This window comes from Agelaius phoeniceus, chromosome 1 (genome assembly GCF_051311805.1).
Source record: "Agelaius phoeniceus isolate bAgePho1 chromosome 1, bAgePho1.hap1, whole genome shotgun sequence".
Lineage (NCBI taxonomy): Eukaryota > Metazoa > Chordata > Aves > Passeriformes > Icteridae > Agelaius > Agelaius phoeniceus.
The window spans coordinates 89,966,871-90,038,959 of record NC_135265.1 but is presented as its reverse complement, the minus strand read 5'-3'; the positions used below and the strand labels follow the sequence as shown (position 1 = coordinate 90,038,959).

At 39.7% G+C, this 72,089-nt stretch overlaps 2 protein-coding genes across 2 annotated transcripts; one reads left to right on the top strand and one right to left on the bottom strand.

Annotated features, from left to right (window-relative positions):
* Positions 1-35,014: 35,014 nt before the first annotated feature.
* On the bottom strand, positions 35,015-42,121 carry NDUFS6 (NADH:ubiquinone oxidoreductase subunit S6). The gene is made up of 4 exons (XM_054630473.2): positions 41,975-42,121; positions 40,901-40,954; positions 36,249-36,371; positions 35,015-35,151 (listed from the first exon to the last, which is right to left on the bottom strand). The coding sequence occupies exons 1-4, from the start codon at positions 42,119-42,121 to the stop codon at positions 35,086-35,088; spliced, it is 390 nt and encodes a 129-aa protein (XP_054486448.2). The 3' UTR covers positions 35,015-35,085.
* A 25-nt stretch (positions 42,122-42,146) lies between these two features.
* Positions 42,147-43,111, top strand: MRPL36 (mitochondrial ribosomal protein L36). The gene is made up of 2 exons (XM_054630484.2): positions 42,147-42,247; positions 42,394-43,111. The coding sequence occupies exon 2, from the start codon at positions 42,404-42,406 to the stop codon at positions 42,722-42,724; it is 321 nt and encodes a 106-aa protein (XP_054486459.2). The 5' UTR covers positions 42,147-42,247; positions 42,394-42,403; the 3' UTR covers positions 42,725-43,111.
* The last annotated feature ends 28,978 nt before the right edge of the window (positions 43,112-72,089 follow it).

Below are 72,089 nucleotides of genomic sequence, written 5' to 3'. Positions count from 1 at the left end.
AATAGTTGTGCTTTTTCCATTTTCTTATCGATCAATATTATGTTTTTCCCAGTGAAAATGCAACAGCAGAGTTATTGCTGACCTTTTTCTCACCCTTCCATTGTGTATAAAATCACAGCAAAATAACAAACAACTTCATAAGCTGCAGAATTTTTTGAGTCAAAAAGCCTATGTCCAAAAAATAATTGTTTAAATGATGCACAGTAAAAAATGCTCTTTCCATGGGAAGAAGTAATCTACCTCTCTCCTAATTACACATGTGAAAAACTTTGTGCCAGCTTAAAAGTCAATAGGAAAATATTTTTTTGGGGAAAATTCAGCAATACACTTTGCCAGCAGTTTAAATAATTGACAGGTCAAGTACACTTTCAGCAACAATAATAGGAATTAAGTATATATTTCAATAGGAACTAAGGACCTATATATTTCACTTATTATAATATGAGATTTTTCCTGATGCCTAATTCCTCCTTCTCACTTTCATGTAGCATGGATCAAAATTCTGTTTATTAACAATGATTACTCATATTGCCCTTTAAAAACTAAGAATAATCTTTTGTAAGAACTTTACATTACTTACTAATAAGGACATGATGGCTGCAGTGAGCAATTCAATCAGCAAATTGTGTGTTCTGTTCCAGCAAAATGACACTTTCCATTTTCTGCCTCTGCCACTGCCACCAGGAAGAATGACACAGAAACTGAGGCAAAGAATAAGAGAATTTTTTTTTTAAAAATGGAAAGAAATAATTTACAGTGATTTCAGTTAATTCAGAATGATACAGTGAGTGCTTTATCCCATTTAATATTTTTATTTTGATCAGTTAAGATTAGGAACAGAATAAAAGTTTACATATGTAAAGCTGAACTGATTCATCATTGGGAGTGCCAGAAAAAGGGGTATTACGACGTACCATAACCATAAAGTTTCTCTCAAGTGAAAGAAGAAATGTTTATATTTTTCTACTGTAAATTGTATTTTCAGATTCTGTAGATATAATTAAAAAATAGCTGATTTATTGAAAAATATTCACAATTCTCCTTTCGAAAATAGATACTGAAAACACCATCAGAAGAAGTGCCTAGTAAAAAGTTTATTCTCATTTCCAGTGTGCAGGTAGTGAAGACATAATTACTTTACATAAAAATTAGATAATCACACGATTATCTACATACAAAAGTATCTTGGTAAATCACACAGTCTGGTGCTCAATGGGATATGTTTTGTTGCAGAAAGTTATACACTCACTAGATGTCCCTTTATATGACATACAGGGTGTGGTGACTTCTGTAGACAAAGGAAGCCTCTTTGTCTTCATAAAAGTTATAGCTGCTTCCCTAATTAAAAGCCACCAAAGAATAGAAGCATATAAGGTAATTCAAGAATCCATTAAAATCTCAATATTACATGTTAGATTTCAAAATCTGAACAGAGGCTACAACACAGTGAAGATGTATCATATATACACATAAAAATGCTTTGTGGGAGATTGGAAGCCTTGATAGCTATCACAGCTTTCTCTTGAACTGTTATATAGTTGAAATTTACTCTGAAGCCATGACCTATAAAAATATGAGATTATTGGGGAATTTCTGCCTTTGTTTAGACAAGCTGGTTGCAGCCAAACTTGTTTTTACGAAGGTACTTGAAAATGAAGCCTCAGAGTATTCTATGAGTATTTTCAAAACACAGATGGCAAATGCAGAGACTCCAGATGCATTATTTATTACCAAGTCTCATAATTCATTTAATGATGTAATTGTTTTACAAGCCTGGGTCGTCATTTGTGAATATCTGAGTGTAGTGACATAGAAATTAACCTAATAAAATGCCGCTATTGTGCTTTACTGTGCCACAGCAATTACTGTAGGCAGTACACAGCTCTGCCTTGCTCTCCTCCTCTTCGTTTTCCTTGCCTTCCACACTAAACTGAGAGTAATGCTCCTTGAAGTTACAGAGAACACCATCCAACAAGAGAGAAGATGTATTCTTTTCTAGCTATTAGCCCAGTCATTACAACTTTTCCTCAAAACACTGGACACCCACTGGAAATGCTCAAACTCTGGAACTCCAGACAGGTTCTAGCAAAAGCTGTGCAGAAAAGAAGAAATCTGAGTACATGAAAACACTGTGATGGAGACATAGGAAAATGCAGAACCTTCCATACTGCTTTTCTGCTATTTCTTGCTGTACATTTACAGCTCCAACCCACCTTCCCATATCTTTAACAATTGCTACTATCCCACCACAAGTAAAAGCTGAATTGAAAAGCATGTCATAGTTTTCTATCTGGTGAGACACTGGCTTTGAGCAGGATATTACTGTAGGATATTAGTGTTAGGATTATCAAATTCCCAAGGTAACCTTCTCCCTTCTCAGAAAGGCTGCTGTTTAGGGACACTCCTCCCAGGGTGCCATGGCTTTGGGACAAGCACACTTGACTTTCTACTGGCCAAGACACACAAAAAGGCATTTCCATAGTAAGGAACTACCATATTTCTATTGCAGAAGAGGATCTTCGTGTGCCATAATACTGCATGGCTTGCAGCCCACTCTGCTTCTTCTCCCTTGCCTCTTCACACGTCTTTTGGAGGGGTTTTAACTTTCATTCTCTTTCTTCTTCCTTCCCAATTTCTTCATGCAGATCTCCTCTCTGTTCCTGTGTTCTTCTCATTATGTTTGGTTGTCTCTCAAGCTGTCATTGTTTTCATCCATTCCCCACCTTTTTTCCCCTCAGCTTGCCTTAATTTTATCATTAATGTGGTGGCACACAGCTAACTTTAGATGTATCTCCAACTTGTCACACATATTCCTTTATTCAAATTGCTTGATATCTCCCATAATTTTCTGTGGGACTTGGACTCCAGAAGGTCTCTTTGGCAGTGGCTGAATTTTCCTGCATGTTTAGGTGACACTGTCTGCTTGGCTAAAGATGCATTGGAGTTCCTTTTTTTTCTGCCTGGAAAGAATCTTGGAAAGACAACTGTATTTGAGCCCTGCACGGAAGCGGCAGAACAGACAGTACATAACAGAAAATGTTTTTCTAAGTGGAAGAAAAACACAAGTGAGGGAAAGCTATGTCACAAGATATTTGAGAAACAGAACCTCAATAACAACAGCAAAGACCAGGGATTGTCTGCTTCTGTATTTTTCAAAGATGTGACAGTCGGACCAGGAGTTCTGACAGGACATGGGCAGTGATCAAGGAATTGACCTGCAGTGACAGGACAGTGCAAGGCAGAGCATCACTAAGCCTGTGAAGCTTAGAGAGATACGAGTTGACCCAGCTGGGAGAGACCAGCTTACTTTCAATGCTAATTTTTCACCCTGCAGATTAATTAGATTTGTGAATACAGTTGAGGGGGATATAAGGACTGTGCTGTTAAAAAGTCTTGGCCCTAACCAAACTACTAATTTGTTTAGTGACCCTATATTAGCTTTTCACATTTGCTCTTTTTTTTGTTGTTGTTGTTATTGTATTTTGTTATTTTTGTGTAATTTTATAGGTATGAGGGCTGTTTTTTCCCAATAGATATGTGATTTTATAAATTCATACAACTCCCACCAGTTAACAGAGAAATGCCTGACTATGAAGACCACTAGGAGATTCAAATTCCTCAGATTCTGAAGAGAATAGGGCTTTACTGGGACTCTGAACCAAATATTTTATTTTGAAAATGATCTCTTAAAGTAATTGAGACCTCCAGCTCTTTTCACTGCTGGTGGTTTCTGTCAGAAGGTTTGGAAGAGGCAAGTTACAAAATGTGTCTTGTATTTAAACCCTAAGAATAAAGAATAACATCTTCTATCTGGGGGAGGAAGGAAGGGGAAAAAATTAAAAAAAGAAAAAGCATCTTCCAAGAGCAGAAAATGCAATGTGGCTGTTTGGGCAAGAAATCTAGCACAGTTGCTGTGAGCCCATCAATCAGTGGCTGAGATGAACCCATTTGTAAAAGTTAATAGAGCAAAGTATAATGAAAGACAAATTGGTGTTATTAGTCTAAAGTTTATGGTTCAATTAAACTAATAATATGCAGCAAAGCAAAAAGAATAATTAGAAACTATGATAAATATACATGGGATTGTAAAAATATGACAAAGCTTTACATATTTTGTTCTTTTTGAATACAGTATCTTTTTGATAACTTTATACACAGTTGCCCTAGGGCATACAAGGAAACTGCAACAGTAAGATTTAAAACAGATAATTACTTGAAGCCAAATAGTATTAAATATGCAACATAAAATTTACAGGGGAAATTATCCTGAGAGCTGAACCAATTTGAGATTTTAAAAATAAAAGGACAATTTAAATTGGTTTCATGATATTACTTGTTTATCAGCTTTATAAATAGATAAACGATGAATATTTTATCACTAAGCATTATTATTCTGTTCTCTGAACCCTCTAATATTTACAAAATACATACAATCAGCTGCTCTATCTACCATGAACCAAGCCTTCTATGTCCTCCGTACTTCTCTTTGTGGGAATGCATAAAGGAAAAAGATCCTTTGTCAAGCACTCGGCGCTGTCCTTCCCCTCCTTGCAGGGAAGGGAAGACCAGGAAAACTCAAACCATCTTTTCCCCAGAAAGAAAGGAAGACCAGGAAGACCAGGAAAAACCATCACCATCTCAAAAAAAAACCCATCACCATCTCAAAAACTCAAACCACCTTTTCCCCAGTAAACCAGAGTTAGGAAGCCAGGACAGGAGGCTGGCTTCCTGCTTGAAGTGGCTGCTCCCCTAGCAGCCCTCAGAAGCATCCAGAGAACTGATGGGATCCCACCAAGCCTTTTGTCTCTGCCAGGCTATCCAGCATGGCCCTGTACCCCACAGCACCCAGATAGCCTGGAGGTGCAAGGCTGTGCTCTGCAGAGCAATGATCTCCTTGCTCAGGAGAGCAATTGTCACTTACACTCACCTACCTCCAGCAGCAGGGCAGGTTGGGTGCTACAACCACAAGCACAGCCTCTACAGGCATGGCTGGAACCAGCAGGAGCAGCTGAAGGTGTGACTGAAGGCAGCTGAGAGCATGAAACTGCATAAATATCAGCCCAATCCATGTTACACAAAACCTTCAAACTTACCATACAATTTTAAAATGTTTTTATTTTTCAAAAATAAAATTTGAAGTTTAAATTTGAAGTTAAAATTTGAGTTTATTTGAATGCCAGCCAGGTATTTTGGTCACTAAAAGATGGATGGGGAATTTGCATAAGGAGAATATCAAAGGCAAGTCCTACAAAAAATATCCCAGTTTAAACAACCCTTAAACAACCCAATCTATACCTGACTCAACCCGCAGATGGTGAAACATCATTTCCAGTACAACACTGGAAAATGGCTGCAGGAGGGAAGTGGAAATTAAGAGAGTAAATATTTCAGGTTCATAAGAGGACAGAGATCAGTTTTGAAATGTAGTGTGAATGCTCCTGGGGGATTTTGTTAAGCAGACAATGAAAATAAATAGAATTTTAGTATAGTAAAGTAATTACATCAATTAAAAAAGCCTCCAAAACCCAAGAACAAACTATTTACTCAAAATTTTATGAAAAAAAAACCCAAGTAAGCCCAAACCTGTTCAACAAAATATTTTGGCATTTTTTATAGGCTTTGAAAGGATTGTCATATCATCTTCTCAGAGAAGTTAAATTTCATACATCCTTAATCAATCAAATACCTTTTCTCAAGCCCCAGGGCTGTGACATTTCAGTCAATCAAAGGCAGAGGACAGCAGAGACCAAGACACTTCCAGGATGGGAACCTGATTAGATGTGTATGCAACAAAAGCTCTGTTACCCTCACAGCAAGGAAACAGTATGGTATTTCAAGAAATGCCATCTAGCTTCAGTAGGATCTCTGGGTGTTTGTGTCAACAAGATTGTAATCCCCTACTGCCAGACCTTTTTTCCACTATGAAATTCCTTTTACCAGTGATCAGGTTACATCTTGATCTTTCAAACAAGCTGAGCAAGATGACCTCTGAAGGCCTCATACCGCAGGGCCAGAATATTTTGATCTCAATGGCCAAATAGTTTGAAAGAGAATGTCCTAAAAAAAAGTTTTGTATTTCCCAAAAAAACCCTACATAAAAAATATAACTTCCATGAAAATTGATTTAGACTAGGTATGTTTTACCACAGCTTAGCTTACAAAGAGGCAAAAGATTGAGAGGTTCTTACTTTTATTCAGCATTTCCATTTTCTCGCCTTTCAGTTGGATAAATTCATTAATTAATTGAAACAACTTGATTCCTACCTATTTCTTTATTTTTACTGTTTATTGTTTGAAATTTGTAACATAGTTTAGGCAAAGATATTTCAACCTATAAAGTAACACCTACCACAATAATTGATTCAAATATTGTCTTACTCAAACTTCTAATTTCCATCTATGATTGATTACTTAAATACAAGAAGATGTTTGGGTATTTTCCCCCTTCCTATTAATTGAAAGGCTTGCAAATTTGCAAATAGTTTCCTACAATAATTTCAATTAGAACAGAGCAAATAGTCTCCACCTAGCAACTCAATAAATGCTTTATTATCTTCCTTCTTGCTAAATCTCTGGGGAAAGATCCTCAAATAAAACTGATGTGTTCCTAGTGAGAGTTGTTCTTCCCCTTCTTCCCTCACTCATACAGTTTGCAGATTACATCCCAGTTCTCTGGAATATTCAATGTTCAAAATTCAAAGTCTTTTGAATGTTCTCACTAATTTTCACAGCTTCATTATAATGCTGAATTGGTTGAACACAATGCCCAGTCAGGACTGGCACAATCAAAGACCTGACGGTGAGAAAACTTTAACCAGCTTTTCCCTCCTCCTCTCTGCAGCATTAGCACAGCAGTAGAGCTTAAGGAGCACATATTTGAGATGACACTTGTCACTCTTTCCAAGACAAGGCAAACCACTTTTCATGCCAGCTTTGGTCTAAGCGGTGATGGTCACTTCAGACACCAGCATGAGAAAGAGAAGGAAGGAAAAAATGAAAAGTGATTTCTTTGTCTGCTTATGCTCAGACAACACAGAAAATTGAGACTTGACCATTCCCAGGATCACCTTTGCTGGAGAATTACTAAAAATAATGCAGAGGTAAGCTAATGTGAGCCATAGACATGTGGGAAATGAAAAACTGATCCTGGAGAGAGGGAGTGACACTGAAACAGTTTTTCCTGCAGGAAGAATAATCTGTGGTCTTCCTCTGAATTAATTTATTTTAATGAAGTTTTGATTCTGCCTTGAAAGTTCTCTTCTCCTTCTCAAATTTCTTCTTGGGAGAATCCACACACCATTCCAAGATCAGGCCTGTGTTGCCTTTGTTAGGATAATTTGGCTATTAGAAAATAAAACAGACAGGAGCAGAGATTAAGTTTTCCTGTTGGTAACTATCAATTCCTTTCGAACTTTTTCAGAGAGCATTACTGAATGGAGAGAAAAGCTTCCTGTTAGGTGAGGTTTTATTTTCATTTCAGGGAGTCAAAATTACAATGCTCTACCCTTGGTCATCTGGGGCAACACAGGCACACTTAGATTGCCTGGAAGAAACCTGAAAATTCACAGGTATCTCATCCTGTAAAGGACTCCGGTTCTATTCCCATTGCCAGTCATAGCTAAGAAAGCTCCTGGGACTTCTTTGGGGATCTCTGAGAGGCCTGAAATTGCCTTGTGCTACATGGGGTTCCTCCACCAAATTCTTGCAGGGTCAGTTCCACCTTCTGTTTTCTCAGCAAGGGGAGGACTCACTGATAGCTGGAGAAACCAGGGCTCAGTGATGCCTTTTCCTCAGCTACCAGGAATCTTCCTGAATGCCAGGCTTGGGGCTATTCTGGAGCAAAACCAGCCTGAGCTCATATTTGTAAAGGGGATCAAAATTTGAATGGTGGTACCATCAAATCTGGATTAAGATACAGAGGAGTTGTGAGTGTGACAGCCTGGTTTTGCTGTCAGAGCACATGGTGGGCAGAAAAGAATTCTTTGAGTATATTAAATGGCTGCTTGGTTATTTAAAATTTTTATTCAAGCAGAAGTTTTAAATCATGCCTTTCCTCTTCTTGTCAAATGCCCCAACCCATAGATTCAGGAATATGCCCAGGTCACACACCATTTCCATCTGATCCAGCAGACATCTTTTTTTTCCCAACTCAAAGCATCAGGGCATGATATGGGATGCACCCCTTCTGTTCAAGGGAGCACCAGCCTCCTGCTGAGGGCCCTCAGGTGCCAACTTCGATTTTCTACAGGCAGAGAAAGCATGTCACGCCAGATGCCCTAAAGATTCTGTCCCGTCACACCAAAAACTGTCAGAAGCTTCTAGCTTGGACTAGATGAAAAGGAGTGTTTGATGGATGAAGAAAACACCAGTGCATTTCCACAGACTGTCTCCTGACAGGTCCCTGCTTTGTGCTTTGCCCTCTGTGGCAGGAGGCTCAGGGACCTGCCCGACCTAGGACACAGCTAAACTGTGGATGTGGCTCAGGACTGCATTGCACCACTAGGAGAAACAGAATCCCAGCCAATGTTGAAATGCTTTGCAGCCTCAGAAAGTCAGTCACTGCTTTCCAAATCAGCAGATATCCTGAATCTGTGGGAAGCCTGGGAAAACACCACAGCCTGGTATTTCTGAAGTGGCCATGAAATTAAATCAGCTGAGGGAAAGAGTGGGCATGTCTTGAAGGCAGGCATAAAAATATATTTAGTAGGGCTAATCTTCATATTTTCCTGCACTTCACTCCTGATTCCTTTTCTGCATTTCAACCAGAATCTTTTCAAACAAGTCACAAATAATTTTCCCTCTTAAATTTGTTTGCCATTGTAGCAACATCATTTTACAGCACACCAAGAATTTCCTGAGTTTTTTAATACTATCACAATACCTCACTTTTAATTACTTGAACAAAAAGCTTTCAAGTCCATCAGAGTGCCTTTCAAGGCCTGCAAAGATATTAGCTGATTCCATAACCAATTACCTACATTTTCCTTTACTTATTGCAAATGTGACCTTTTGTTAGAATTTGATTGCGAGTTTCCTGCTGTGAGTATATAACTATCTGTGCGTCTGAGAATGGCTACCCTCCACTCATGTGATGACTGCTGTTAATTTTAATACACTTTGATGGCTAGAGAACAAATAAGTGTCTGTGACACAGAGCAGAGACATTTGAAGGTGGATAAACTACCACTTTAATGAGTAGAAATCAGCAAGTAAAGGGGCCTTCCAGTGACAAACCAGAAGACCTTCAACCTAGGCAAAGTATTTTTCAGTCTGGAGGGGATTAAAAAAAATCCTGCTTTCTGTGGAAGTGGAATAACAAAACACCCCATAAAAATGACATGGATTATAGAAAAGAAGAATTCATAAATAAATGTTTTCCAGAGATAATCTATTTTTCTTATACATTAAACTGCATGGGAGAAAATATTTGAGGGAAACTATTGTAGTTATATGTTTTTATTACCTGTTGATAGTAATTCTCTGAGATGCAAAAGAAAAAAACAAGACCACATTTATAGACCATTTTTCCCATACTGGCACTGCATTACTCTTGTTTGGATTAATGTTTGGGGGTTTTTTGTTCACTCCAAAGACAATCTTCAGGCTAGAAGAAAAATACACTAACATATTTTTTGGAGTCCAGAGGAGACCAAGAACTAAAATTAGGAACCTGGAAGGATTTCCTTGCAAGACGAGATTAAAAAATATTACTTACCCTGACTAAGTAATGATAAAGGTCAAACATTAATTCTTTATAAATACTTGAATACTATGAATCCTTAGGAATGAGAGAAATTAATTAACAATATGTAAAGGAATATGGGATATTAGAAAGGTTGTAAATACAAAAATATGAAAACTGGATTATTTATTGTAAGGAAAAATATAAAAATTAATAAAAGTAAATTAATAAAAAATACTGTCTGCTTATGTAAAATTATATTGCACTAAAGTTTGACTCTTCAAGCTGCATTCTTTTCCATACTGTTATTTCCCCTAAAAATGCACAACACAATTGCAGAAAGAGGTTCCATTGTGTAAAATCAGGAGACAAACAGAAAAGACTTGCACCAGGCTGTTTTTTTCTTCCTTTTCTAGTTCTCATTCACAGTTTGTGGATGTATACTGAAACCTAAGTACTGACTGTTATCAGTAGAGGAAGAGTTTGCAGAGCACAAGGTCTCTGATTATGTGTTAAAAAGTAGAAACAAGCAGAAAAGATTCTCTGAATATATTCTTTCCTACTCAGTCCCCATTGGATGGTTTCTCTAATTGATGAAATCATCTTTTCAACAGAGTTATCTTTTCTTATGTTTCCATGTTTCCAATCACTGATTAAAGATTCTCATTTATTTTCAGAAAAATCCCCAAAACCAGCAGGTTTTATATTGTTACTCCCAGAAAGAAATCCCACCTTTGCACTGACTCCAGAATCTACTACTTGCCTGGATTCTTATTCCCTTACTAAATACTCTGTTCAATAATGAGAAAAACTTCAGACCAATATGAGGACTTAAGGCCCTCTACAGCATTTTAGTTTCACAGACTATAGCTGACTTCTTTTCTGCAATCACTCTTAATAAAATAAGCAGAGGAGGGACATGCCTTTGCAAAATACTTCTCATTATAAAAGTATTTTTCAGTAACAACCATTTGTGTCAATATTTTAAAATTTTGGTCTGAAATTCTCCATATAGAGTCAGATCATCTTATCTTACTTGCTAGGAAAGAGAGTTTCTGCAAAGACACAGCTTATTCCGAGAGTCAGATGAGCAAAATTGCTGTGATGCTTATTCAAGCCCCTCCATTCAGTGATGGTGCCAGAAGATGCACTCCTGTAGCTGACACTCTTCTCAGAAGGTAGGAATAAGCTCTTGGTCTTATTCCCATCATGACTAGTTCATCCTTGATAAGGTAAATTTTAATGATCACAGAATCACAGAGCCACAAGGTTGGAAGAGACCTTTAAGATCATCGAGTCCAACCCATGCCCTAACAGCTCAACTAAACCATGGCACTGAGTGCCACATCCAGTCTTTTTTAAAATACATCTAGGGATGTTGACTCTACCGCCTCCCCAGGCAGATGATTACAGTATTTTATCACTCTTTCTGTAAAAAACCTTTTACTAATATCCAACCTATATTTCCCTTGGCTCAATTTAAGACTGTGCCCTCTCATTCTGTCAGTTGCTGCCTGGAGAAAGAGACCAACCCCAACCTGACTACAACCACCTTCAGGAAGAGCCTCCTGAGTCTCCTTTTCTCCAGGCTAAACACCCCCAGCTCCCACAGGGTTTGTGTTCCAAGCCGCTCACCAGCCTTGTTGCCTTCACCTGGACATGCCCAAGCATCTCAACATCCTTCCCAAACTGAGGGGCCAGAACAGGACACAGCACTCAAGGTATTGCCTCACCAGTGCTGAGTACGGGGGAAGAATGACCTCCCTGCTCCTGCTGGCCACACTGTTCCTGACACAGGCCAGGATGCCGTTGGCTTTCAGAGGACACTGCTGGCCCATGTTCATCCGGCTGCCAACCAGTATCCCCAGGTCCCTTTCTGTCTGGACACTGTCCAGCCACACCGTCCCAAGCCTATAACATTGCAGGGGGTTATTGTAGCCAAAATGCAGGACTCAGCACCTGAACTTGTTAAACTTCATCCTATTGGATTCCACCCATCCATGCAACTGTTCCGGTTCTCTCTGTAGAGCCCTCCTACCTTCCAACAGATTGACACATGCTCTGACCTTAGTGTCATCTGGAAATTTACTGATGGAAGACTCAACACCCTCATCCATGTTGTCAATAAAGATATTGGACAGAACTGGTCCCAGCACAGACCCCTGAGGGACACCCCTGGTGACTGGCCACCAGCTGGATACAGCACAGTTCTCCAGGCCCAGCCATCCAGCCAGTTCCTAATCCAGCAAAGAGTGCTGCTGTCCAAGTTGTGGGCTGCCAGCTTTCCCAGGAGTGTGCTGTGGGAGACAGTGTCAAAGGCCTTGCTGAAATCCAAATAGACAACATCCACAGCCCTTCCCACATCCATCACGTGGGTCACTTGGTCATAAAAGGAAACCTAGTAGGTCAGACATAACCTACCCCTCCTAAACCTGTACTGGCTGGGTCTGACACCCTGGCCACCTGTAAGTGCTGTGTGATGACACTCAATAGAAATTGCTCCATTGCCTTACTGGGTACTGAGGTCAGGCTAAGTGGCCTATAGTTACCAGGATCCTCCTTCCTACCCTTTTTGTGAATGGATGTCACACTGGCCAGCTTCCAGTCATCTGAAACGTCACCAGTGAGCCAGGACTGTTGGAAAATGGTGGGGAGTGGCTTCACAAGCTCATCTGCTGGCTCCCTCCTCACCCTGGGATGAATCCCATCTGGTCCCGTAGATTTATGAACATAATAGTGGCTCAGCAGTTCTCTTACTTGAACACAAATAAGTGGCTCAGCAGTTCTCTGACTGCCTCCACCTGGATAACAGGGGGACCATTCTGCTCCTTGACACCATCTACCAACCCAGGAGGACAGTTCTCCTGAAGACAAGCCATCTTCCCACTAAAAAATGAGGCAAAGAAGGCACTAAGCACTTCTGCCTTCTCATCTGCAGTTACTTAGCTCCCTCTCACATCCAGTAGAGAACAAAGGCTGGTCTTATCCTTCCTTTTGTCATTAATATATTTGTAAAAACATCATTTCAGCAGTCCTATAGTTGACTGGATATTGTACTGTTGGCATATGCCATCCATAGAATCATCCAAAACTCATGGTGCTGCTCCCTTTTTTATTGTTTGCTTTTGCTTTTAGTTCTGTGCAGGTCACTGGGAGAAGGTTGCCTTTGTCCCATTGCCTGAGTAGCTCCATGGTTGGTAGGCAGCTGGCCCTTCTGCTCTTCTAATGCCAAAAGTCAAAAACTTGCCATGGTGCCATCTCTAGCTCACATCAACCTTTTATTCTTCTGAACCCTGGGAGTGGTTAGCAGTAATCCACTGCAGCTCCTCTCTTGCCAACTTCTCAATGAGCTTCCTAAGCCTCTTGATTAAATTCTGTGTTAGAAAATATTTTTCCAAGGCATTAATAAATACTCTCTTTGCTTTAGAGCAACAGACTGGAGCCCTCTATATATGTGGTGCACCTGTGGCTTTTTTCCTAGAAAAGAAAGCTGGTTTCCAAAGGACTGCAATAGCAAAAGGGCAGGCAGGGATTGAGCTGTCAGAGCTGTACTGGTCAGAGGACAGCACTTGAGTGTAATGTCATTGCCAGCCAGTGTCCAGACTTGGCCTTCTCCTGCAGAGCAACTAGCTGGCTCACTGGACAGCATTTTGGAACACAGACTGACAGCCAAGCATTGAAAATGATGCTGAGAAGGACAGGTGAGGTTTGTGCTCAGCAGTATCCTCAGACTGGAACAAGCTCCTCAGCCAACAGAGAGTCAAAAGAGATCTGGCACACAAGCCCAAAGGCTTGGTAACAAGTGGCTCCACACAACTTCTCAAAAAATCAGTGTTGAATCCATGTTCATGTTGAATCCACACTGAAACAGAGCACTTATTAGAGCACTGTTCACAGAAAGGCTCAGTCAGACTTGCCTTTTTGTATCAGTGTGACCTGCAAATTTTTTTTTCCTGATTCTCAGTAAGCATTACTGAACCAAGCAGGAGGGAGGAAATGCTTATATTACAATGGGTATATTTTTTAATAAAATGTAATTGATATCCAGATATATGTCAGTTAAGGTCAGAAACCCAGACTGTGAAATCCAGTGAGACAGCAAATCTTACCAAATCTGATTATATTAAGGGCAAAGAGCATCTCAAATATAACACAATCAAGATGAATTAAAAATCAGAACAATATAAGATGCAAATCTGCATGCCTTTGAAAACAGAAACTGCTTGTTACTGGCACACATTGTATTACACAACATCTTGCAGAATGTCCCTCGTCTGTATCTTTCTCCTTTATAAACTTCTTTGAGTTGTTCTTGTCTTATTATTTTTCAATGGGAAATTATCAATACATTTCAGTCATTTTTGGTCTCTTAGAAGTGAATTTCTCGTATTTTTTTTACTATATCATAACCTTCTAAAATTAATTACAAAAATATTGATAAAACCAGTAAGAAAGATACTAATAGCAAATAAAACTACTACAAATTTCAAATAGCCATCTCTTAAAATTCAGCCAGTCTTTGCAAATCATGTCTTAAAAGCTGTACTATAGACTGTGAAGTTACTTTTAAGCAATAAAAAGGAAAGAGTGATATTTTGTATCAGTGAAAAACTGGACGAGCTACTCCATGAGGAGGGGGCTCAAACTGATTTTATTTTTGTCCTTCCTTTTGCAAGATCAGAACAATTTTAGCCCATTGTCTCAATCTTCTGCGTAGATTGAGACAAATTTTCTACTACATTAGTAGTCACTGGTCTTGCTGGTGAAGCAGAATGACAAGACAAATTCAAAGGCTAGAGAGACCATCTTTTCAAGATGGACAGGATGGGTGGGATTCAGTTGCCTAAACATTGTCACCTCAAGCTATCTGAGATGCCATGGGCAGCCACAATATCTGCAGGTGGCTGGCAGGTCTGAGGAAGGACTTTAGGGAGATCTGCTCCCTTGCAAACCAGCAGGAGGCCAGACAAGTTTGAAATGTCAGAGCCACCACCAAAAGTGATCCTTGGACCTCCTGTTTCAGCAATTGAATCTCCCTCTCCTTCTTGAGTATTCCTTAGCTTGACCTCCTTGTAGGGCCTGGGGCTGTAGTTTGTCTTTCACTCCATTCCTAACAGAAAATCAAGTTTCTCCAGAGACTTCACTGAAACTGAACCTTACACATGAAGATTTTGATTCCCCAGTCTTTTATGTGGGAAAGGACCAAGAAGATTTTATCTCTTTTTTCTTCCTTCCTCTTTAGTTCATATAAATTATTGAATGCACTACCTGTGTCCTCACACCTCACTTCTGGCCACCTTGGCAGAACACAAAGGAGCCTATTCTGGGGAGGTGAGAGCTTTCTAAATACTCTCATTCTCTTTTCAAATTAAATGCCTAAGACATGTGACCCATCACAAAAGTAAATAAAAGCTACTGAAATCTTTGCTGTCTTCTAGATTTGTTCAGTAGTGAGTGCTTGCAAAAGGTGAAAGATCTGCTCTGAGAGACCTATTAATGTGGAAACAAGGGGCTCAGTCCACTTCTTCTACTAGCCAGAAGACTGCCTGCAGCACAAAACTGCAGGTGCAGCCTACCCAGGCTTGACAGAGCTGCTCCATCTCATGTTAATAATTAAATATTCATTGGAGCATGGACCAGAACCTGACTCTCCCACTTCCCAGGTGATAGCCCTAATTATATGCCTATGTCATCAATCTCTGTCTCTGCTGTAATGAATTGTCATTATTTGTATATACTGGAAGAGTTTTAACAGGAGATAGCTCTCCTCCCTCTTCCCCTCCCCTCTGAATATCTGACAGCCAAGAGGTCACAGTACTCTTTCTGGCAGAGATGAAGAGACAGGTTCAAGTCTTCTCTGAATTATACAGAGAATCTGAGAAGAGGTGCATGGGGAATAGACGCAGCAAGGTAGTCCTCAAAGACTCTTCCTCAGGCTAAGCTGAGGGAAACTAATTCTGGTAGGAATTCAACTGAGGTCATTAAGAAGAAGGATCCTGACCAGATTGGCTGTGGGTATGTATTTGGGCATGCCCATTAGACACTGAACTAGGGCTTTAACATCCCTGCTGTTTCCTAAAGACTAGAGCTGTGCACCAAAAAGAATACATGGATGCTTAAGTCTTTTCACACACCTAACACTTATTATCTACAGGATTACCTGCAGAGGCATACATTGCCTCAAATAACTTTCTAATGAAAGACAATATCAATAATCAATATAGTGGCTCTCTGCTTCTCTCCTTTCAGGTGTCATTACACAGCCCTTGCCACTGACTTGAACAACATAAAGATTTCACATTAAGACTCACACAAAAGATCCTTCAGACTCTGTAATCACATATTGCCTCTCCAGGGCATTTTCTACAATGCAATACCATATTTTCATATCCATTACTCACATTCTCCATAATACTCTCAGCACTAACACTGCTGAAATTACTTGTGCAGGCTTTAAACAGGCTGGTTATACTGCACTAAGCAGGTGTTTCCCCAGAGTTTTCCATTGCTAGATCCTTCCTGAAATGCAGTGCAAGAGAATTCATTTATCACGAGTTAAGAGTCTGTTAATGCTTACCTTTTCTTTAGGAAAACAAATGAGATTAGAACAGATAAACTTAGCACTATTTATAATAGACTCACTAGTTCTGTTCACCCTCTGTGTGTGCAGAATTACTAACTCTACATCTAGAAAGGCTTTTTCTATTAAACCCTGGTAAAAAGAGAGCATGGAAATTTATTTTTTTTACATGACAGCTTTACACATTAACCTCTTTAATATTGTAGCCTCTCTCTTTAGAGTCTGAGTGCTTTGCCAAGCCAAGCTGCAGCAGGGGCCAGTGCAGTGCAGTGCCCACGTGACTGGGAGAGGCATGGGGCACAAGATGAGCTTTACCCCTTGCACACCTGATCACATGCTGAGGCATGATCCTTCTTCCCCCAGCACACAGTACCCAGCACAAGGCTCCAACTCGCCAGCTGCTGCATGGAGTCACAGATATCCTTCAGTGACCTACATCTGCCTCCTGTGACCAAGATGCCAAGGCAATGGCAATGTAATACTGTGCATAGCCAGTCTCCAGTGCTGCTGCAAGGACTAGGAGGTGGAGATTCCTGTGCTCTTATCCCCCTCTGTAAATCTGTACCTGCAAATATTGACAGAATTCTACCACAGATAACATGTCCGTAGCTAATCCGTGCTTATACCATCTGCCTTTGGTCCTTCCCCATTGCATCTATCATTAATTTTAAAAGCAATTACCTTGTAAGGCAGCAGTTATTAAAACATCACTTTCTAAAATCCATTCAAAACAGTAATTTTGAAAATGTTCCTATGTAAATCTTTTGCACACCAATTGTGCTTTTGCTGACAGCAGTTACAACAGTGTCACCACAGTGAGTTGTTTAGAATTACTCTTAATTTCACCTTAACAGAGTAGCAGGAGAACCAGACTTTCTGAATCAAGCTTTAACACACTCAGAGGGAGAAAAACACTGAAGGCAAAACTGAATACTTGCTTTGTTAGTGGGAGAATTCAAATATTATGCCCTCATCCCAGCATAGTCTTTGTGAAGCCAAAGTGAAACATACAGCAGGACAGTGTATAGTGATTCATATGGTCCTGTAGGACCAAGGAGAAGGTTTCACTGGCAGCTGGGTGTGAGGGAAGTAATGGCACATTGCTAGAGTTTGGATCACACCATTTCTACAGCAGGAAACACAGAAAAAGCAGAGAACATCTATTAGGGCTCAAGTGTGCTTTATGAAATACAGCTACAAGCAGTATTGATTTTATCTCCTTTCATCTGTATAGAAGAAATAGAACTTTGCCTCTGCTTATAATTGCTTTAATAATTAAGAAACTAAAAGCTTAGCTGTGATCTCCCATATATAATAAGAAAACATGATGAAAATACAGGAAGGAAAAGGGAATGGAAAAATATTGGCTGAGCAGCTCTCTTGGCTACTGCACAGAACATACCAGTACATCTACCTTATCACATTATTATTATTGTGGTGGCTTGCCATGCCATCTAGCAGGGACTCAGGGAACTACTAGTTCTGGGAAAGAACTGAAAAGGCAACACAAAAACAAGACCAGGAAAAAAGTTGTGGGATATGTATTTTTGAAGAGTAAATATAAGCATTTGCATTTTCCAATGAAACAGCTTCCAAATGAAGAGTAGTTTCTACAAAACAGAACTTCTGCCTCTAATTCTTTAATACCTATTGAGCACTTCCACGAGTTCATTATACATTGTGTATGAAAATTTTTTTCTTTCACCTTTAAACATCTCATGTTTGCTCATTTTTTCTAAGGTTAACAATGAAAATCTGCAGCTAGCTTTCCATACATCATGTGTTTCATCTCTGGTGTGCTCATTTTCTTAATCCCTTCTCTGATTTTTGCTTCTTGCTGCTTCTGTGAGTTAAACCCCATGCCTCTAGGCCAATACTGAGACTAAACTGAAAGGGGTTTGAGAGCATCACTGATGACCCCATGCATTACACACCAACCTCTGTCTAATGCAGTTGTACTTTACTACACACTGGCATGCAAAAATGACTTGTTAGACTTCACTTTTTTTTAAAGGGCTAATGTGCCTGTTTTTAGAGTTTAAAAAATTTTCCATCCAAGAAATTACTAATCTCCACCAGATATGCCAAATCAAAACAGCACATTAGTGCAAGCTTCATTAATTCAGATTCCTGCTTGAAGGCTGTATTCTATACTGCATGAACAAAATCATATTTCTATCCTCTTTTTAAGCATTTTATGAAACAGGAAGTTTGAATGAAATATTATTTGCTGTTAGTGCAAAGCTACAGCTTTCTACCACTTGGCCACACAGAAAAAGCCTTTCCAAACCTTCACATACACCAAGACTATGTTTGCCCCAAGGAATTCTTAAAAGGACATGAGAATGTCCGTACTGCTGTCCCTCTAACTCTCACTGAGAAACCAAGCCTCTTAGAATTTTTCAGGCATTGATAACTTCAACATTTCTCCTTCATTTTCCCTCCCTCTTCCTCAATTTCTACTGTATCTATCTTCCTTCTCTAGCATGAATGCCTCACACTCCACACCTTCTAACCCACACACCTTGTCTCCTCACTTTAGCAGTTTCCTTTTGCTTTCTCTCTTGTAGCACATATCAGATCCTACCAAAAAGTGGTTTTCACCTCCTGTGCAAACAGGTGCATTTTGACTCTGTTCTCCCCATTGGAGATGTCAGTATCACCACCACCACCACAGACAGTTCAGAGAAAAAATTTGGACAAGTGAAGATGTGCTGTTGACTTCATCATTGTACTTCCTCCAGGCCCCTCATCCAGCAGAATGGAGTGATGGGAAAACAGGGGCATAAGCTGTAGATACAAGACCAAACACATCAATGCAGCTCCACCCAGCCCTGTTGTTGGCCTTGCACCTATTACTTCTTGGTCTCCCTGTGAACACAAGGGAATCAGTTCCTATGGTGCGCATCACATGTGGCATGTTGGTACCTGGCAGAGCCCATATTTGCCGTGACATCTCTTGACAGACCATCTAAAAAGGCCAGGGTCTCTACCATCCTTACACTGGATCTGTGGTCTCCTGGTTGCCAGATGATCCCATTTGAAATTGTGCACATGGGAATTAGAGATAAGAACTTTGGTCATGGCAACACTCTCCAAGAGACAGAGATGTAAGACTTTTTTCCCTGGTACTGGAGGAACCCTGATAGACATGATGGAGAAGTGGAATCCAGTTGTTCAGTCACCTTTGACCCTTTGAGCACAAGGGAAATCTATAAATCCTACTACCCATCTGCCCCAGGATACTCATCTCCCACTGGGCAGTACCACTTTCACACTCTGCTACCAGCTCTCCTGCCATTACAAGTTACACTGCCATTACAGACAATGTCCTGGTTGGAAATTGGTGTCTCAGAGTCCAAGTCTTCACCAACACCAGGACTCCCTCTACCAGCCACATTTTTCCACTGAAAAAGGCAGTTATTTTCTTCTAAATCTTAAAGCATATTTTTAGAATTTTTGGTCTAGGGGTAAAACCGGGCTCATAAAGAACTTGCACCCTTTTCTTTCATGATGCAGTCCAACAGGTCAGTGTATGTCCTGACTGATATTTCCTGGCAAAGCAGCAATGCCTGTTGCCACCTTGGATGATTACAGTGCCAGGCACTGTCAGGAGACTTTTGCTGGAATCTAGATCCTCTTTATGTGCTTCAGGCTTTTTAGCCTTTTTACAATCCCTTTGTTTTCAGTCATCTTCCATAACAACCAGCTGATTGTCTTCTTCTGTAGCCCTGCCATGTCCTCTCTCACTCATCTTTCATCCAGGCCAAAGAGTCAATCTGTTTAATTTTGCTTTCTGCTGAACTCCTGTACCTCTGATCAGGGCTGCTGTGAGATGCCTTGGTACAGGGTTCTGCAAACCCTGTACCAAGTTTATACAGGATCAAAACTGAACTGAACACACTGAGGGGAAAAAAATCTGTTCAGTGCTACTAATTAAAAAGATATGGCACCAGGAATTTGGTAAGTTATGAGAGTGAAGCATCACTACATGCAGCCTATCATCTCTCTCGGGCACCCACCATTCCCAGCTGTGAGAAACAGGTTACTAGGTCTTTGGTATGTCCTATCCAGGAAGTTCCTACATTTTTATGTCTTAGTCTTTACTTTCCCCAGTTTTATTACATCTTTTTTTCAGAGGGGAATGGGGAGTAACAATAATTATTGTCAGTATTCCAGAGACAAGTGCATCCATTGTATATGGAGTCACAATAATATTTCAGTTTTCCCACCATATCCTTAATAAATCCATTTCAGATTTACCTACTGAACATCACTAAGCACATAATCAAATTTTTAACAGAATTATCTGCCAAGTTCTTCCTTGCATATGTTCTTCTCTTGTCTGCATTATCTTTTATTTACTAATATTGAATTTCTAAACGATTTTACAATTCTGTTAATATGTACCTTGAAATTCTTCTGTGACTCTTGACACTGCCCTCAATAATTTTGTATCAGATTGTTTTTCACAATAGTTTTTATCTTCTTTTCTGGATGTTGCACGCATACACTGAATGCAATTACAGATTCCTGATGTATCCTGCCACAAAAATTGATCTCTTAAAAAACATTACTTCATTCCCTAGACAGTCCTTAGTACATAAGAAGACCACACAACAAATTCAGCATTCCAGAGGCCTGCACAAGGACTTGGAAGAGGACACAGCTGGGACATGGCTAACCCCAACTAACCAAAGGGATATCCCACAACAAATGGTGGTCATGTTCCGCATACAAGTGGGCAGAAGAAGGAGGAATGGGGGAGAATTGGAGTAATGATATTCTGTCTTTTCAAGTAACTGTGACATGTGATGAGGCCTGGGGATTGCTGAACACCTGCCTGACCGTGGGAAATGGTGAATGAATGCCTTGTTTTGCTTTCCTGGAGTAAGCAGCTTTTGCTTTCACTATTAAACTCTCTTTATCTCAACCCATGAGTTTCCTCACTTTTAGTCTTTTGATTCTCTCCCCCATCCTGTTGGAGTGTATGTCTGGCTCCCTACTGGTGGCCAAGCCTCTGACCCTTCACCACTGGACAACAAACAACAAATGGAAAAAAAATGTTTTCACCTTCTTTTCTCTGGCACTTTGGCAACTTCTGCACTCCCATGTCTCCTCCTGTCTCTCTCTTTGAGGAGGAGGCTCTTTCTGAAAACTTTACATTTCCAACCCCACCTTTGTGCTTTGGCAGTGTTTTCAGACTGTAACATCAATAAGTTGATCATAGTTTCTTAAATGGACTAAAATTATCATCAGAAAATCCATAGAACCCTAGGAAAGTCTTGTTTCCAAAGACATGTATCTATTAGGAGGTCTGACTAGCAGTTTTTAAAAATAAACTTGGTTGCATAGGGAAAGGATGCAATCCAGAGGGATTTTGACAGGCTTGAGAAGAAGGTCACTGAACCTCATGAGGTTACACAAGGCCATGAGCAGTCTTGCACTCGTGTGGCTGCAATCACCAGTATCAGTACAGGCTGAGAGATGAATGGACTGCAAGTAGAGCCAAAGAGAAGGGTGTAGGGATACTGGTGGATATAAAATTTTATATGAGCCAGCAATATGCTCTTGCATCCCAGAAACCCAACCATGTCCTGGCTTGTATAAAAAGAAGTGTGGCCAGAGGTCAAGGGAGGTGATTCTCCTCTTTACCCCAGTCTCATGAAAACCCATCCCAGGTACTGCCTCTATTTCTGGAGTCCCAAGTACAAGGAGACTGCTGGGGTGAGTCCAGAGGAGGGTCAGGAAAATGACTAATGGGCTGGAACACCTGTCCATTGAAGACAGGCTGAGAGAGACAGGGTGTTCAGCATGGAGAAGGATCAGGAGAGACCATATTGTGGCCTTGGAATACTGTAAGGGAGCTTTTAGGGAGATTAGATAGATAGACAGACAGACAGACAGAAAGACAGGCTGTTTTTATCAGAGCCTTAGTGAAAGACAAGGGCAAATGGTTTCAGATTTAAAGAGGGCAGGCTTAGAATAGATATAAGTAAGAAAATTTTAATGATTACATTGCTTTGACACTGGTACATGTTGGCCACAGAAGTTGTGAATTCCCCATACCTAGAAGTGTTCAAGGCCAGGTTGGATGGGGCTGATCTAGTGCAAGATCTTCCTGACCTTTCCTGGAGAATTGAAACTCGATGATCTTTAAAGATTCTTTTCAATCCAAGCCACCCTATGCTTCCATGACTGGAATGACAAAAATAGGAAACAGATTACTAAGAAGGGACACAATCAACCACATCAACTAGCATGCAAGTGACAACATCAAGAGGCTATTACTGAGAAGTGAAATACTCAAAAGAGCAATTCCACTGCTGCTCACAATCAGCTTTCCACACCTGCATATTTTTACTCTGGAGTCTAAATAAGGCAAGATTTATGTGGAAAAATTTCTATATGACCATGTAATTCTGGGTCTGCATTTGGATTATGCAGACCAGAAAAGACAGGAAGCACATGCAGATGATTGAAGGCTCTAGATTCTGAGTGCTTCAGAAGATTACAACTGACACATTTTTCTAATATTATTCTTAATATATATATATATTCTTAAAATTGATTTGTTTGTTTGAACTTTAAAAAAAACACCATCAAAGCTTGACAGTACTCTGTAGAACTGCAGCAGCAGAAGCCACTTCCCCAGGTTCTATTACAGTGACATGTCAGCATTTTCAGCACAGAGGTAGCCACTGCAGTTGCAGCTTTGGCTGCTGTAGCAGCAGCTGTTACTCCCTTGGCAGTAGTACAACCTGGGTTCTTCAGATGTTCATTGGATTTTGACAGACTGGATATCCCTAAGAAGGGCAAATGAAAGGGGAATCTCACCACTGTATAGGAAGAAAAATTTCCAGGACAATTAAAAAGGTGCTTCTACAACCAAAAGCATTTCAACATGAAAAATATCCAAACCTTTATTTCACATACACAGTAGCAGCATATCATTTTCAGATGAATATTTAAAATCCATCTCTAAAATCTCAAGAAATAGCTATCCCAAAATACAGGTTATTGATCAATTCTTCTTGCTAAAGTATATACAGAAGATCTATCAGGAGCTATTACAACAAGGCAGTCATCACATCAAGGAGTATCACAACAAGATGCAAAAATGGCAAACACAATCTCCCAAAAATACAACTTTTCCCCATAAAATGTGTGCAGATTGAGGAAGTCACTATTGCAAGACACTACTCTTTGGTCTTAGCAAGTTTCAAGGAAGAATATAGAAACAACAAAAGAACCTATAACTTAAAATAATATTTAAATAAAAACCACTAGGTATAAGATAATGATCTTATTCTTTGTTTTTTAACATGGATTTGAGTCATGATTAAGAAAGTTTTGTGGGATGAGGGGCACTGATCATCCCTACAGAGCACCTAAATAGTTTCACACCTTCAGCTACTGATTGGGGTTACTGCTATGAAAAGGACACAGGAAGGGAAATCTCTGAGGCTTCTGCTTCGGGTTCAGCTTTTGGTTTTTTTGGGTTTTTTTAAGGCTGTGCAAAATGCTCAGGAAGATCAGGTTCCAGGCAGCCTACCTGTTCCAGTAGTTTCAGCAGACAATGCAAAAGGACAGCAGTTGACATCCACAAGTGGCCAGTGCTGGAGAGGAATGATGGGTCTTTGAACAGTTATGACTTTTCACACCCAACACTTCAATTCTTTAACAAGCCTTATTCATTATGTAACCAAGATTAAGAACTACAGATCAGCCTTTCTGTGTGCCATTATTTGTTACTGGAGGGATGTGGGGATGGTAAAAGTGCCTCGACAGTAACTGAGGTACTGCCTGCCAAGAAAATGAAAGCACCTGTCAAATAGTTTTCCTGGAAATAAGAAAATAATTCTCCCTCACTTTAAAATTCTGCATCACTACAGTGCTACAAACTGGTATTTCCATCTACTTGTACCCGTAGTCTGTTCAGAAGGTGCATGGATGTGCATGTGTGGAACAAGCCATAACATTAGATTCTGTTTTATTTCATTTAAACCAAGTAAACTCACATTTACTTGGGGGGGGGGGGGGGGGGCAGTTATAATGCAAGATTAGAATAAATATTGGTTTTGAGATGCTTCAAAGATAATAAAACGTTGGAAGCAGTTTTCAAGACATATATTACACCTGAGCAGCCATGGCTACATTGCATGAAGTTCTCAGTAGGAGCTTTTGGTAGTGGTACACCAATTGCAGAAACCTTCAGTAAACAATGTGTCCTGTGAAAGGATTTACACAGGAAGTGATGTTAAAGACAGGTAATGAAAAATTAATATACAGCAAGAGTATAACCATGTCTAGAGCGTATCAGAAAGCCAGAAAGATAAGACACAAAACAAGATTTGATTAACAATGAACATTAAAGGCAACAACAAGTAGTTCTACAGCTATACTGAAAAAAAAACAAAGTAAAAGGATGTTTTGACTCCTCTGTAGATTCACAGTTGACTTTCTGTCTAAGCTTTTATTATTAAAAGAAATTAGTTAATACACCATCTCTTTTAAGTAGAAGGTTAGAAATTCATAAGCTCCAAGAAGACCATATACAAACCAAAATTGCCTCTGGTTTTGGTTTGGTCAGGCTTTTTAATGTAAATAGGAGGCTTCCTTTAGTACTTGTGAGGATGGTTTGTGCCTTAAGGGAGAGGAGTACAAGAGGAGAGCAGCAGTCCTCTCTGCCTCTAGCAGCTGCCTGGTACCTCTCCCATTCACTGCTTAGTAGATCACAAAATGCTAATAAATAAGTTCCATTTTGCTCGGCCAATTATAAAACATAAACTGGAGAAGAGTTACTTAACAGATACTTGTTATTGACACTTTATGTATGTGTTGCTTGGATTCATATCCTTTTGTCAGATTTGTATTTAATCTGTTTTGTTCTGCTTATATCAGAATCTTACGGAGAGGGACTGTTAACAGTGATTTCTTTGATCATAGCCCAAGACACCACTACCCTTGAAATTGTCATTTTTTCTACATCTGCAAAAAAACACAGTTTACCTAAGAATGGATTTTTTTTTTTCTGGGCAAATTCTATCTAAATTAAACATTTATTTTTACTGTCCATTTTTTCTCTTCTGATAATGAAATTTAAAAGATATATGGAGAATGAATGCAATTATCCTTCTAGGAAGTTCTGAGGCATTTCATTTTTAAACAGAGTTCCCATGTTCTTCTATTTGTACATGAATTGAATGATTTCTAAAAATTCCTCTGTGAAACATATATAAATATTTTCCATATTACAAAAAAATAATTCAGAAAAAAAATCAGACCAAAGTTTTCTGCCTCTGAATTTCCCTCTTTTCCCCAAACGTTCAGTAGCTCTCATCTTTGCGTCACTACATCTTTCCCATTAAGTCCTGCTTCTAAATTCTCCTTTGTTTCTGCTTTTATGTCACTTATCAGTGGCTCATGTCAAAACTTAAGTGCTTTTAAAGTGGAGCAGATTATAATGAGGTACAGATTATCTGATTTAAAACACTTTTTCTTTGTTGCCATTGTAAATGCCCACATAAACATACAGAAGATTAAAAAAAGCCATACATGTACATATAAGATGTATATATCTGTACGTTTTTCATATACCCAGACACGCATACATGTTTTTCTTGGCATTTTGTATTCAAAAGTAATAAAGTTGGACAGAAAATATTTCACAGGTGACCTGCTGCCAAGAAGAATTTGAATTATTTTCGGTCATTTTGAGTTATAAGGTCTCAAGACAAAAGAAAAGAACATTAAGAATAAGCCATTAAGTCACTTAACCAAACAGTCCTAAAGGAGTTTCCTGCTAAAGTGAACCACATTTCACTGTCCCTCTACCTGCTGTAATGAATGATACATGAAGCACTTCAGATAGTACCATGGGGTTCAGAGTGATGAGCTGACAGTGTGACTTTCCTTGTCTTCACTGGCAAGCCATCATAAAGAAGTATTAAATCATTGTGGCTTTCTTTTTTCCCCCCCAAATTTTCCAACTGTCTAACACACGTGTGTATTTTTACTCAAATTACATGAGGCTCTGTTCACTTACCTTTCATAATGAAGGAAGTACTGCATCATGTTTGCTCTGTAACTAATTTAAGATTTACCAACATGGAATGGTATCCATATATTTGCAAAAAGACCTTAAAGATCTGTTTAGTGAAATCCTTGTGTAATGAATACAACTCGGTGAGGACTGTATAGAAAGCAAAAAGTAGGGATAAAAAGGGGAAATAATCTAAGTGTATCTCTCACACAGACGAGTTTGGTTTTGTTGCAGACACTCCAGCTCTAACTTCTAAATTATATCAAGTAGTTGTAAAGGAACGGAAGAAAGGAATTTTATTCTATACTTCTTTTAACCAAAGCTCTGATGCCTGTACCCATTATTTCAAAGTTTGCACCACCTTACTACAAGGGGGCTCTAACTGTAGGGAAGCAGCCACGTCCATCCTTCTGCTAACATTTTGTCACCAACTAATCAACTCAGCAGAAATTCATGCCCTCAGAAGACAACAAGCAGACAGGAAAAAGGCTTAAGAGTCTAGCTTAAGAGTCTATAAAACTCAGCTAGATGCAAAATTGATTAAGATCCTAGTTCATGCTTCTTTTCATTGTTTTAGACAATTCATGAATCAGAAAAATCTCCCCCACCAAACCAGACAGTCTGGAGAGCAGAACACTCTATGGATGATAGAGTGCAAAATGAAATAAAATGGGTATTTCCTACAAATTATGGGTTTTTTCCTATCTACACAAATATAGATTCATAGGAAAGGGCACTTCTTCAGAGGTCCAGATATACAAAACCTTAACTAGTCTATCAACACCAAAACCCATGAAAGCTTGAGACTAGATTATTCCACCAAGCATGTATTCCCACATCATTTTCCTTTGACTGGACTGTGGACATAGGTTCCAAATTCAGCCTTAAATTGCTTATGGAGTTCCACAAATTTTTAAGAGAGGTCATCCTTTTGGGCATTCATCACGAGCTCCCAGGCAGCAGCACAGCCCCAGTTATTACATATTTAAGAGGTGAAAGGTACATATTACCTGACATATTACCTGCACACATGTAATTGTATGGAATACCCCAAAAAGAGGTGACTAAGCAGAGGCACTCCAAGAAATACAGAAATGGAGAAAAAGACCAGTATTCAGATCACAACAATTTTATAATATCAGCTTCTTTTCAGCTTCCAAACACACTTTTCTTGGGTTATATTAAAATTTAAAAAGAGGATTTATATAAAATTAAAAAATAGGCAAACAAAATGAAAGTTCACTAAAACACCAATAAGCCACCTGACAAGGAACTGTCATTGGCTAGTAAGATGACCTGCTTGGGCAACACAAGAATTTGAGCTTAATACTTGGGGGAGTATGAAGTTTTGTATCCTTTTTGAAAGGAGAAGAAAACAGATCATAGATTACAACCACCAGGTCATCAGAAGTCAGGTTATTCACAATTCTGGCCTTAGATGAAGCATAAGCAATTTCAATACAGAAAGTCTGACATGCTTATTGCTCTCTAGATCAAATGGGTACAGCCCAGCAGACTTGATTCACACATTTTACTTTTGAGATGATTTTTTTTCTGTTCCAACAGCAATAACAGCAATTTCAAATGTGAAAGTGATCAACTTCACCAAATGAAGTGAAGAATGCTAACCTATCATTTTTTTGTTCATTAAATAATAAGTAGAAATGTTACTGGAACTGATAAAACACTCTTAAAATATAAGATGTTGAAAAAATTCTTAATGAAATGGGGCTTACTTTCCCCCAAATGCTCCTGTTTTGCAACATATTTTTCAAGTATTCAGACAGAACTAGAGAACTGAAAATCTTAATCATAAGCTAGAAAATGAGGGGTTTCAATTTTTATGAATTGAATAAATAAATAATTCCTGGTTTGGGTATTCCTCCACCACAAACACAACACACTCATTCCAATATTTGCAAAAAAAAAATACACTGAAAGAAAGCAGCTATTGTTCTTAAGCTTTCAGCACTTTTCAGTCAGTTAACAACTTTAGGTAAGAGCCTGCTTTAAGAGGGAACAGTAGATCAAAGTCGTGAATAACTACATAAGCTATTGATGCATAAAATCATACCAGAAGAACTGAAACAAAATATTAAAACCAGTAAAAAATAGGGAATGCAGAAAATATATAAATTTATCACAACTTATAGAAGATAGAATATCAGGGACATATACTGTAAGATGTAAGTCCCATAAATGTTTGAGTGTTTTCCTAAAAGTATTACGCTATTGTGTATTTCTATTATTGGGTGAAATTAGGAATAGGTAGGTGGCAGATTACAAAAAGTTGTTCCAAATGAGGAAATTCTTGTCCAACAAGGATGTTTCTCATTAGACAAGGCCTGACACCAAGAAAAACTGTTTCCCAGATTTAGAAAGAAATACAAAACCATGTCTGGCTATGCAAATATTTGCAGAGGAATGTAAAAGACAGAGATAGAACTGCTTACAAAGTGATTTGAACCACTCAGCTGAGCACACCCAAGCTCAATGAAATCTCATACCCTCAAGTGCAAGGTCACACAGTAAGAAACAGAATGAGCATCCAGAACAAATCTGCAGCACAGGAGACACAGCAGACAACCCAGTCTGCATAAGTTTCCAACATTATGCTATCCAAGAAGGTGAATGCATTCACTTGAATAAAAAGGGGCCCCCCTCCCTGTATTTTATTTCTGCCTGCAGCAGCAATGTTCTTAATGCTAAGTTATTATATTCACTGTAGCTAGCAGTATTTTAATGTGTTGAAAAATTGCTGAGGGTTGAGTCACAAAATAAGTAAAAACTTGTTCTGCGCATCCTAGCAAAAGTAAACCAAGGTTACAGGACATAGTGTATAAAAACCTTGATGGAGGTAAATTAACAGATGCCAAACACTCTTTTAATGGAGCAGGAAAGAGCCAGAATGAGCAGCAAGATGGCACCATCAACAGCATCTTTAAATATTGTTGTACTAAATATATTTCTTGCAGTTTTCTGAATGCTCACCTGTGTTCCGAGAGGTAAGATCTATCAATGGAGGTAACAGGGAATGCTCTTCAGCCAATTATTTTCAAAGTCATCCAGTCCTGCAGGTCTAAAAGTCTATTCTAGGATTATATGCCTAATATCCTTTCCATTTATCACTGGAACAGAACATATTTCACCACTGTTTAATATAAGTATCAGCTTTTTTCCAACCCATCGGACAGAATTAGTTAAATATTTTTCTCTCTTTTGAAAAATTCTGGGGTTTCTATCACTTTAATGCAACCACTATCAAAGATCATTGCTTGGGGTGTTTTAGGGCTTTTTTTTTGGGGGGGGGGGGGGAAGAGGGGAGAGGAAGTGTTGGGAATTTATTTTTGGTTTTTAATATGCTTTAAAAATCCTTTCAATTGTTCTTAGCATTAATAAAGACTGATGTTATACTGATAAGTACAAATTTTCCTAACATTGTCTCAGGATTGTCAAAAATGTCTGAATCTGATGTCTAATTTATGCTAATTGGCATAAAAATCAGATATTTCATGATTAAACAGTAAACATGGCTATTCTTGAGGAAGATGCTATTATCCAGCATGGGAATTGCTGAATGCTAGCTACTTCATCAAAGCCATGGAAAATGTGAGAAGCCACTGGAATCCAGAGTGACATTCAAATGGGTAAGCAAAACTTAGAAAAGTACAAGTCTCTTCAATCCAGAATCTGGTGTAAGCATCAAGAGAACCACCAAAGGAATACTGCCAAAAATAAAATTACAATAAACCGTTGGACTTCGGTTTGAATAGAAACAATCCTTTTACATTTTCATCCCAAAAGGTAGTACAGATTTCACATATGTTCTCTTAAATGAGAAAGTGAGAACAGATCTGAAGTCCTCAGTCCATGTCCTGAAGCACTGACTTTTTTTTTTATTTTAGTTTATCTGACTTTGTTAGACACTGAGCAGATGATGACAATTCATCATTATTAATATCAGCATTTGAAGTTTGGTCTTTTTCCACATTGCTACAAAGCCAAATATTATTTTGCAACAGCAAAGTCCAAGTCCCCATCACTCAGACCACTAGAATACTTTTTGTGGGAAAACAAAGTTCAAGTCCTTTCTGAATCTTATTCAGAACAAGGTCTGGAAGGCATTTTTAACAGCACCACTATTCAATAGAACCACTATCTCTGGCCTGAGACATATTTCATTTCAAAGATTGAGAATGGACCACTGCAAGAATGGACCACTTTGGAACACAGTCCATAATGGTTTTCAGATTCTAGTCTTGTTTCAATTAATACACATTTTAGAAAATACCAAGCTTAAAAATAGAGTCAGAAATGCTACAGAATTTACTGCAATGCTTGGTAAATCCCACACTGTGAAGCCTCCTTTCCCCTGGTCTGAATCTGCTTGTCTATAGCTTCCAGCTACTAGAGCTCATCATTTTTAGCCAGACTAAAGATCCCATTATCAAGGTTTTGTTCTCTGCATTTGTACTGGTAGACCCTGATCAAGTCATTCTCTTAACCTCATTTATAAGGAAATGCAAAGACAAAGCTTGTTAGATCTTTCTCTACACAATACATTTTCTACTCTTTTAATTAGTACCATGGCTTGCTCTGAACATTCTCTAACTTAGCCATATTAATTAATGAACCACAGATTTCAAACTGGACTTGGTATTCAAGTAACAAACACACTCATGTAAAATTCAGAAAGATGTTCCTGCTGAACACATCTCTATTTATCCCTCCCAAGTTCATAAAAGTTATTTAAGCCACAGAACTGGACTGGAAATTCACAGCATTTGATGAGCAACAAACTCCCCCCGTCCAACGCAGCAGTCAGTATTTCCTGTAACCTGAAGTTATTAGGGCTGCTACTCACACAGGATAAATTGCAAATCAGGCGGATACAATTATCACTTCAAAGAAACACTTTTACAATAAATATGAACAGCATTCCATTTTTGAAACACATTCAGCTTTTTGCTAGTCTTGGCCGGCTAAGTGTCAGTGAACAGAATCACTGCTGAATCCTCTCCCTTAACAATGCTTCAACCTTTCAATCCGTAGCAAACCATCAGTAGCTAGTACATGTTTTTTTTAGGACGTTCCTAAGAAGCTAAGTGCCATAGGAGTGAGAAAGGATGCCATGAGGGGTCCAAGAAGAATGCATCCTTTCAGCAAGGAGTCTCATTGAACACTGATAGTTACACACCTAAGAATTATCTACCCTTTAACATATGTACAATATGTGAAGTGTTACTGATTAAATACACAAGACTTTCCTTTCTGAATCAAAATATGGACTACTAACTCTAATCTTCAAAGAAGTCAGAGGATATTACATTAACACTTTATCAACCAGTTTTCCTAATTTCATCAAAAATACATCATGCTAACTTGACATGGTCTGCTTTCCTATAACTCATGTTGATTGGCACTAATTATACAACACTTCTTTAATTCATTATTAATTAGGTCCCTTATTATTTTGCCCAGAAGTGATGTCAAACTGACAGACATGTAATTATCCAGGTCATGCCTTTTACCCTCTTTGAATGTTGGCACATTAGCCATTTTTGTGCTCTTCCTCCAGTACTTCAAATCTTATAAAAAAATCGGCATTAATGCTCCAGGAAGCTCATTGGACAGCCCTGTTGAAACTCATTATCTGAGCATTCCAATTTTAAAATGGCTAAATTTAGCTGCTACTAAAGATCAACCCCTTGAGTGCCTATTACTGGAAATTACTGCATTGACTTCCTATTATACAATTACATAATATAACATATAATATTAGATTTACACACATCTTTTCATTTACCAATCTTTTTACACCACTTTACAATTCCACCACATCTCTCTCATGTTAGACCAACTCATCTGCTTGATTCTAGAGTAAATTCAGTGCTCCATATTTGCCTTAGTTATGCCTGTTATCAGCCTTCTGTTCTCGTTTTCCTTTAACCATTTACAACTTACATATTGCTTAACTTTATAGTTCTCCTAGCTGTCCACTATACATGGGGATAAGTTTTTAACCCATGTGGCTTCCTTTAGCACTGGCTCTAAGCCAACAAGTATTGCCTCTTGAAATAATGTCCACCACTAGCAGGGAACACACTAAACAATGCCAACAATGTGGATATTACAGAAGCAAACATTTCTATTGCTATTACAGCGTGCTGTATTTTGTCTGACACTTGCAAGAGCATTAAATAAAAAGGGCACGTACTAATGGCTGGTCAGAAGGTGGGAAATTTAGGGATACTATTTGCTGATTTGGAGAAGACTTTTACAAGAGCAACTTCCAGAGCACAAGCAGATGCCATACAAATGAAAAATTTCAGAAAAAGCGCTTTTACATATTGTGCCATAGTCATAGTAATGATTTGTGCTTTTGTAAACAGAACATGCCTTGTTAATACATTTTAGTTAATTTTTAATTAGAGGACAGAGTGGGGAAAAATATGGATGGTCCTTATCTATTTTGGGAGTTTAAATACATAGTGATTTTCATCAACCTTAATACATGCAGCAATAAAGGGGGGAAAAGCCTATCTGGTTTTACTAGAAAACCAAGATAAAGTTGAGACCATTATCATGTGTTGGTACTTTGCATTCCCCTAGTGACAGAGTATAAACTATGGTTTGCACTCCCCTAATCAGAGACTGTAGTTCCAGCCTGGGATAAATTATTTATGAGGAGCACAGGGACTGACAGAATTTAAGTCTGGAAGTTTTATTCCATGCTGCTTTCATGTCTGAATTTGTGGCCTGAGAACTGCAAAGCTGCTTTGATACTTACCTGGTTTAGTCCACCCTTACTTTGATATGATGTGTTCTGGTCTATGCTCACACATCCATTTCCACATGCATCTGATTGGCACAACCAGTAGTTTAGTTTAGTTTAGTTCTTGCTTCTCCCCTCTTCTTTTTCCTGCAAATCAAGGCTGGCCTTTCCACAGGTATGTGGATGGCATAGTTCAAAGTGCAAGACTTCATATAAACAATCATTCCCACGTAGATACATGAACCTAGCACACAGGAACTGACATGAAGCAAAGTCTGAAGTCTTCCTATGGAGATCACTGGAGCAAAGGGGCCATTGTTTCACAGGTGTCAACAACTTCACACAGTACAAGTACTACAGGGAGAACATCCAAGAACAGCATTCCATAGTTCAGACCAGTTGGATGGGATTTGTCTGGGTCCTCAGCAGATGCCGTGCCAATTTAAACATTGTTAATTTATTATGAGCAGCAGTGATCCAAGCAGATATATTATTCATTAGAACATCAAAGGTCCAAGGAAGAAGACTGTATACAATCATTTGTTTCAGGTCTCTTTGAAGAGATGATTGCACCATGAGAGAACTCTGCCAGCCGAAATACTCTACAAACTGGTAGAGAGCCAGAGTAAAATGCAACCAGATTTATGCTTCAAAAGAGACACTCATAGTTCAAGCATAAGTCTTATCAGAAGACTGTTAGTAACATCCCATTTATGCTGTTGACAGATCATTTGCATAAAGTCAGATTGCAAATTACTGGGTTTCATAGAAGGATCTGTTGCCATCTTTGTACGTGCTCAGGTGCTCCTCTAAACCCAACACGTTAACTTGGCCACTGCACTAACATTACAAAATGAAAACCTTCATAACAGAGCCTGGCCTTATAGAAAGGTCATGTTCAGTAACCTACACTGCACAGCAATGCATAACTCTAATTAGTACTTCCTAAATCTAGGTCATTAAAAAGAAGAAATTGACAGCCAGAAGATCACTGAAACCAGCAGTAATGGAAAGGAGAAAAAGTGAGGGGAAGAATAAGGGGAAGAGACAGAAAGAGGTAAAGCTTTTATAGGTGGAGTGAATGAAAAAAGGGGAGGAGTGTCCATGCAATTACTTACATGCAATACAGCCTCTAAACACATGACTTCTATAGAGAGAACCATTCAGCCTCACACAGCCTAGGTAGATGCTCTTAGTGTCAAATTACCTGTATTAAAGGAGCAGAAGCTACCACCTGTAATGGAGCAATGCCTACTCTGACAAGACTCTTTTTCACTACTTCCATGGAGGACAATTGCAAGTCATGGTGCTGCCCAGGCACTGCAGTGAGTTAAGGTCATCATCTTAGCTGCAAACAGAGGCTTTGGGTGTGAATCCCAATGAGAACCAGATACACTCTCACCCCTTCAAATGAAGGGCAAATGGTTATGTCCTCACCTTTCACGTGTGCCAGCTTGGGTAGTTCTCCAGCTCACACTGATTACCGTTCCAGGCACTGGTGGCTTCTTTTAAACAGGTCCCAGGAGCAGCTACTTAATTCAGGGCTGACAATCTTGCTTCCAGGAGTGAGTGCTGTAATGCTGAGTATCATAATATCTTTGTATTTCCATTTGTGAATCTAGCTATAGATACTGGACCATGAACCAATTAGGAGTGTCACACAGTGACAAAAGACAAACACCTAGGATAATTAATCACCCAGTAAACAATTACAGCTCATTCAGTGTTGAAAAGAATACATATCTACCCAGTACAAACCAAACCTATCTACAGCCAAACACCAATTCTAAGACTGCAAGAAGTCTGCCAGACATGAAAACTAAATTAAGTACAAAGTAGATATTGTCATACCATTTAGCTCTCAAATACCTGACAAGCTGGGTTTTAAAAACGTACAGACTGGACTTTCCATTGTTAAGATAAACACAAATCTTGGCTTTCTAAATATATTGTTTATTTATAGTTGAACGCTAACATCGGAACAGAAATCTGTAATCACACATTCAGTGATGTTTCTGTTTAAATTGAAGTCCACAGTAGCCACATGTTCCGGTCTTTGTCTCTTTGTCCTGTAAAAATATAAAAATACAACAGCTGCCAGTTTCACTTTATAAAATTTTAAGAAACTACAATTTTTCTCTTATTTATTTGTGCCATCTTAAAACCAATCAATATTGCCAAAGTACAGAGTTTAGTCTTTTTAGAGACACTGGAAGCAAAGATTCTTCAGGAGTGAGGCACAAACACGTCAAACAAAATCAACATAAAAAGATCAGGAGTGTGCTACAGAAGTTAAGCCTGAAGTCCTTCTAAGTGTTACAAATCAGAACCTCCAAACATTTGACTTTGGATAATGTAAAATGAATTATTACAAAATTATTACTTTGTTCAAAATAGAAATGCTTATGATTCTAGTTAGGAGTCATAACAACACTGACACTTAAGGACACCAGCCCTTCCTCACTATTCTTTCAGGCATTAGGAAATGTCAAAGTTTAGGTGAGCAGACAAAGATTTTAAAACATCTGCAATCAGGCTCTACCTGGGAACAGGACCTAAGCAAAAGCTGCATCAACTAAGGTCATAGGACAGTAGCCTCATTACTTTTACTCTCTAGAACAAGAATACACTGGAAATTATCACTACTGTCAACAGGAGGATAAGACAACATTTATTCTTCATTCTCTGGCCATGACTGAAATATTTAGTCTTCAGAAATAGCAAGATTCCCAAAAACTGAAAGAGGAGTTGGTTTGTTTGGTTTTCTTCCTTCTTTTTCCCTTGAACTTGCAAGACTGAAAAAAAAACTATATTCCTGAAAATACTGCAAATGTATGGTCAAACTACATGGTGGCATTTAAATAATTAGTTCCAAAATGCAGCAAGGATGTTGATTTTTACTCTCAGTGGTTGCTCTTACTACTTCACCTGATTTCTTTTAAAAAATGTACTGTCCTACTAAACAAACCAAAATTTCAAAAGGGAATTTCTGTAACTTCAAATGGAAGCCCTCTAATTCTTCTGACTTATATCAGGCATCAAATAAAATGAGCACCTCAGGTGGTTACTCCTTTTATTTTGTTAAACTAGCATTCCAAAAACCAGATAATCTTACAAAAAAAGAATGCACAGGCAAAACATGCTATATGCAGAATATTGACATTACCAAGTTTATGTATACTTTGGGATGTCCCAAAGCTCCACCACCACCATCGCACGATATCACTCTGCTTTCAACATGACTCACAGGCTGCTCTGCTATCAAATCGATTGCAAAATTCTTGTTCACCTGTAAGGAAAAGAGAGAAACTTTTAGATACCATCCCCACTCAAACAGAAAGCAATTGCTATTTGCTGCCTCCTCAGGCAGTTCCACTACAGCCATTTTGAGAAGTTCCTGCTTAGGCTTCCTCCCAACTCCTCCACCATCTCTAACGCTCTGCTATAAGCCAAATCAAGGAACTGTACACTAAACCCTGCAAAAGTAATCCCTTTCCCCTGATATACAGGCCACATCAGTGCTCAGGTTCCAATAGATTCAGCAGAGAGGTGAGCAGAAACAAGTAGACAAGAACAGAACATATTTAACCAATACTGTATTCTGCTTTAGTGACATTATAAAATTGCGGAAGAATCTCTGCTGATAAACTCAAAAATAATAGCGAGACAATAAGGTCAGGCATGAGATAAAACAACTGCTGGCAATTTAGAGCTTTAGCCATGTACCTTTTTCTATCACTGCACAGAAATCTCAGGAAAACATGAATGTGGTGCATAACAAGTCAGAAAGACAAATTGTTTAGCATCAGAAAAAAGGAAAAACCTCTAAATGCCACTACTCCACTCTGTAAATCCATCATACACACTTCCCAAATATCCACATCACTGACAAGTAGGGCTTCTTCCTAGAGGACATCTGCATGGCCTGGAAAACATAACCATGTCTGGGCAGGCTGGTAACACAGCAGCTTGTCCCTCAGCAGGACCTACAGCAACACAACACTTTCCAAGTGTGCACTGAGGAGACAACTACTGCTACAATTCAGGGTAAAGTACTCCAGGAGGGGCCACCTTTTTCAAAGGCCATGATATACATGCATGAATATCAAATAATATGCACACCCAAAGAAGGCAGTATCTACTGCACTGAGTATAAATATGCTGGTATTGGAATAAAGATGAGATTCTTGGGAAAAAGATAGCTATGTGTCCATTACATAAATCCCTAGGAACTACAATGGTGTTTTTATATAATCCTAGTTTGTAACAACTTAGTATCTTCCACCATGTAACAAGTTAGCATCTTCCACCAAGCCTCCCATTAAGTCTCTGAATTTTTTGGTACAGGAACGGAAAAGTCAGTTTTGCCAACTAAGAATTTATCCCTACCAGAAGAAGATGATAGCTAAAAAAAGTTAGCAAAAAAATTAGGTTCTGGTATTGAAAGAAAATGGTAACATCAATAACCCCACTGTCTGGGGCTGCGTCTACAAGTCACGCAATTTTCACCTAACAGCAAGAACTTCTACTGCTGTTTTTAGTAACACTCAAAATTGTGCATCCTTCATTTCATGCTAAAGGAGGAGGGAGATAAAACCATTATACACGTTTGCTTCAAGATTAGAAGCAAGAACTCCACTCATCCCAATACTTCTTAACCACAAAAGGTACTTATGGGGAAAGAGAGAAGCAAAGACCGCTCATCTACTGTATAGCTATGACTTGTCTGTGGTTCAGTCTACTAAACAAGACACAGTCTAGGAATTCACCAGGAAAACACTCCACAAAAAAAGCCCAAGTGGTTGCAGTTACAACATAATCCTTTGACTAAAGCACAGCAGCACCCAGCAGGAAGAGGCCGATCCCCTCAGCACATCCAGATGCACCTTGCCCCAAGCATAAATCAATGGGCTATTTTTTTCCTGACAGAGTGGCAATTTGGCAATTTTGTTGCTGCTTCTTCCCATCTATCCACCTGTGCCAGTCCATGGTCTGGGAAACCAAGGAGATAAAACCAAACTTGGATTTGATCTCGCTCCAAAGATATAGAGGGAAGGCAGGAGAAAATCAGACAAGCACTGAGGTGAGCCCTCCTCACACCTTCAGCTGCTGCACCAGCCCAATAGAAAGGGCAGAGCTGAAGTGTGAATGATAGTGTTGAAATAGGTCCTGCTCTACCTTAGGGATTACAGAAGGGCAGGATGACCCGGTTGGACTGTGGCAGATACAGCTTAGCAGTTATCATGATCGCTTTTTGTTGTCATCTTATTGCAGGGATTCCATATGGTTGTCTCCTATCACAAAAGTTTCATATCTTCTTGATGTGTTCTCATGAGCAGCTCCTCCAAGCACTGCCTCTTTCTTCGTCACAAAGCAGCCAAGTGACTCCAGCTCCCTCTCAATCAGCCACCCCACTCTTTTATAGCACTCTTCTTCTCATCGGTTACAGCTGTGGCCTCCTAAAGTCAGGCCTGTTCCTAATCTTTGATAATTGGCCCAGCTGCAACTCCTTCAGGGTAAGATTACTTTCTACACTATCTTTATTTTCTTATATTCTATCCCCCTACAAGTTTTCTCACAGCTTCCTGCTTTAGGCCCTTGCCAGAAGCACTAATCCCCAGTTCTCCACAGAGAACCAATAATTTTAGCTAAAACACATGGATGTCACTAACAGCTAGGCTGGCAGAACTGAGGGGACAATAAGGACATACTCTAGGCCATGCCCCTGGGCCTGGCCACCTGAAGCACACAGGCCCAGAGACCCTGACTGAGGGGGAGTCCAGAGGCTGTGTCCCCCCTCAAACAGGGAAGCTGCCATGGCTGGAATGGGCTGATCCCAAGCAGGACTCAACCACCTGGACCTACTGATGGCAAAGGGAAGAAGCGACTAAGAAAGAACAGTCACCAGGAGAGCTTATGCTTCAGAAACAGGACAACATTCAGACTACAGACAGCTGTCAACCCTAATATTAGCAGCTGAAACACACTGTGGGATTGTGGGGGGATACAATATAAGCAAAATAAAGATAGTGCAGAAAGTAATCTCACCCCTAAGGAGTGTCAGTTGGGCCAATAATCAAAGATTAGGAGCAGGCCTGACTTGAGCAGGCCACAGCTGTAACCAATGAGAAGAAGAGTGCTATAAAAGAGTGGGGTGGGTGTTGAGAGGGAACTGGAGTCAGTTGGCTGCTTTGTGAAGAAGAAAGAAGCAGTGCTCTGAGGAGAGAAGCTATCCGTGAGAAACACCAAGAAGATATGAAACTTTTGTGATGAGACAACGGTATGGAACCCCTGTAATAAGATGACAACATGGGATAATGGCAAAGCCAAAGCCCCTAGAGAGAGATCCTATTAATAGGCACAGATCATTTAAAGTGTTTAACATGTAAATTTTGTCCCAATTTCACCATTAAAACTTAGCGTTAAACCTTGCTCAGCAGACACAGAGCTTGGCATTTGCTGCAGAAGGAAGAACTGGGCTGAACTGAAAACCTTGGATGCTCCACACCACATAGAATCTGAAATTACCTGATAGCAAAGGCACATTAGAGGGACAATTACCCCATGGAGAATGAGGCATAAGGAGTATTTCCTACAAAGTTACACAAGTAGCAGAGACACCAGCAGTACGCTTGGGAGAGACCTACTTTGCTAGCTATCCTCCCTGAAGTAAGCCAATTCAGCATTTTAAGTGACATTTTCATTTAATTATTTCACATGTAGAATCCCCATTTTAGCCACACAGCATGAGTTAAATTGTATCTGTCACGCAGTGAGATAAACTTAACATGAAAACTTGGAAATTGTGTAATTAGTTCAGGTTAATTTAGGACAAGAATAATTATATGAAACTACTTTAAAAATCTACCACACCTTATATTTAATGTCTCTGCTGAACATAAACATTTATAGCATTAACACTAAGGCACTATTCAAAGGCTCAGGCATTGAGGAATACATTTTAGCTGAAATAATTCTATTTCTATCCAGAAGGCCAGCAGACCCCTCCTGGACCTGTGCTGCTGGATCATAGAAAAAACTCAGTGCTAAAGGACTTTTCATACAGTGAGTATGTGAAATTTTAAGCAGCAGCAACAGGGCCACCTTTACAGCACTGCACTTGGATGATGCTGGTATTACCAGACTTTGCACTTGAGGCTTCATTATTTCAGAATAGTCTGCATTTTACTTTCATTTGTTTCATCACTCTTTCAGTAAATGCTTCTCAGGCTCATTAAAAACGTGATTTGGGTAAGGATCAGAATTTCAACTACACAGAAGCAAATTAAGCTTCAAAACAGATGTAAACAGATATATAAAGAGAAGAACAATTCAGCAGAGTATTTAATGATGTGATTTTTCTGAATACAAATGTGCTAAAAACATACTAGCACTACTTCTTAAAACACATGCTTAAAACAAAAACTGTTCCAAGTTTAAGATGCTCAAATGTCTACAACTCTAACACCCTAAATGCAAGCACTTAGCAAATGCAGAGCAAGTCTTGAGTTTTTCAAGTTTACCAAAAGCAGGGAGGCAAGACAAAAGCAATTATAAGCTGCCTTAGAAATTTTTTTTGCCATTAAGAAAAAAAAAAAAACTACTGAAACCCCAAATCCAAACCAGTTCTGGTTTTGGTAATTTTGTTTGTATGGGTTTTTGTGGTTTGGTTTTGTTTGGGTTTTTTTTGTATTTTTTGGGGGTGTTTTTGGTTTGGGGTTTTTTAATGACAATGAGGTTGCGGTTTTTAATGACAATTAGGTTAAGAAAATCCCATAAACTACACCCTCTCCCATGAAAAATCATAGAATGAGTTACCTCCTTTTGTCGTCCAACAAATCTAACTCTTCTATAGTCCTTCTCATCATATACCTAGAGTGTAAAATAAACTTGATCTTATTTACAGAGCAACAATTATAAACATAGAACACAAAGACTTAGAAAATAAATATCTTGAAATGTATACTTAGATTCAAATATGATCACCTTACAAGCATGTAGTACACAGAAAAATTGGCTTCCATTTCCCTCCCACAAGTAACTGAATTGCACATTGGAAAGTACAACAGACAAGGAAACTGGTGGTGTTGGGGCTGGCATGAAAGCCAGTAAACAGAAGAGCCTGATTACAGAGATGAATACAAATGTATTATTTATAACGCTGCTCCTGGATCTCACCTAGGTGGTAATGTAAACTGGGAAATTCAGATATTGTATGTATTTCTGTTCTGCTAAGTAACCACCGTGCCAGCTTTCCCAAGTTAGCTCCACCTGCCATCCTTCCTCCCATCTCAAGGCATCTCAGGAGCCTCAGCTTCTCCATTAGAAAAGAGGTAACCTGGAGTTACGAGGCACTGACACAAGGGTGCCTCTTCCACCTGCCAACCCTTCGGCCGGGTCGCAGGTCGGATTCGGACCGGAACGCTCGGTAATGGCCAGTGACCCGATCCTGATCAACGGGGTTTGTTTTTGTTTTTGTTTTTTTGCGAAACAGCGCGCACCTCCTGTGTACGGATCACCCAGGAGCATGAATTCCCACTGGCCGCGCTGAACGGAGAATCACAGAATAAATTAGGTTGGAAAAAACCTCTGACATCGTCAAACCCAACCAGGACCGAAAGCCACCATGGCAAGCAGACCGTGGCACTAAGCGCCACATCCAGCCATTTCCTGAACACCTCCAGGGACGGACGCGCCACCGCCTCCCTGGGCGGCCAATTCCAGTACCTAACCAGTGTTTACAGCAAGAAATTCCTCCAGCTGTCCACCCTAAGCCTCCCCGTTACGGTACACCACATTACACCAGCGCGCTGCCCGCGGGCCCCGGCGGGGCGCGCCCGCCGCCCTCCCGGAGCAGCGGAGGGGCGGCAGCACCGGGCCCCGCGCGCTCACCTGCCCCGTGTGCGTCACCAGCTCGCCGGTGTCGGAGGCCCGCACACCGTAGGCCCGGGCGGCAGCAGCGGCAGCCAGCCCCGGGCGGGCCAGCAGCAGGCGGCTCCGCGGCAGCAGCCAGCGGAAGGTCGCGGCGGGCGCCGCCATCTTCGCGCCGCCCACGTGACTCCCGACCGGGCGGGCACGGGCCTCGCCCCGCCCCGGTTCCTGCTCGCGCTTCCGGCGGCGGGAGGGACGCGTGGCCGCGGGCGGGGAGCGCTGCTTTCCGCGGGGGTGAGCGGGCAGCGGTGTCCTCAGCGGTGGTGGGAGCGGGGCGGGTGTTCTCGTCGGTGGGGGCGGTGGGTGGTATTGCGGCGGCGGAAGAGGAGGGGCGGAGCGGGAGCGGTGCGTGTGTCCTGACCGGCGCGCTGTCCCCGTAGGGTGCCGAACATGCTGTCCCTCCTGGTCAGGGCCGCCTCCACGGCCGCCCCGCTGCGCTCGCTGTGCCGCTCGTCCCTGTGCTCGCTGGCTCCGTGGGGACGGGCGGCGGGGCTGCCCGCGGCCTGTCCGACCTGGGCCCCGCCGCCGTGGTGGGCTCCCCGCGGGCTGCTGGCCGTGTTGCCGCCGCAGCTCGGGCCGCCACCGGCGGCCGGGCTGAAGACGAAGACGGCGCTGAGGAGGCGCTGCAAGGACTGCTACATCGTGCGGCGGCGCGGGCGGCTCTACGTGTGCTGCAAGAGCAACCCCCGGCACAAGCAGCGCAAGGGGTAGCGCCGGCCGAGAGCCCGCAGCGCACAGAGCTGGCGCCGTGCTCGGCGGCCGGGCCCGGAGCCCCACGCTGGCCCGCGGCCTCCGGGAGCTGGCAGCTGGGGACACGAGTCCCGGAATCGTGTGCGTGACAGTGTTTCATCTTTGGAACACCGAGAGCGAGGTGCGGTCTTGGCGGCCCTGTCCGGAATTTCAGGCCTTGGAGGCGGAGAACTGAAGTGGGAAACAACAGACTTCAGGATCTCTTGTCGTCGTCCGAAACGTGAAGCCTTAAAATCACCGCGCTGTTAAATTAGGAAGGGTGAAGCTGGATCACTGGACTCTGAGGTGCATTTGGGTTTAATTAAGCAAAATGAAAATAAACTCCATTGATTTTCATTAGAACTACAACACATTGCAGTTTTTTTCTTGAGTACGCTTCCCCCCCGTCCCAAGATGTTGATAACAGAATCAATAGTTTCAAACTCAGGTGGGCAATTTCAGATTCCATCTAACTTGCCTTAAGATTCTGCCAAGCTTTAGGCTCACTCTAATCGATTGGTGAGGTGTAAGAATATTTTTCTTTTCTTGTGTCCCTTGAAGGAACTCTCCTAAGAGGTCATATAGCCAAGATAGACGTTGAATGCAAACTAGTGGATTGGTATCCATTAATTAATTAGAGCCAAAATTGCTTCAGTCACCAGTGGTATTCCTCACACTTCTCAATATGACTCTGCTTGAGGCAGGAATGTTAGATCATCCTCTGAACTGCAAGTTCTTAGCAAATGGTGCTAAACTAAACTTTCGGAAAACTGTCCTGTTATGGCTACAGGTTTGCCAGAGTACTGTGTGAGAAAGTGTCCCTGACTTGAAAGAGGTGAAATTGGTTGAACGCTGTGTTTGAAGTTGCTGTAACATTGGATAGTGTGATGACTTGAAGACCTTTTCTGCCCAGTTATAATTCCACTTTACATTCACTTTTATAATTTCTATATTTTTGCTTAGTGCTTGTAGACAATGAGACTCAGCCTGTGAAGCTGTGGCTAAGCATTCCAGAGGCAGTAATTACTGGTTTTCCATATGTTGGGTGGTTTGTCTTTTCACTCATCTATCTCATCACTGGAAATGAGGGTTTGGAGAGAGAGAAGCAGGTGAGTTAACATACACATCCGTCTTAGGGGGCATTCAAATGAATTCATGGCAGTGAGAGGAGAGAAAACAGGCTAGCTTCATCTAACTAGAGAGACAGATTGATTCAAAACGTGTAAGGCTCCTCAAAAGCAAAGAACCTTGAAGTAGTGGAAAACTTGCTGTACTTCGGAAGGTTTGATTGAAATTTGGATGCTCATGAAAAAGCATGAGCATCCAAGAACTTCTGCCTTCTAAATTCCTGCAGCTTGTGGGTGAAAGTAAAATGTAAGCAGAGAAATTTCTCGGAAATGTTTTATGCCTTTAACATGCTTTAACAGTTAAGCTGTCTTAGGAACTGAAGATTTTAAAAGCTCTGACTCTCAATGTTAATGGTAGGTGTGTGCTGTGTGTTTTGTTCCAGCAGAAGAAAAGGCCTGTGTGCTGTGAACCTCTTGTGATACCTTGTGAGTTTAGCTATTTAGTACACCTTTAAAGTAAAGAGCACATGACCAAAAAACCAGTGTTTTCCAGGCCTACCCACTTTTCTGGTGGATAGTAAGGACTGACCTGTGGATTGGGCATGATATGAAGTGAGGGTCTGTTTGTTGGTTGGGCTTTTTAGGAAAGAGAGTTGGCAGGTGCTCTTACAGCCTCACAAGCAGTTCATCCAACCCCTTGGTTCAGTCAGAAAAAGGCAGCTCATTGGGACAAAGCAAACTGTGCTGGTGGGTTGCTGAGGAGGTACCCAAACGCTTAAGGGCTCTCTTGCCAGGAGCTGTGTCAGATGGTTAAGAGACACCTGCAAGTAAGAATTGCCAGGGTGAGGAGCAGCAATCATTACCTGGGAAGACTTTCTGAGTTCAGTGGCGTGTGAGACAAATTCACTCTGCCAGGCTGGTGTGAAATACAGTCTGCACTCAGAAATGGAGCGAAATTTAGGGCTAGGATTACTCTGCAGCAGAGAGAGGCACAAGTTACTGTTTTCATCTCCCCCTTTGGCCTAAGACAAGCTTTTATACAGTGCTGACTCAGCATCTTACTTCAACAACTTACAATGAGGAAAAATTTTTTCCTAATTAAACCCTTTGAATGTAGGGTTGCTGGTCAGAAACTTGAGATGTGAAGTAATTTGAATTTAAATGTTTATTATGCCTGTAAACATTTCATGTGTCATTGTCTGAACAGTCAGTTTGAGATACCTGGTGTGGAACATTCATGGCCATCACTGAAACAGCATATTTTGGTTGTGCTCAATAGATTTTGGAAAGAGGATTATAGGATTAGAAACTAGGAGGCTCTGAATTGTAATTGTACTCTGCCACTGACTTGCTGTGTAATCAAAGGTTTGCTGTGTAATCAAACGTAATTTTGCCTTTGTCTCAATTTTTCCATCTGCTAGGCAGGGGCATTGAATCTCACGCTTCTAAGTACTATTTTTTAGTTGATGTCTACAAACTCTTACAGAGGCGTTCTAAAAAAATCAGATTCTATAGCTTTCTGTAATTTGAATGACGTGAGGAAAGTGACTGTAGCTGGGGTTGATGCGTGTTTATTTTAGGTTTGTTTACAGCAACTGCAAAATGAGCAGGTGAAATAATTCAGCCAGTAGCCTTGTGGTTGATAGCCACAGGTTCGAGTCCTTCGTTACAGACCTTCTGAATGTTGTGCTCTACCTCAACAGCAGTTGGCAAAGGAGGGGGTACACAACAACCACTGAAATTACCCAGGCCAGAAATTTAGTCCTGGAATACTAAAAATACCAATCTATGTTAGTTCCTTAATTGTATGTGTTTTCTTTTTTATTTCTACCCCTGGGGGCTGAAAGGGAGGAGAATGATAAGGAGAACACAGCCAGAACATAAAATGTTTTAGGGAGGAAAATAGTACCCCATAACACAGGAAGAAGAATCCCTACACTGAAGACTGAAATAAGACGGAGGTTCAAATTACATTTTTAGCTTTTGGCTTCCTACTGCTTACCTGTCTAGGTTACCCCCTCCAGAAAATCTTCATTCTTTAAATGAAGAGTGATCATGAAATAATAGAGTTCTCAATATTTGGTGAAGTCAGGAGGAGCACCAGTAAGACTCTTATATTGAACTTCCAGAGGGCAGACTTTGGCCTGTTTAGGAGACTTATTCAGAGCGTCCCTTGGGAAACAGCCCTTAAAAACAAAGGAGTTCAGGAATGCCTCAAAACAGAGATCTTGAGGGCACAGGAGCAGACTGTCCCTGTGTGCCGAAAGATCAGTCAACGGGGTAAACGTCCAGCCTGGCTGGGCAAGGAGGTTTTGGAGGTACTTAGGAATAAAAAGAGGATGTATCAGCATTGGAAGGAGGGTCAGGTCTCTAAGGAAGTATTCAAGAAGGCTGCTGGAGCATGCAGAAAAAAAATTAGGGAGGCCAAAGCTCATTTTGAACTTAGAATGGCGACTTCTGTAAAGGATAATAAAAATGTTTTTACAAATACCTTAATGCTAGAAGGAAGGGTAAGACCAGCCTTTTTTCTTTATTGGGCAGGGGAGGGTAGTTAGCATCTGCAGATGAGAAGGCAGAAGTGCTTAATGCCTACTTTGCCTCAGTTTTTAGTGGGAAGATGACTTGCCCTCAAGACACCTGCCCGCCTGGAATGGTTGATGGTGTCAGAGAGCAGAATGGTCCCCCCATTATCCAAGAAGAGGCAGTCAAAGAACTACTGAAATGCTTGGATGTTCATAAATCTATGGGACCAGACGGGATCCACCCCAGAGTAATGAGAGAGCTGGCAAATGAGCTTGCAAAGCCACTCTCCATCATTTACCAACAGTCCTGGCTCACTGGTGAGGTTCCGGATGACTGGAAGCTGGCCAATGTGACACCCATTCACAAAAAGGGTGCAAAGGAGGATCCTGGTAATTATAGGCCAGTCAGCCTGACCTCAGTACCTGGCAAGATAATGGAACAGTTTATATTAAGTGCCAGCACACAGAATTTACGGGATGGCCAGGGTATCAGATCCAGTCACCATGGGTTTAGGAGGGGTAGGTCATGTGTGACCACCCTGGTCACCTTTTATGACCAGGTATCCCACCTAGTGGATGCAGGGAAGGCTGTAGATGTTGTTTATTTGGATTTCAGCAAGGGCTTTGACACTGTCTCCCACAGCACACTCCTAGACAAGCTGGCAGCCCGTGGCTTGGACAGGAGCACTCTTTGCTGGGTTAGGAACTGGCTGGATGGCCGGGCCCAGAGAGTGGTGGTGAATGGTGCTGCATCCAGCTGGGGCCAGTCACCAGGGGTGTCCCTCAGGGGTCTGTGCTGGGGCCAGTTCTGTTCAATATCTTTATTGATGACATGGATGAGGGTTTAGAGTCTTTCATTAGCAAATTTGCAGATGACACTAAGCTGGGAGTGTGTGTCGATCTGTTAGAGGGACGGAGGGCTTTGCAGAGGGACTTGGAACGGTTGGATGGATGGGCAGAATCTAATGGGATGAAGTTCAATAAGTCCAATTGCCAAGTCCTGCACTTTGGCCACAATAACCCCCTGCAACGTTATCGGCTGGGGACGGTGTGGCTGGACAGTGCTCAGGAGGAAAAGGGCCTGGGGGTGCTGGTTGACAGTCGGCTGAACATGAGCCAGCAGTGTGCCCAGGTGGCCAAGAAGGCCAATGGCATCCTGGCCTGTGTCAGGAATAGTGTGGCCAGCAGGAGCAGGGAGGTCATTCTTCCCCTGTACTCGGCACTGGTGAGGCCACACCTTGAGTGCTGCGTCCAGTTCTGGCCCCTCAGTTTAGGAGGGACATTGAGATGCTTGAGTGTGTCCAAAGGAGAGCAACGAGGCTGGAGAGCGGCTTGGAACACAAGCCATATGAAGAACGACTAAGGGAGCTGGGGTTGTTCAGCCTGGAGAAAAGGGGACTCAGAGGTGACCTTATCACTCTCTTCACCTTCCTGAAGGGTGGCTGTGGTGAGCTGGGGCTCGGTCTCTTTCTCCAGGCAACAGCAGACAGAACAAGAGGACACAGTCTCAAACTGCGCCAAGGGAGATACAGGCTAGAATTAAGGAGGAAGTTTTTCACAGAAAGAGTGGTCAAATACTGGAATCATCTACCCAGGGAGGTGGTGGAGTAACCATCCCTTGATGTGTTTAAAAAAAGACTGGATGTGGCACTTGGTGCCATGATCTAGTTGAGGTGTTAGGACATGGGTTGGACTCGATGATCTTAAAGGTCTCTTCCAACCTAGAAATGCTGTGATTCTGTGATTCTGTAAATCCCCACAGTGGAGTGGGAATGTGACCTGATGTCTCCTGTGACTGTCTCCATTGTACAATTATGAAAATAATTTGCAGTTGTGAGTGACAGAACTTGCTTAACTCCTCAAAACTGTTCTAGGGAATAAGATTGTCAGATTCCTGATACGCAACAGGTAGAGATGTATTTAGGTCAACTGGAGGATAAATCTTAGAGCTCATGTATATTAATGACTGTCAGACTTTGTCTGTGGTTGTGTGTATGGGAATTACAGTATTGGTTGCTGAATTCAGGACAATAGCTGTTCAAAAATGACAGGTGAGGGAGAAGTCTTTAGGAATTACGGTGCTGAGAAGCCGTGTCTGCTCGGATGGAGGCAGTACACCCTGAGGTTAGCTGACTGACAGATGACTGTTCCAGATTCTGACACCACCACAGTTGGTTTCCTGCACTCAGTTAAAATAACAGCTATTTTTGAGTAATGTAGACACCATATTGTTCTTCCAATTATTCTATTACACCATTCACAAAAGAAAAAAAATGTACAAGAAAGAGTGACATTTCAGAGCAGTTGCTAATGCATTTGCCAATATTAACAGTTGGAATTTTTTCTTTATTTACAGAGATGAAGTAGGTAAAATTAAAAAACAAAAATAAAACTATAAAACAAAAATGTAAATATTCTTAAACAATTAAAAAGGAAGTGAGAAGCCAGTCTGTTTTCTCCTCTTTGTTTAAGAGTGCAAACAGATACAACATGCTATTGCAGGCACTGTTCAGAATATCTTCTGTGTAACAGCAAGGTCCCTCTGTGGTTTCAGTGAGCTCCATGCGCTGAAACTGTTTTATGTTGATCTGCAGTATCACCATATTGCAAAGTTCTGAATCAGCAAGGGGAGACACACCTTGATACACACTGCTGAAAACTATCAAATTACTTTTAAAATGGAAGTTAAGGATAAAGTAATCCCATTCAGTTTAATAAAACTGATTCTACATTTAAATGCATTCTTTGCATTCTTTCTATTACAGCTCACCATATTATTAATTTAAAGCTTGAAATCTGTGCTAGTTTGTCCCCAGAGGCTGAGAAGGGGCTGGATTCTTTCCAACTCGCTAGGACAGTTTACCTCACCACACCTATGATGGGGCATGCCCTCACCTGTCCAGTGACTTCTGCTTTCCAGGACTGAATTTATTTTCCTGTAGGAATAGGTGAGCTGCCCATGAAGCTGTTATTGAACTGTCACACTTTACAGCCCAGTTTATTTAGGTAAGTGGTGGTGTTTTACTTCTATACCTCTGGGAGATAAACTGCAGCAGTTTCGTTATTGCTCCGTATCCCACTCATAGTGGAGGCAGCAATCTTTATGAGAGCTTCATCACAGTGAAGACACTGAACCTGATCTAAAGATGATGAAAATTGGTACAGAGAGAATATTGGCACCCAAGATGAAGCTGTCACTTGCTGGAGTTATCCACCTGCCTCCAGGAATGAAAAATTTGCCATTTCATCTAGAAGTTTGTGCATCAGTCTTTGAAATCGGTTGTCTGTAAATATGAATAAACTGTTGAAAACAAGCAGTATTTTTCAAAAAGCCCCCTGTCCTTATGTGCCACATTGTGCAAGAAGGAATAAAAAGTGAACTTTGCAAAGTCATTTGATCTAAAAATACATTGATTCCATTTAGTAGTTGAAAGTATGCAAAAGAACAGTCAGGGAATTATGCGAGTCTCTCTGTTGTACATGATTAAAGATTGATAATGAACAGTGCCTAAATGAGGAAAAGACTGGGAGCAAGCAGTCCCAGAGTCTACACAGTTTTAAAAGGGATTCATACTAGGAGGCTAATATTTATAAAAGGAGTGACTGGGATATCTAAAATAGGTCACTTTCATGGCTTTACATAAGAATTTTTGCAGCTACATTGTGTGCCATGTACTTCAATTTTGATTGCTCATCTAGCTATTAAATAACAAGTTGGTTTTATGTCATCTGGTCATTCATCCTGATCACCACGTGTGTAGTCACAGAGAAAAGGAACTTATTTGATGTATTTAAATGAATGAGAATAGAGTAAATATGACCTGGGACTTGATCTGTCGGCTTTAGAAGTCTGTTCTACCAGAGGCAGGACATGAATCCTAAAACACGGCTGCGGTCAGAGACCACAGCTCTGGAGTTAGATAGATGAGTAGTGGAGAGATGAGCAGCCAGTCACACAGCTATGATTATGTTACGAAATAGCATTTCTTCACTGTTAAAAGGTGAGCCTGTTTGCTTTAATTTGCAGTTACCAAATTTTGTTAAGCCTTTCATTCTTAGATTCCTCTATTTTTCCTTCAAAAGGAAGTCACTAAATATGAGTCACCCTTTTAATATTTTTTTAAAATAATCAGATATATATATATCATCTTTCTTGGTATAAAATATTTTGTCTAACCTTTGGATATTTCTGTCCCCTGTACCCTCCTCTCATTTCTTTTTAAAAATATGGACACAGGAATTATAGGTAGAATCTACCTTAGTGATGCTGTGCACTGAGGTTAAAATGCCCCTGGATTTTGTTCTCAGTAATCTTCTGCTTCCTTCATTTGAAGATCATGTCATTGCTTTGGATTTCAGTGAAGAATTTGTTTACTGACAGGTTTTTATGACCTGTAAAGGATTTACATTGCTTAATACTTCCCCTCTGCTTAACACAACCCTCCCTTCTGCAGGTGTAGTTGCAATGTCTGATTTCTAGATGTATGACTTTGTATTTGAAGGTAACGAAATGAAAATTGGTTCAATGTGTTAAACAGCACAAAATTTTACCCATTCCTCCATTATCATTATTACTACTTTCCTGATTTTTTTAACCTGAACTTATGAGTGTTTGATCTACATAACACCCAAATCACTCATAAGAAAAACCCAGGGTATCTATCATTACTTTAATACCCCAGAAACCACAGTGAAAGACATTCAGATTTCATGGTGGTTCCCATTTGCAGTTGTGCTTTGACATATTTCTCAAGCAGTTGTGAATTCATATATGTATACTAGGATATTTTTTTTTTGTTTTGAAACATAAGGGATATCATTAACCAGTTTGAACCACTTCAGTTTTGCTCCTGCATCTTGTTCACTTGATCATCTGCCCTGCATCCATTACAGAGAGTTTACAGGATGCTTTCTTCAGACAAAAGCCAGTCTCAGAAACAGTTCAGTGTCCAGACTAGCTAGCTTAGCACTGTCTAGGACTAGTGTCATAGTCTTATGTTCAGTGTGGCAGGTTCCTTCAGCCCATCCCAGGTCTCCAGTATTACTCCAGCTGGCCTTGATGTCTCACATTATTTCATACCATGGCTTTCTGCACACAGCATAGATTCTCAGCATCATCCAACAAAAGCACAGACATGGAAGGCTGCAAGTCACGCATCTCATTTAATTGGGCACCTTGAAAAAAATGCTGGCTTTTAAAGAGCTTAAGATTTATAATGTGTAATGTTTAAAGAATGTTCAGGGGGAAAAACAGGCCAGGAAAGGCAAAATGATTTTTATGGAAGATCCTTTCTGGTCAGTTTAAGGTGCATCCCTTGATACTGTGTGAAAAAGTGAAGAGCAAAACTGAGTGGATCTAACATTAAGGCACACAGGGAGATATGGGGTAGCTGGGTGCCAAGTGTGAATCAGATAATGTCTCTTTGTGCTATGAGCAGAAAAGCAGAGACCTGTGATGGCAGGGCCACAAGGTAGAGGCCATTGGTGTTAAGGCCTTTGAAACATTCATCTTTTATGGTCTCTTTAACCATGGCATAGCTGCATTCTCTCCAGGCATGGAAACGTGCTGCCTGTGAGGAGTATGGTCACAGTCAGCTCTAGGACACTTTATCCAGAGAATGGTGATCAATGATAAAATTTGTGAACGCAGTGGATAAACCCTAACTCCCTGCTATGCTGGCAACTACTTAATATTACTTAAACAAATACATTAAATTCTGCATTGAATATTAAGTGTCTTCTCCTAAAAGGACTCTTCAAACAGTCTAGGACTTCCCTCCTCTTCCTAATCTTCTAACTCCAGCTCTACATTTGTTCACAACTTGTTTATACTTATGCCAAAATTATCTTTCCTGTTAAACAGTGCTTCTGTTCCTAGAGAATTTACCTGCTTGATATTTATTTCTAGGTAGATCCCATGTCCTTCCTCAAATCTTTGTTTTCCTGAGCTGAGCAAGTACTTCTAGTCTTTTCTAATGAAGCAGATTTTCTGCTCCTCTCATCATCCTAATAACACTTTTGTGTAATCCTTGAATTTGTAAGAAAGGTAATATATTTTATAGATCGCTGATATTGTTAGAAAAAATTAAGAAAGCTTTTGAGTAGGCAAGGCATTCTCACATATGCCAAAGCTTACCAGCTTTTTTTCCAACTGTCTCAATTGTCTTTTAAAAGATATTGCCTTTGCCTACAAGCATTCCCTCTCCTACATTCTTGGAGATTTTTGGCTACATCACACACCTTTTGAGATAATCTTTCCTGAAATATTTTACATAATTCTGTCCTCCCAAATATTTTTTGTGTTTGCCAGTATGGCAGATGAATGTCCAGCTTATGTTTCTTGGAAACATACCTCACACTACATAGTTCAGGATTGCCTTTGAACAACTCACTGGCCATCAGAGTGACTTCGAGGAATAAGATGCCATGGATATGTCCTTCTCAGAGCCCACCCTGTCAGAGGTCTCCCCACAGAAGAGGCAATAAGGAGGGAATAAGATGGGAGCTGAGATGTGTGAAACCTGTCCAGTGATTCATGCTTGTGCAGAACAGCTGATCTGAGGGCTTGGAGAGTCCCTCAAGGACATACACACTGCCTTTGTAATACCACTTTGAGTGAAGAGGATTTCCTTCCCAAAAATCTTGTTCTCAGCTCCAAATAATAGATGATCCTGCCAAAATCACATAAAAATTAGATGTCTTATCAAGATGAATGGTATGCTTTCCGGGATACCAAGTGTATTCTTCTCAAACAGTCTATTTTTAGCAATTTCTTAAGAAATTTTGTGCAGGTTTGTATATGTGAAGGTTTGACTGGACTCACCAATCTTCCTATTTTTTAATAAACCACCATAAAGTAGAATTTATTTACATAATGCAATGATCCATGAAGGTTACCATAACATCAAGGGACCATATTAACCGCTTGAATGGAATTCATTAGAAATTAACTACCACTTAAATTAATTTTCCCACATTCACAAGGCTGTAATGGTGGAAAAAGGAACCGTCCATCAGTGTGTACTGACAGGAGAGCTGTCACTGCTTTTATTTATAGGTGAATACATTAACCCATGAAGCAGCCTTTTCAGACAAAATCTTGAGCTTCTGTACAAATCAGCTGCTTCAGAAGACTTTCAATAAGTATCCCAGCCTCAGTTAAACAGGAACATACACTGCTTGATGCTTTTGCCACTGGCTATATGTATTACAGCCTTTTCATAAGCACAACAGAAAGATTTGCTCATAAAAAATGCAAACTTCACACAGTATGTAATGTATTTTCAATGAATAATATTATTGGTTAGATCAAGTTATAGTGATATTATATTATCAGTATTGGTAAAACTGTATGAACAAAAGATCATCCATTGGTTCTTTGTCTTTTGCAGCTTATTACCTGGTTTGAATTTTTAAATTCTCTTAAAAGTGATTATAGGTACAGGTCTTCAAACTGTAGGATGAAAGCAAATGAGACTTTTACTCATATGAGATCTAGATATATTTTGGGCAAATTTACTGTAGTGCATTGTGGTAATCATTTGCATAAACTATGACGGGAAAGAGCTTTGTGTAACCTGTTAGATGACCCTAACTGTGACAAAACAATACAGCAAAAGAGGTGTCTTTTATATATGTAAACATCATAGCTGAAATTATCTCAGGGCAACTTCCTGTACAGTTTAATCCATTTTTTTTTCATGTGTAATTGTAGCTCAGTTAAAAGCTAGCCCTTACCAATCAACAACATTTTGGATTTTAACAGTGTAAGTTCAATAAGAAAGTATTGTTAGCTTTTAAAAAACACCCCTTTAAGTATTAAAATAACTAAATAAAATAAGTTTCACATCATTCTCTCTTGGGTACTACATTATGTAATAAACAGTGGTAACACAACATCAGATGAGCCTGTGTGCCAGCAGTGGTGCTCACTGAAATGTTACAGTCTCACTGCTGTCCTGAAAGAGAAAATACAGAGGTTACAGTGAACCTCACAGCACTCTGAACACTTTCTCAAAAGCTCCTCCATGATTTCCTAGCAGTGTGAAAGGAAGTTTCAAACAAAGGTTCTCGTATGGGGAATTCATAGGACAAGTGGCCTTTCCAGGTATTTCTGTGACTCTGCTGCTGTGTTCAGGCACTTGACAGGCATAGAAAATATACAGGCCTTTTTCTGGGTTACCCACAATTCCCTCAAAGGGAACTAAAGGCTGCCCTGATACTCCAGTGATAAAATTACATGCTCTTACTTTTTATGTTCTCCCCTCTGAACAGATTATTTTCAACAGCTTCTCAGAGGTATTGAGATGTTATACGCTTAGGGCTAAAAATATAAACTCTGTAAGTGAAGAGAAAATATTTTACAAGCTTAGCCGTCTGATAGTGTATGTAGTTTTCCATTCCAGTTATTTAAATATGGCTATATTGTGCTGTTCAGTTATGCTGAATTAAATTATCAGTGTTGGCATTACCAAAAGAGTCTATGGTTGCAGTTAGGTCAGTCTCAGACTGTTGTCACACATCTTAACAAAAAAAATTTGTGTTCACTTTTTTTTTATAGTTATACTTTAACTTGCTAAACTGAAAATCTGGAAGTACTTCGACCAATGTCTTGGGATGCTATTTGTTTGCAATATGGATAAGTGATTCTCAGATGTTCCCACAGTAGCCTAAAGAGAGCTGGTAGCTGGCAGCAGATTACCCACTCTCCTTCAAAAGTAGCAACTGTCACCGGTACAAATTATGATTTATTTATTATTTAATGGATTTAGAGCATTTAAAATTCTTACAAAGACTATTTTGTCTAATTCTTCCACATTTTATGTGGCATGCTTTTTAGTTTGTCTGATTTGTACACACTAATGTACACACATAATGGATAATGGGAATGAATCAGACTAACTAGAAAATCATGCCATTTTACTTAGTTCTCATTGGGGACTACGGTTAGTTTGGTTAATTGATACAATATTGACTAGGTAATGACTCTCACTTCTGTCAACATTTTTACATTTGTTAAATTCCCCTGTCTGATTCTGCTTTTCTGCAGTATTTCCTTTTAAAATTTAAACATCTTAAAAAAGGCTCTTCTCAATTAATGCATTTCATGATTGAGGAACACTGAAATTAACTTTTAGCCAATTAAATTTTTACGAGTATTTGCTATTGTCGACAGTAGTAAAAACTTCTGTTTCAGCCACATCAATAATTAATTTAGAAGCACATGCCTGAAATACTTCCCCACATGCAAAGGAGTTGTTATTCTCCCACAGCTTCCCTCACAGTCATCCTGGTGACTCCCTTGGCACTAGTACGCCATTATTTTGTTGGCAGCATTTTGATTTCTGCATGGTTATGATTAACCTGTACAATGTGTTCCTCTTAATGCAAAGCTGTTTTCTTATCCTTCAATTCTACAAACTGGAAAAAGCATATAGCCGCAGGCCACACAGAATAATACCAGTGTCAAGCTTTAAAAAACATATTTGTTTTGTGTCCTCTAAGGACAAATGATAGACATGTAAAAATGTTTTCTCTGTTTCTCTTTCATGGAATACTTACTTTAGAATTAACTTCTGTCACAGAAAACATAATTTGAAGCATCTACTTTATATGATTTCTGAACATTTCTGCTATAAAGAGGGAAAATAGTACATTGTGTATGACATGTGCGATTACAAGGTTATAGAAACTCTTTATGTTTCTCTAGTTGTTGTGGTTTCCCCTTAAGAAAGCTTGTCACAGAAACATAAGAGCATCCTTCCTTCAGAAGAGGCAAGTATATAGTACTATAGTACTTGATAGAAGGAGTGTAATTAATGTAATTTTTAATTGCTTTACAATACTTTAAATTCCCAGCTTCTGAAGCACTCAGTGTTCTTCATGCAATCCAGTCATGCAGCTGTTTTGAAATAGGTCAGAGGAGAAAAGATATTTTTATGATACATTCTTAAGTGGTCTGATGATTACACGTGCTGTAACCCATTTCTTTATAAACCCATTCTGTCTAATTTTGCCCTCTTCAAGTTACAATAACCCCAGTGGCCTTTTATTCATAAAGATTGTTCTTTTACATACTTTCTCTGTCTTACCTATTTGTTAATTCTGTTTCTCTGTGATATCAAGCATACTTCATTTCATGCTTCATTGTCCAGGTTTTAGTTTCAGCTTGAGTATATTAAATGTTCCCACCCTTTTGCTCCATATTTTATGGTCAACAGTACAGAAGTGTTAAAAGCCTTTCTTGAGCAAAGAGAAAGATGAGTCTTCTTAATGTGGAATTCTCTTCCTTCAGAAACTTGATTGACCTCAAATCTTATGACTCCACAGTCAAGAAAAATAAAACTCATTCAAGGCAAAAAGTATCTCAGCAACACATTTCTGAAATTAAAATAGTAGAAATTTTCCCTTTTCTCCCTATTTCATTCCTGTTGAAATAAAGAAAGAACCTGTATATTAAATTTCTTATTTTAAAAAGCAGAAAGTTCACTATATGATTTTTGCTAAAGTCTACATGTTGTAAGGTATTTTATGTATCCGTGGTTTTGATAACAAAATGTGTTACTTTATTAGATTGAAGATTACTTTTTCTTTAAAATCCTTATTTGCTGGCTCAGTTGTCATAGTGAACCTGATCATAGAAAAAGATTTCCAGGATTGAGGAATTTATGATAATAAAGAAGGTTGGAAAGATCTCTAAGAATCACAGAATCACAGATGTGGTCAGGTTGGAAGTGACCACAGTGGGTCATTTGGTCCAGCTTCCCTGCTCCAACAGGGTCATCCTAAGCACATGGCACAGGATTTGTCCAGACAGTTCTTGAATATCTTCAGTAAGGGGGACTCCACACCCTCTCTCGTCAACCTGTTCCAGTGCTCAGTCACCCTCACAGTGAGGAGGTTATTCTTCACATTGCAGTAAAACATCCTATGTGATGGTTTCTCCCCATTTTATTGCTGACACCACCAAGAGTCTGGCTCCATCCTCTTGACACTCTCCCTTCAGATACTTCTAGACATCAGTGAGGTCTCGTCTCTGTTGTCTCCTCTCGAGGCTGAATAGGCCACATTCTCTCAATCTTTCCTCATAAGAGAGATGCTGCAGTCACGTAATCACCTTTGTTGCCCTCCTGTGGACCCACTTCAGGAACTCTGTGTCTCTCTTGTCCTGAGAAGCCCAGAACTGGACACAGCACTCCAGACATGGCCCCCAATATGGCTGAGTAGAGGGGCAGGATGGCTTCATTTGAACTGCTGAAAATGCTCTTCCTAATTCATTCCAGGAAACCATTGCCTGTCTTGGCCACCAGCACACACTGCTGGGTCATGGACAGCTTGTTGTCTGCCAGGACTTCCAGGTCCTTCTCCACAGAGCTGCTTTCCAGCAGCTCAGCCCCCAGCCTGTCCTGTTGCAGGGGGTTATTCCTGCCCAGGTGCAGGACCCTGCACTTGCCTCGGTTGAATTTCAGACAGTTCCCCTCTGCCCATCTCCACCCTGTTGAGGTCTCTCTGAAGGGCTGCACAGCCCTCTGGGGTATCACCCTCTCCTCCCAGCTCTGTGTCATCAGGGAACTTGCTGAGCAGGCCTCTGCCCCTTCATCTGAGTCATTGATGAACAACTTAAACAACACTGGGTCCAGTATTGAACCCTGGGGGACACCACAAGTGACAGGCCTTCAACAGGACCCTGTGCCACTGATTACAACCCTTTGTGATGTGCCATTCAGGCAATTCTCAATCCACCTCCCTGTCCACTCATCCAGTCCACACTTCCTGAGTCTGCCTACAAGGATGCTGGGAGAGACAAGTGTTGACAGCTTTGCTGAAGTCAAGGTAGACAATAACCACTTCTCTCTCCTCATCCATTCAGGAAGTTGTTTCATCACAGAAGTCAATCAGAGAATCCATGCTGACTACTCCGGACCACCTTCTTGTCAACCATGAGGATAGAGATTGCTTTTAGAATGAGGCACACCTTCATCTTTCTAGGGATTGAGGTTAGGCTGACAGGCTCATACTTCCCTGGGTCCTGCTTCTTGCTCTTTTTGAAAACATAGGTGACATTTGATTTCTTCCAGTCCTCAGGCACATCCTCTGATCATCATGACCTTTCAAAGATTATTGTGAGCAGCCTCTCTACAATCCAAATAAGTCAATTAAAGATCTTGGAAGCAGCACAGATCATCAAAATAGTGGTAAAGACAGTACAAGTTTGACCTGAATGGATCACATTCCACAAACTGGATCCACACTGTAGTGACCTGACTTCTCTATGCTTTTAAATGTCATGCCAAGAAGTCACATGTGGCAGCCAGTCAGCTCATGAAGGCTCACCTTCAACTGCAGGGTGAGCCCAGCCCACCTCCTTGGGAGGAGGAATGGGCAAAATAGAGAGGAATTAGCCAGGATGTGAAGTGCCCAGGACTGGAGAGCCATGGTCAGCACACAGGAGAGGACCTCCAAGCCTTGAGAGGGAAGTTGTCATTTCAGGTAGTTCTGGTCACATTGTGTCACTGGGCAACCAAGAGCCAGCATTAAGAGTCCTTCTTCAAAGCTCACTCTTCACAGGGATACAGAAATGAGCCAGCTTGGCCTGGTCTACCTCACCATGATGTGTGGCAGAGGGCACAGTAGTAGCCTCAGCTGTTGTACAGGATAATTTTTTCCCTGGTGTCATTTGGGCAGGCATCCATGGGCCAGTGCCCTACCACATGCTTTTGGGATCCAAGAACTCCTCTGTGCTGGTCCTAGCCAAGGAGACACCGAGAGGAACAGCACAGCATCCCTCTGCGCTGGTGGTGTCTCCATGGACCTGTCTGCCACAGATAAGGCTCCTGCAGCTGATCTAAAGACCTCTGGAAGGGGTACTTGTCAGGGCAGTTCCAAAGGATCCTGCATATTTTCTTCCTGGAGTGGAATTACAAGAAATTTATGAAACTATTTGACACTGGTGTATTTCAATTAAATGTAAAATTCCAGCAGGTATTATTGAAATACTGTCATCTGAGTTTTGTGAGGCATGCTGGAAAACAATGACAAAGCAGTTAAACAAAGAAAAAAACATGAAGAATCCCAACAGGTAATGACTTAAAAACAGAGAAAAGTTGATAATGACAGAAGTGAAGATAAAAATAACAACAGTATTAAAAAAACTAAAATAAAATTATTTTAATACAGCAGAATAATAAAAAGGAAACCAGCTGTATGGATCTCAGTTGTCAGTTGAAATGCTTTGAACAAGACTGTAGAAAATGTAGATTTTATCTTTATTTTGCCATGTGAACTAATTGCTTCAGAATTAAAAGAAGGTGTTAAAAAGGAAAGATTATTCTGTCTGTAACAGCCTTATTAACATAACAGCTACTCCTGCTTTGGTTTAATGGAATATCAAACAGGTTGTGCTCCCCCTCGCAGCCATGAAAGTGCTGATTGCTGCATGGCCGAGGCCTTCAGCTTCTCTGCAGCACCCTCATGAGGAATAACCACAGGTGTCTTTCCTACTGTTCAGCAGCTGCATTTGAATGTGCACTAAAAATCTGACTAATTCATCAATGAACAAGGCTGGGCTAATTTCTGGTCAGGTTTGAAAATTATATATGTACAGACACATATATGTATACACTTTGAAAAATTCCTAGGTCAAAACCTCTCTACATAATATATTAATTATTTAAAGCCAAACTTAAACTTCTTAGCACACTTTCTTTCCTGCATACATGCTTGAAAATTCTTATAAATAAAAAGATGAGGTTTCACTGAAAGGTTGAAAATGAATCAGTTATTTTGGGACAGCAACTAAGAAATTGAAGGAAATGGTTTCTTATATTTATGACTGCCCGTAGAAAAGTATAATTTATTAATGGAATTTCTTCACAGATCTACTATTTCATATGGGCTACTCCACTGTTTGCTATCCAGACATTTTAGTTCACTTAAACAGGAAGTATATCATCCAACCTGGATACAAAGTATGAGTTACTTCCCCTTAATAAAAGGGCTTTATATTTTGTTATGATGTTTCTGTTGTTTGTAAAGTGAAGTGAATGGGGCACTTCATGGTTTCTGCTTGGACCAGCACACTGTGAGGTGTGACAGGCTTTTCAGCAGTGATGGTCTCAGGTAAATGCCTGCTGATGATCATCATCTGTCAGTGGCCCTAAAAATACCCCTTCTTTGGAGGCACAGTAATCTCTGTTGGGGACCCAAGGAGCTCAGAACCCAAAAATACCCTAAGGCCTAACTCACTCATCTGCTGAATGCATCAGCAAAAGAAAATTGGGGAAGTGCTTAGGTGGTGTTTTCATTTGGCTTTTATGTGATTGCAGTGGGGCAATTAGTAATTTTAGAGAATAAACAAGATGACAACTGCTTAGCAGCAGAAGGCAGAAAGAAAGAACTCATCAGTGCTGCCATACTCCCACTCCCGTCGTGCCGTTCACATTATCTCAGTCACACACCGTAATTGGAAGTTATGGCAGCAGTTCTTCTGTGCACAGCATAAAGATATACAAATAACAAGCATTAAATAAGAAACATCGCACCACATCAAGATTAACAAAAGTAATAATGCTGACCTTGCTAGCACTCAAGTCTTTTCAACCACAAATAATCTTCCATCCTGACAGGGAAGAGCAAGACACCTAATCCTCTAGCATGTTCATGATAGAAGGATTGCCACTCCTTCCTAATTAATCATTATCAGAGACAGTTCCCTTATACTCAAAAAGATTGTTCCTAAGGCCTTTGTCAGCTAAGACTTCCCTTGTACAGAAATGAGCCAGCTAGAGGTCTCTTAACTTTGATCCAATAATAACCCTTGCACTTGAGATCTAGCATTTCCCATTTGCTCAAATGCTTCTTAAATGGCTGCTGGGTGCCCTTACCCCAGTATCTAAAAGAAAAGAATATCTAAATATTATTGAGGTTTTCTATTGATCAAAACCAATGTCTGTTTGCATTTTTTGTAAACATAGTTTGGGTAGAGCTTTAGCACAGTATGAAGATTAATGACCCTTAGAGGAGTCCTGCAGATTTCATTTGTATTCTCTGCATTATGTTTTCACACTTTCAGAGAGCATTGCTGAACTTCTGAACCTCTTTGTCAACCTTGTTAATTTGACAGTGATTTACATCTCTCTTAATTCATACTGGAATATCTTCAGCTGTAGCTGTTTGCTAGTTCCACTCAGGAGGGAAAATCCTGGACTTGTTGCCTCAGCAGAAGCTGTCAACACATCCAGCTGAGGAAATGACCTTGACTAAGAGCACCCATTTTTCAGCCCATGTTGGTACCCAGGTGTGTGTGTGTGTGTAAGAGAAGTCAGGTGCATTGTATACTGTTTCCATTTCTCACTTAGACCTAGAGCCATAAAATCTTTCTCTTACTCCCTGAAAGAAGAAGTAAAATGATTGTCCTTTACAGAGAAGTATACATGTATAATTAGATGAGACAGTCAACAGTATTTATATCTCCATTCATGGGGTTTTCTTCTATAATGACTAGAAAAAACATTGGGAATTCAAGGCTATGCCTGATGGAATTCTTGCAAAAGCTGACACAGTTACACTTGTGGTTAAAATTATTCAGTGTACTCTGACAACATACACAAACAGCAGTCAGCACCTTAATTCTGCCAAGTTCTGCTTGCTCTTACCTGGAGATACTGACAGTGTCTCTGGAAGGACAGGCTGCTAAACAGCAAGCTGCAGAATCATTTGCAACTGCTACAAACTTTGCTGAACTGTTTTTCATATTGGAGAAGAAGCTGAAGCAGGGACTAGGGACTGACTGCCTCACAGGGCACCACCAATTTTAAAGAAGTGATGTTAGATGGTGTGAGTACTACAATATTTACAAATTTTTTAAAAATTTAGATAGTCGCTTTAGATATTATTAAATTCTTTCACATTTTTTGTCCTTAATCCAGTGTATCTAAATGCATTTTTCTTTCCTTTGAGGGACTATCAGCATATATACTTTCCCTTCCCACATACTTTTCCAGGTGGTAAGAGAACATCTGGAGAGGCACAAGCTGTGGACAAGCATTTTGGCATTTCAGTTTCCATCTATACTAATTTATGGCATCTAGAGGCCTGTAGATTTCCATGAAGTTTGTCCTTAGAAATTACCGTGTCCTAAATGCTTACAAGGACAAGAACTGAGGATGCACCTATGAAATAATTATATGAACTTCAATATTATACCTATATCTAAGGCAAACTCTGTGTATATCTAGGAGGGAGGGGTTGATGTTTAAGTTTGCTGTTATAGATCTAGCACCAAGCTCAGTAAAGATCCTTTGATAGGAAAAGATCAACAGTAAGCTTGTAAGAGGCAACAACAGTCTAAACTTCTAAGTCTATACTTTAAGACTGAAAATGAGAATTGCAGTCATTTTACTGACAGTCTCCCCACAAAGGAACATAAACTTCCTTCTAAGTTTTTATATTTTTTCCAGTTGAATTTTCACAACAGTGAAAATTCAGGTAGTACTACTACTGAGACTGTCACATAAAATTCATGGTGTGGTTCACAAAAGTTCCTTGGAAACTGAGAATAAGGAAAGGACTCTGGTTTGGATAAGGACACTACCCTTGTAAGGTAATAATTTTTATTCTTTGAAAGAAGTAGCTATGTTTTAGTGCAGACTTTCATAATGAGAATGAGTGTTTGTGGAAAGGAAACTGCTTTCCATATACACTATTGTCTTTATATTTATTTGGAATAAGTGTTGTTAAGTACTTGACTACTTAAGTTTCTGTGAGACGTTGGCTTATTAGCACTATTAATAATTCTATTAATTATAACAGAAAAGTAAATTTTCATGAAATACACATTTCTTGCCTGGATTTTTTAAAATTCTATTGATTGTCTAAGTGGAAATTATAAATACTCCTACAGATGTTTTCTTTAGTCACTGGAAGAGATTTGTACATAGAAGGCTTAGCTACATTATTTTCATATCCTTATACTATAAAAGAACTCATTCTTTAATAAACACTTCTTCAAAAACAAGAAAATCAACAAAAGTATTAGGTGTTTCATGTGATATATATATATATCAAAACCATAAATGTCTATGAAGTTGCTTATACTTAGCAGTTTATGCCTTAGCAAACTTTGCAGGATACTGAGAATAGAGAATACTGCAAGTTTGATTTTATTTTAAAGATTATGGTCTTTTTTATTAATTTTAATCAAGCATTGCACAAAATCAGCAATTTGAATTAAGAAGTTAGATATCAGAACAAAATCTCTGTAAGAACCCTTTTCATCAACAGGAATCTGAAGACATTGTCTGGTATGCAAAGAGTAACAGAGTTATTGCTTTGTTGATTTTTTTATACTTTTTTTTCCATTTGTCAGAAAAAGAATCCTAGCTTCAGAGAGACTGCAAAATAGCATAAATACCTATTACTAGAAACTGTGGAAATTTAAACAGCAAAGCAAAAATACTCATCACTTGAGGGAACTTCTTTGCATACTTTCAGGGAGAGGTGAAAGGCACATCCTCAAACCGAAAAAAAACCAGGGTTTCCAATTGAAATCAAAGATCAAATAATTATTATTCTAATTTTAATGCATCTCATCAGCTAAAGCCAAGGATGGATATAAAATGCTAAAATTTGAGACAACACTGTAGAAAAGGCAGAAAGTTCAGCATGTATTTGTTACCTTGTCTAACAGGTAGGGCATCCCAGCCTGCCTACGGTTAGTGTGGAGACCCCTACAATGTGTCCTTCTTTAAGCTCCTCCCTATTTCTCCCACTAGCCCTATGAATTTTTTTTGGGGGGTGTAAGTTGCCAGACCACTAAAATAGGGAAGTATGGATGTCAGTCTTCCACTAAATGTTAATTTAAATCCTCCTCAACCGGTGCAAGTACTGAATCCAACTTCTATATTCTGAGCAAATGTTCTATTTACCAGATTAAAAACAAGGTCTATAACCAGGTAGTAATTTTTCTCAAATGTGGCTTCTTTTTGTTTGACTGTGTTTTAAGTGGATGTAGCTATATTTTTGGCTGCCAAACCCAGTCTATAGAGACGCCCCATTGCTGCTGACCAACCATGTGATATGGGCAGAGAAACAGATAATTTCAGACTTGCTTCAGCATGAGCATAAACAAGCAGAGCTGGAACAGAAAAGTCCCTCCTGCCAGGAGAAGCTGCAGAAGACTCTTTGCTCCTCTGAATTTTCTGAGTCATAGACAGAGGCATCAAGGAAGTTTCATTGCTTCAAGAATGAAGGACGCCTGAGCAGTTTTTGGGATTGCAGCTTGGCTTGTGATCTGTGTAACACCTCTTCCCATCATCCATCCTCCTTGTGTGAGTGACCCAAGCCAGCAAACCTCTGGTTGCTGGAACTAACCCTGTTACACTGAGTCATTCTCAGTACGACTCCTGTGGCCAACAGAGAAGGCAATGCCTCTCCATCAAATGGGAATAACGATTTTCTTTTCCCTTCTAGATGTTTTGAACTATACAGATGAAAGTCTTGCACAGGAAGTCCACATTTTAAAACAAGCCTGCAATAATGTTTGCCTGCAAAGAAACAAAGGTTACATGTTTCAAAAGTTTGCACAGTAAGTACTTACAAGCTGCACATTGTTTTTCATTACCAATGATTTGTTTTCTTGCAGAACAACTTCTTCTAAAATATTAAACACAGTCAAAGTGACTAATGCATTTTTTTAATCTAAGAACTGCTCAATTAAAAATTTACAAGGCACGCAATTTTGATTTCTGCCGACAATAGTCAAAACTTGTGTATAAAGATTAATTACTTATAAAGTAAAACACATCTTTTAAAAACTGACATTAAAATTGCATCTGCACTGTATGTTGGATTTTATTCTACTCTCTTTGAGCAAAGGACTTGTGATGGACTTTTGGTAAAGTTTTATACTGCTGATAGAAATGCACTGTCTGAATTGAGCAGTTTTCGAACAAGCTGCAACTGAGAAGCAAACCATATCTTCTTGTGCTTTTGGTCCTGATGCATTCGTTATACCCCATAGCTATCCAACTAAACAATATAAAAAATAGATGGAATCTTAAATTACATTATATTATAGTGAATTATAATCTTACATAAAAGGATACTCATGTTTCAGCTAAAATTAGACAACTTCATTAAAATCATCTTCAAAAATATTTGTGGTTTTTTAACACTAACATTTTGTACTGACTCTACATGATTGAGGTTTCTAATGACAGTAAAATATATATTTCTTTTACTATACCAAGACTGCCCTCTAGAGTCTCATTGGGCCAAATTAATCTGTGGTGTAACCTCTCCAGAATATCTTTGAAGTGTACATATTTTTACAGGGCCCATTATGCAGTGCTGCAATTTGAATGATACAATGGCTGCTTGGAAAAAGTAGGTAATACAGTTTCAAGACAAAGATACAATTTTTTTTTTCACTTATTGTGAGCCCTGATATTGTGAGCCCCATTGCAAAAAATAAATACTTGTAAGCTCTTTGCTGCACAAATTTCTCATCTTAATTGAGTTGTAAAATATTAGAAAAATTATGAAAAAGAGACTAGTTTTAATGTCTTCCTAAAACCACATGAGAAATGTGTTTGTCTTTAAAAGATGTCAGAGGGAATGCATGCAGAGGAACTGAATTAGGCTGGTACTTGTTCTTTCTTTGCAAGTGTTAAAAGGCAGCACTTCTCCCCTCTGAGGATTGGATTAAGCTTCCACTGGAGCCAATGGCAAAGTCTAAGTAATCAAGGAAACAGAATTATTGCACTGATTGCCAGAAGCGTTTGTATTCAGTTGTTAAATTAATAATGGGTATCTGGTTCAATAAACAGTTGTGTTTCCCATTAAATTGTAGCTGTAGTGCTGCTTCTTATTACTTACCAATATATTATGCAAAAAAGGCAAGGGAAAGAGTACAAATGGGAAGGAAACAGACCCACACACACAATAAGGTTTTACATTAAATGATGCAATGAAACAAAGTTTTAGTGCACACTTTCAACCACACATCACCTCTTATTACTAGAACAGAGGCTCATTTTCAGATTAAAGGAATATAATTTTTAATTACAAGTGTAATTTAAATTAAAGAACATAAAATATTTTGTTTTTCTTCTCTCAAAGAATGCAATTTTCACTTATTTTGCTGTTTCCTTGCTCCCAGTAGGAATGGCTTGTTCAAATCAGGTTGCATTTTGTATTTTTTTATATATTCTGGGGCAAGTCAGGAATAAATAGCCTCATCAAGGTGACAGAAATTGGCTTCATTGGCTTCAGATAAAGTCAAAAGGATTTGGCCTAGCATTGTTATTTTCTAGAATCTGCATTCACTCAATAATGTTTTTCTTTACTCTCATCATTCTATATGAAGCAACAAAAAAAAAATCTGTCAGGATCACAATAAATGGCACAGAACTAGAAAGTGATTTTTTTGACTACAGTTTCGCTGAGAATAAACTCCAGTTCTGTGTTCTATGGTCCCAAGTTCTGGCAATGTAACTGCATTTGTATTTGTCTTACCAGGTAGTAAGTCCATTTTCTTGTGAGGAGCTGTGCAGTTATTCTTGATAATTGTGACTGCCATGGGAAGAGTTACAGCCCATCCTTTTGAACACCTAGGACCAGTTTCACATCGTGTGCACAGAGCATGCAGCAGGAACACTGCACACACAGAACACACAAGTCTTGTCTTTGTTTCAGTAGGTTGCAGGCAATCAGGGAAATATTTCCTTAGTGTAACAAAGCAATAATTTACAAACATTGTGTTACATATCATAGGCCTACATTGTGTTACACATCATATACCTAAACTGGCAAAAAACACCTACCAAGTAAAGTTTTTTTTCATATCAAAGAAAGGATTGGAGTTTAATCTGACAGCCACTGCACTCAATGGAACTCTGTCCATTGAGATGAGTTCGCTTCTTACTCATCCCTTCTTATCCTCTGTATAGTTGAAATAGCAAGAATCAATTTAGAGCATCTCCTAAACACATCTACTCAATCTAATGATCACAGGATACTAGATGAAGAATACAAACGCCTCTGACACTTTTCTGTTATTGCAGAATACTATTTTTAATGTCGCATTCCTCCTAGGATTAGGGTTAGGGCTATGCCTAGGGTTAGCGTCTCCAAAACCACAGAGCAGGCACACCGCAGCTGCCAAAGGCATCCCAAGGAGAACGCAAAACTGCCTATTTCCCCTGGCAATAATGGGAAAATATTCTACATTTCTCATTATCTCTTTTACATTGGAATAGGTTTCCTTTTTTTATTTTTAAATTTTTTTTTTTGGATCCTCTTATTCTGACTATGCCTTGAAAATACTTGCAGTCATTCCTAACACCAAGATATGCTTCTATCTTTTAGGGAGTATTGATTTTTAAATCCTCTAATTTTGTTGCCTTCAGGCTGACATTTTTCACTATTAGGCCACTTTTTCACTAAAACAGAAACATAGAAAAAAGAGGTATTTTATGTAAAAAAGCTTACTACTGATGTATCTGAGAGTCTCATCAGAGATTTTTCTCCACCTAGCCCTATTAGAACCATTATTTCAAAAAGAATAGATAATTTATTGGATTTGGGTGCTAAACAAAAGAGTTGCTATATTTGCACTGTTTAGGAAGAGATGAGGCATTTATATAACCACCTACACACATGAAGGATGTGAGCCAGAGCTTGCACTTGACTGAAGAGCATCATAACCATTTAACTACAATTTACTTCAAGGCATCGCTTTCCCTGTCTCCCCATCTGGAGATGTTCCACTTTGTCTGAAACCACTGTGATAAAGAGTGAGCTTGTGACAATGACTCCACTGCCTGGTATTGATGTTGTTCACCTGTAGAGTGGAACTATAGTGTTTATGGCATTCTCACCACCCTACAAAAATGTCTGATTATGCTAGGAAAGGAAATGTTGTAAAGAGAAGAAATCAGGAATTTGTCCTTTCATCACTTTCCAAATATTCCCTCTCCCAGTGATTAAAATAGTTTTTAAGGCCTAGAATTGTCTTTCCTCCCCACAGTAAGAGAAGGGACTTGTGTGAACCAATTGTTGCCAAAGTGAACCACTGAACCACTGCAGATGGGGGGTCCATGGACCTTTCCATGCTCTCTGGTGCTGATGCAGAACTGAGAGGACATGTCTGCACTGTCCCTTGCACTGGCACTAATGCAAGCAGGTGAATAGCCAGTTCCAACTGAAACCTTAAAAAAATCACTGATTAAGTTTTGAGCAGACCAGCTTTCAGAAAAGGAACCCTTCTGCACATATAAAAGGGTGAAAGGGAATGCATGGCATATGGCCAAGGTGGAGGAAGTACAGTAGCCCTCAGAGATAGCAGCTTTGGTATGATAGTGCCTGACAGTAATATTTTAAAAAAATCAATAGCTTGTGGTTGGTATAAGAGAATATCTAGTTCCTGTTCTTCTTCAAAATTTTTGCCCACAAACAATTTTCTAATCCCATATATCCAAACTGAAATGAATAATTTGCCTCAAAAAAATGCTGACGATTCCAGTGTCTTCAAAGTCATGTTTAGACTACACTAAAAATTTAACCAGAAATTTCATCTAGAAATTAAACTGCAGATCTGGTACCTGTGAAGAAACTGCACAAAAACAGTTTTCAAATGGGGAAATCACACATTTCCCCATACTATAATCACTTGTCCATACTCTCTTCAAGATTCATTAGATTTGTTTCAGGTATTTCTTCAGGAAAAAGAGGAAAATAAGAGGAAAATAACTTGAACACAAGGAATAGAATCTTGGTTAATTTCTGCCAAAACTTTCATTCTTCTACTTATTTTCTCTTTCCACAATACCTTTCCCTTAACCAAACATGTTTCTTTGGCCCTACCAAATTCATCATCTCCCTCTGACAGCTATTACATGCATAAGAACTGTGTTGCCTCTTTCAGAAGGAATTTTTTCTCAGTGTTGTGTGACTGGCAAGCAAATTCCACTTCATCTCTAGTTAGCTTTTTAAGTTTCAAAAAAAAAAAAATCTTATTTCCAGTCCTGAATCCCCACAGTACAATAAAGGAAGAATCGTGCCATTTAAAATTTCTAAACAAATCATTGCAAAGGTGTCATCATATTTAAGCTGGAGGACAAGAACACCCAATTTGTGTTGATGTGTGCGTATATTCATTCCAACAGATATCCATATAGCTAAATTAAGAAAAAGAAAGGTTCATGCAATTTTTCCCCTTTAGTCTCATTTTTTTGCTCTTGCTACATAACATTGTAGTCAGGTAAGGATTAAAGAGGCAATGTTTCTTCCGTGATGCAGAAAAAGAGTGCTCTACTTAATCTGAAGGTGATTCTGAATTTTGGATGAATTCATCACACATAGCTTTTAAGGGCACCACAACATCCTTCCTGCTGTGATAAAAATGAAACCAAAGTACACCCTGAAATCTTGTCCCTGGCAGATGAGTCATGCTGGCTCCCCAGAACAGGAGATGCACATGGAAGCCTGTCTCTGGAAACAATGACATGAGCTGCATTGCACTGTGAGTCTGCACCAGTGGTGCTGGAATTAAGGCAGATCTTGGAGTGATTTACGCTTACACATTTGAAATTAATTTTTCAAAAGCAGCTTAAAATAGCCCCTTAGAAGCTCTTCAGGTTCTGAGATATTCTGTTGAGCTAGCATGGTCTCATTCTGAATTTATACAATGTCTCCTGTATATTTTGAAATTGCCTCAGAACATCCTTCAGGCCTTCTTTAAGGACCTTTCTGAATTCTTCCCATACTTTTTGCATTTCTTGTTCCGTTATTTGCTGGATCCCAGAGGATGTGCTGCTTACCCTCTTCAGCAGTTTTTCACAGCTGATATCAACTCCATAGTCCCCACAACTTCTCACAATACCTTCATTGTATGAAAAGCAAAAAATCCTGAGACTGTTGTTTCTTCTGGTTCTTTTCCACAGGCTTTAGAACTAAGTGTGTCCCAGGCCTGTCTATACTAAATACAGAAACAGCTTCATCACCCACAGCTGGCCCCAGAGCTCCACCTTCCTACCCAATGTATGTCTGTATTAAATGTTTCCTTCCATCTGATACCACATTTGTGCTCCCCAGTTCAGTCTTAACTTTGTAGGTCTTTCTTCATAGGGAACAAATTTCTTCTACTACAAACAACTCCAAAAGAAAAAAAACAATACATTCATAAGCTGCCATGGCAGAAAGCATGGCAGGAAATGCCTTTGGTAATAAATGCACTCTTTTTATCCTTATTCCCAGCCTGGGAAAAAAAATCTACTTTTTTCCCCTCAGTAATTGCAGATGCTTATACTCCTAGAAACATAGGGAAAGGTGCATTTAAATGCTGTCCTGTAGACATAATAGTGCTGATAAAGATCTTAAATACAGTTCAGTGAAACATAAGACTAGGACCTTCCTTGAGTCCTGGCTCTTGATATCACAAACAATTGTATCCTAAAACTGATTTAATAAATGTATTTGGTTTAACTTCAAAGTCTTTTTAACTGCAATGACTTCCCTGAAAGAACTAGAATAGCACTTAGGAATCTCATAATTTCAGACCTAAATGCATTTACAATCTTTTTATCTCTATTTCTTCTTATGCCAACACTGCCTTTTAATTAAAAAAGTTATTTCCCCTTGCTGTGTTTACACACTTGATATATTTATAGATTGCAATCATAGCCTGCTCCATACTACAGTCTGCTCATATAAACAAGTCAGTCTTCTGCCGTGTCCTTTCCATAAATATGGGTTCTCTGGATCTCTGGTCCTCTTAGCCTCTCTGTGCACCTGATGCCAATTCAGTCCATTGCTTCTGGGCAAGAAGAAACACCTCCACTGTAAAGCCTTACAACATCAAAATCCAGCATTGGTAGCCCTTCTCCATCCCTGTTGCCCACCCCTGTAGTATTCTGGAAATCTTTGATATTGATGGAGCTGTTGACTTTGTGCCAGTATCCTCCAAATAACTCCACCACAATTTTGATGCTCAATCAAGAAAATATTTAAAAGGATTGACTCAAAATTTCATGAGCCTTACTAGTAACATCTCAACTTTATATTTCAACCTGTGCCTTTCAGTACTACCTGTTTCTGTCTTTGCTCACCTATTTCCCTTCCTTCCTACCTTCCTTACACTTTCTCCAGTAAATCCCAGTTTTCTCAATTCTGCTTGAGGTTTCCTACATGGCACTTTTTCAGGCCCACTGGTGCAAATCAAATTTACAACATCTACTCCCTCTGTCAGTCCCACAAGACTGGCTTTGATTTGTTCTTACTGCACTTTGCCTAATTTTCTTTTTCCTTTCAATACTTGATCATCTTTCCTCTCAAAAATATAATATACCCCTGGGGTTCCAAGACCTGCAACAATTTTAATTGTACTCGCCTTTTCAACTCCAGTTCCTACCCCAATTTTGTTCTCATCTGTTGACTGTCAACAAGACTGTTGAAAAATCTTTCTTGTGATGTTTGAACTGGACATTCCTTTGCCAGATCTTTGAGACTGTTTGATTTCTCCCAGCTAGAATTCAATAACGTTTCTTGAGTGTTACTCCTGTCTCAGTTGAAAATATTTCTGTTTCAATAATCTTATTAAAATTTTCTATCATTTTGCCCCTAATAAAGCATCACATTATTTGAAATCAAAGTATTCACTTAGTTTTGACACTAAACTGAAAATGCCTTCCATCTAGAGGTCAAATAGTCATGGTGTAGCAGATTTACATCTTTTTTAGTCTTTGTCATTTGTCATGCTGT

Excerpts from the sequence above, each read along its gene's own strand:
- NDUFS6 (XM_054630473.2), bottom strand. The coding sequence starts at position 42,121 with ATGGCGGCGCCCGCCGCGACCTTCCGCTGGCTGCTGCCGCGGAGCCGC. Across the intron at positions 40,955-41,974 it reads TGGTGACGCACACGGGGCAG|GTATATGATGAGAAGGACTA; the intron begins GTGAGCGCGCGG and ends TTTACACTCTAG. Across the intron at positions 36,372-40,900 it reads TTGTTGGACGACAAAAGGAG|GTGAACAAGAATTTTGCAAT; the intron begins GTAACTCATTCT and ends TTTTCCTTACAG.
- MRPL36 (XM_054630484.2), top strand. The coding sequence starts at position 42,404 with ATGCTGTCCCTCCTGGTCAGGGCCGCCTCCACGGCCGCCCCGCTGCGC.